The following is a 72,089-nucleotide window of genomic DNA, read 5'->3' on the forward strand; positions in this document are numbered from 1 at the left end:
AAAGGAAGGGTGGCAGTCTTTGGGTTCTGCTGGTGAGGAATGAGTGGATCCAGTCGAGGGCGTCATGGAGTCTGGCGGCGAGTGTGCGGTGGGAGACGGTGTCGAGGGCTGCTGAGAAGTCCAGTAGAATCAGGGCAGCGATGTGTCCTTGGTCGAGGAAGGGTGTGGATGTCATCTGTGGCGGCAAGTAGGGTGGTCTCTGTGCTGTGGTTTCTGCGGAATCCGGATTGGGAGGGGTCAAGGATGGAGTTGTCATCGTTGACCTTTGTTAGTTGTGTGTTGATGGTCTTCTCAGCGACTTTTGCTGTGAAGGGGAGGAGGGAGATGGGACAGTACTTTTTTAGGTCTGTGGGATCTGCTGAGGGCTTCTTGAGCAGGGATCTGTCTTCAGTGTGTTTCCAGTCATCGGGGAAGGTGCCGGTCTTGAAGGTGGCATTGATGGTGCATCTTAGTTCTGGCACATTGGTGGTGGCAGCTCTGTGGTAGATGTGCGGAAGGCAGGGGTCAATGGGGGCCCCGAGTGGATGCCTTCCATGGTCGAGGTGTTTTCTTCGGTTGTGACTAGTGTCCAAGATGAGATGGTGGGCTTGCTGGCATTTATGGATGAGGGAATGTTTGCGGAGTCCGGTGTCTGGTCGTTGAAGTTGTTGTAGAGGCTCTTGATTTTCGGATGAAAATGAGATCCGAGCTTGTCACAGAGTCCTGGGAAGGGGTGAGGTCCATGGTTTCTCTGGGGGGGGGCTTGGTGAGTTCCTGGATGACGCTAAAGAGTTCATTGGAGTTTCTGGTGTTGGCGAGGATTTGATAGTGCATGAAGGTCCTTTTGGTAGTTCTGATGCGTTGGTGGTGTTTCATCATGGCATTTTTGTAGGTGGTGTGGTCTTCAGATGTTGTGCTGTTTCTCCAGTTCTTTTAGAAATGTCTGCAGGTGCGTCCAGCTTCTTGGTGGTCGGTGTTGAACCAGCTGGCCTTCCTGGGGTGCAGTGTGTCGGAGTTGAATAGTGGTGCGAGCTTGTCTGCACAGTTGCAGATCCATTTGTGCAGTTTTCTGGCTGTGAGGTTGGCATCGGTCGCGATGGTGGGGGTGTCATGGTTAAGGGTGGAGTTGAGCTGATATTCAGTGACTTTGCTCCAGTTCCTTCACGGAGGGGGCGGAGCAGGTTTAGGTGGCCTGGGTTTGTAGACAAGGAAGTGTACGCAGTGATGGTCCATCCATGGGGGTTGTGTGGTGTGGATGAAGTGGATGTTGTTTCCTTCTGTGAAGATGGGGTCGAGGGTGTGTCCTGCCTTGTGGGTAGGCGTGGTGATGAGCTGTTGCAGTCCAATGTTGGGGAGGTTGTTTAAGTGGGTGGTGGAGTCGGGGTCACTGGGGTTGTCAAGGTGGAAGTTCAGGTCTCTGATGAGTATGTAGTTGATGGAGGCGATGGCGTGGGATGCAATGAGGTTGGTGATGGTGGTGGTGAATGGGGCGCAGGGGCCTGGGGGGTCTGTAGGCGGGGGTGCCACGAAGCGTGGTTCTAGGGCTGGTCTGGACCTGAAAGCGAAGGTGTTTGGTGGAATTAGAAGGCATTGTTCAAGGTGAGGTGAAGGGAGTTTTGTGTGCAATGGCGAGTCCTCCTCCTGGATGGTTGGGCCGGTCCTTCCTCTGGATCTTGTATGTGTCCGGGATGGCGATGTCAGGCCGGAGGAGGCGTTGGTCCAGGTTTCTGTAAAGAAGGCGACATCTGGTGAGAGGGTGTCAAGGAGGATCTAGATCCATATGGCGTGTCTATGAAGAGAGCGCACATTGAGTAGGATGCACCTCAGGGTGTCAGCCGTATTGGTGGCTGCGGCAATGGCGGCAGGAGAACTGGCAGTTGGTGGGGCTCAGCATGGACAGCTGGCAGTTGTTGTTCCTTGCGGGTTTAAGTGCCAGGAGGGCAGCTGAGTTGTAGCGGTGGATTTTCAGAAATCTATGGTCTCTGGCGCTGGCCGCGGTGGGGTCTCTGATGGGCGCAGATGGGCTTGCCTTTGGCACGCCGGCGGCACGCCTGCTGCGTGAGACCGTGAAGTGGCCGCCATTAAGTAGTGGAGGGGGAGGGACGTGCATCTGGGTGGCGGGAACAGGAATTGGCAGGGGGCGGGGCCGCAGGGGCTGCAGCGGAGGGGAAGAGCTGGGCACTGGGCACAGAAAGGTGCAGAGCATAACAAATAGAGTACAAGGCAAACAAGCAGCAAATTGAGTACAATGGTAAACGAGAGGGAGACAGACAACTAATTAGGTACAATGAAAAGCGAGGGGCAACTGAGCAACAAATTAGGTACAATGAAAAACGATTGGCAGACTAAGCAACAAATTGAGCACAATGAAAACCACGAGGGGCAATCTATGTGACAAATTAAGTACGAGGCAAAATGGGGCACTAACCAGGCTGGAATGGGAACATCACTGGAGCGGACAAACCGCGGCCTGGAACACCTACCATATGGAGGCGAAGGAAGTCAGCGGCGAGGCAAGTACGGTGGAGCTGCTGGGGAGAGAGCAGGTCTCAGACCAGAGGTCAGAGGCCTTGCTCCTCTTTACTAGTATCACTTTACTAGAGACTTATAAGTAAATGACATGTGCTAATTGGGTGTAAGCCAATTGTACCATGTGTTAAGAAGTAAGCACAAGCACATTAGCTCTGGTTAAAAGTGGTAAAGTGCACAGAGTTCTGACTGAGGTCAACAAAAACGAATTAATGCAAACCTAGAGGAGCGAAAGCAAAACGTTTGGGGAAATACCACCCTATGGCTGTTAGGTCTAACACAAATGATGAAGAAATTATTTATAGTTTCAAAAGTAAAACAATATGAGTGAGGCATCCTTATTTCTCTCTCCTTCAATGTGTGCAAGTCATGGTAAACTTTAAAAGTAATATTTTGTCTGATGTATTTTTAGGGGCTCCTTAAATGTGACAGGATGAAATGTGCACACAGGCACCAAAAACTGCTTCCCTATAAGCTTACATGAAGCAAGATTTAGGACTGGGCAGTTAGCAAAGCCCAGCATCAGGGCTACACATCATTAAAAACAATTCGAACTATCACCTGCATGTCAGCAGTGCCTGTGACTTCCTGGTCACAACTATTAATAGTACAGCCTCTAGGGAAGGAGGAAATAGCCTTAAGCATGTACCTGCTAACTCAAAGTGAATCACACCGAAGCCAACTTCCATAAAACCGGCAAAGTGCAAATGTAAATCATGGAAAAGGGAAAGGTGAGTTCTTTAAATGTCTGTAAAAATGAGGATTTACCCTTGATTAACCTTAGCAGGTAAAAAGCACTTGGAGGCAGACTATTTTTATGCAGCTCGAAGATGACGCACTACTTTTGTCAGCACTTCGTTATATTTCATTGGTACCCTTGGAAGAATCTTCTGTAGGGCTTGTGCTCACTTTGCTTATATTGAGTTTTATCAAGGTTATTCGCATGCAGCTGTTCTGTGATGCTAATATAACTTTTACATCCATGGACAACCCTTTACTGCACGGATAACTCTATCAACGAAATTACATTTTTGGGTCGCTAAATAGGTCATCTTTAGATCAATGAACAAAACAAAAAAAACTATGCGTGCAGGCTAAATTATTCTTGTAAAAGTATGAAAAAGGCAATGAAGGTGACAGCAGTATAAATACTGAGGAAACTGATATTGGTGAATTTAAGAAATAAAGGCTGTGGTTACACTGAGAAGTTAAAAATACACTTTCTTGCCAATCATCCAATGTTTAATATCGTGAAAAAAGTTTTGGAACATATTTCATTTATTCCACAGAGAAAGTTTCCAGCTCTCAAATATTTTATTAAAAAAGGTCTTGAAAACACGCACCAGAACAATAAAACTGCATCAATACATGATCAGTGTGTAGTACTCAAGCAAAATAAATGATACGAATGAAAAACGAAAACAAAATACAATATAGGTATTACACCAACAATGCTCCATCTGCCTTATTGCTATGTCGCAATAAAAAGATGCTGCAAATTTACAGTGTAAATTTGGGAAAGGAAACATTTCCATATTGCACACATCAAACAACATAACATATTTTCAATATTAATTGATAGATTAGAGAGAGGTGAACATCGAGATCATCTAGCTAGTCCAAAGCTGAAATCAGTTTCTCTTTTCACTGCCATCAAATGCCTATGATCTGCTTCGATCTTCTTCGATTCCAGTCTTTGACGTTTTTGTGCTAAATCTTTACCAGTAATCTGTTGTGGCAACGAAGATTTTCGGGGCGAGCGTTCTGGTGGCTAGATCTGCACAGTGTAATCTATTTAGGTGTGTTTTAGGAGATCCACATCTCAGGCTAAGGTTAGGCTGGAATCTGGCCGGCTAAACCAGTAGTAAAAAAGGCAAGGATGCTCTGATCAGAGGCTTGCAGAAGAATTAAATAGCCTGCCTGGAAACATCAAATCTATTGTATGAGAATAAAGCCCGGAGTACAGGCTTGAAGGAGCTAGAAATGGAGTACACTGTATCAAGAATTTACACTTGGGCACTTTGAAAAGTATTCTGAAAAATACGCTAAATTTGTAATCTTATGAGTCTGTGTATAGAACCTTAGGTGGCAAAAAGTTGTTTAGTTTAGGTGGGATTTTTAGGTGGGATCTACTTTTGTGACCCTGTTACACAACTTCACCCTACATATGCCTTCAGAAAGTCCATGAAAATGCATATCCTGCACAGTCGGTTTGGACTGTTTGGCTACAGAGATGCTGGCCAGAGGTGGAATAATACGATACATTTTGTTAATTGTGGCTTATGCAATTTTAGAATCAGCAGTTTGACTCATTCTCTCTTTCTCTGCTCAGTTTTGATCAATGAAAGGAGACAAGTCCTAAAAACTCTGAAAGGTGTGAGGACTTTCAAGGATGCAATTGGAACATGTTTTATTTGCAGTGGAGAAGGATTATTGCCTGCTTTTAATAAATAAATGACGTTAGCAGATTCCAAATAGATGATGGTTATGGAATCAATTATTTTAAACAACAGTGGTCCCTAGGGAAATTAAGGATGAGTAACACGTGAATAAATATAGACCCGATCAGTGCTATATTAGTTCGACTTGTCCAGCTGGACAGAGGTCTAGGGCCATATGTATCAATGCCAAATGGGTTCGCAAACGCCGAAATTCGCAGAATTTCAGCGTTTGCGAACCCATTTTCGCAAAATGGTATGTATGAAACAATTTGGGTGCAAAATAAGGAATCGCAAAATTTGCCATTCCTTATTTTGCGATTGCATTTAAGGAATCGCAAATTTTGCGATTCCTTAAAAGCAATGTATCAAGAAAAAAAAAATTCCAAAATGCCCTTAAGGAATCGCAAATCACCACCAACTTCTAGTTGGTGGTAAGTTGCGAATTCTCTTAAAAAAGCATTTTTTTTTTTAAATCCAAAGGTGCCATGTGACGCTCATACATGCCCTTAGGGCATGTATGTGCGCCATATTCGCACAAATGTCATTTTCAGGGGTGCAGCAGGGTGTTCTTGAGACACCCCTGCACCCTTGAAATTATTCTCACTTTGCGATTCGCAAATTGCGAATCACAAATTGCGAATCATTTCACATTCATTCCTATGGTCCTCCTGGCCCATAGAAATGAATGGGAAATTATTCCTTAATTGTGATTAGCAATTTGCTAATCGCAATTAAGGAATTTTAAGAAATCGCAAAAAAAAAGCGATCTTCTACATACATACCATTTTGCGATTTCTAAATAGCGATTCCTTAAAAATCGCTATTAAGAAATCGCAAAAGGGTATGTTGATACATATGGCCCCTAGTATTTAATTGTTAGCAATTTTAGGAAATATTTACAAACGAAGATACAAAAAGTGGGACACAAGCCTGTATACTTTTACATCAACAGAAACAAATATTTAGGAAACACACAAGGATGCTCAGGCAAAACTCACGGTTTGTAACAGACAAAAGTTTCACAATGCGGGAAACAAATCACAAGTAACACCTTTACATATTGAATTGATAACATTTCTAGTGACGTATAAGGTGTATTAAAGTGTCGATGGCTTTTCAATCCTTGTGGACAATGCGTGGATCATCATCAGGACATTAATTGCATGCCTCTGTGATATATAGCTTTAAATATTCGTGAGTTCCATGTAAGATGATGCGGGTGATCCGTGAAATTGGAAGGACGGGCCACGTCTATCTAAAAGAGGGTCCGGTTGCGCCCGGGAGATGAGGAATTAGTTGGGGCGCCGTATGAGCCCACGGGAACGTCTAGGTTTGGGAGGATGCGGTATACCGTCGGGTACATAAATTGTAGAAATGGGGTACGGTGTAGGAGCCACAGTCGTGTGCTCATTCGGCGATAAGGCCTAAGTGTGGTAGCCTCACGCTGCTACGCTGGGGGTCTGCTTCCGATAGTGCGGGTTATCGAATCAAAGGAGAAGGCTGAATTGAGCTTTGAGAAAACGTTTGACTACATTTCGAAGGATGAACTTATTACAGCAATGTTATCGTTGATTTAGTATGAATTTTAGTAGAGTTCAAAATGTGTGTATCTTAGCTTGGACCAGGCACTAAGGTAAGTCCATGTGATAAAGTCTGTTTTAATCAGATTTTCTAGACATTTTAAACTTGGATACTGATCTTGCATAATTCATTTTTAGTTGCTTAATTTGATTCTATATTTATGTTGGTTATCATACACTGGGCATACCGAAAAACTACTAATAAACTGTTAGACATGTAGATATAGTGATTTTTAGATTGTGATTGTTTTAATTGACGATACAATAAAACTTTTTTCTTATCCATGTTATATTTGTTGTCATTTATTACTTTATTATGGAATTTCTAGCATAGTGCTAGGGCCAGCCTTGCATAGGCTAGAGTAATTTCAGATGTTTCCAGGTCACAAAAGCAAATTTACGAGCAGTCATTGGAAATTTAAAAGAGTTTTGCTAACAGAAAAATGCAAACATGTTACAGTAGACCTGAAAGAGAGTAATAATATTGTAGAGCATCTTTTACAATTTTTTTCTGACTGAAAGTAAACAACTTGGCCAATGAATTTAAACAGAAAACTAAATTGAAACAATGCATATTATAGTTCCTATCAGTTCAAACCTCGTGTCATTTTAGCTGACATAACGGGGAATTTGTGTGAAACCAGTTGCGGCCCAATTCACAAAGATTGTGCTTTGAGTAGGTGTGACTTACTCTTTCGGTACTTATGGCTTAACTCATGGTGTCTAGGAATATATTGAGGGTTCTCTTGGCTTACTCCCCGAATGCAGGAATAAGTCAGAAGTGCTCCGAGTGTAAGTGAGTCAGACCCTCAGGTTTCTAACTCCGAAAGATCTAGAAGATAGTAGCATAAACTACTGCTTTATATACAACTAGTTAATATTGCATGCAACATGAGGTGATTTTTAGTTTAATACCATTTTGTTCAAGAGGGATGTGGTAAAACAATGTGGATTCACTAGAAAAAAATATCTTTCTAACTTTATGTATTTAAATGTTATCAATTAAAATGAGAAATTTTGTAAGAAGGAAGTTGCTATATGTCATAGTACCGTCTACCAATTTGAGATGCTTTGAACAAATGTAAACTAATTTTACAACGTTTTCAAAGGGTTTGCAAAGAGTGCGCATATTACTTAGATGTATTAAACAGAGGCATCAAAGGAAGAGCTTTGCAGAAAAAATGGTCATTAACAACTTTCAACACCACAAGTTAGAAGGAAAAAAGAAATAATGGAGGATTAGCAATCCATCTTGAATTACTTGTGAGTCTAATAAGTGGGGTGAATTAGCCTTCTAGCTGCGTCGGAGTGGGGTCTTCCAAGTAAAAGTTCAAAGCATCCTAGAAAAGTCCTCATACTCCTGCCTCTTATCTTTGTATCCTATAAAAATAGAAATACTGCCATCTATTGGGAGGCCTGAAAACTACAACTGAAAGTTAAAAACGTAACCCCTGTGCAGCTTTTCCTTAGACCTGCATTTGGAAAGCAGTAAACTGGCATATCCATTTGCCTTATGTGTCTGCACATGCTCCATAAGTACCGTTTTAGCCCATTTTGAGTGAAATTGAAAATTGATCACTCATTCTCAGAGTGTCTAGACAATGCATTTTCCTGGTTTCCTTGTTCTCTTTTCCAACTCTTCCAATTTCATTTGTTTTCCTTCCTCTCCTTTCGAGTTTTGGGCAGCTTATGCAACAATTGTCATGTTTCAAGCATTGTGTGCTGTCCCAAGGCCCAGGCTTAAATATATACTGCTTGCCTTGTCTGTGGAACCACAGTCCGTTCCTGTTTCATATCACTGGAAAGTGGTATTGAAAGAACAAACATAATACATGCAGAACAGGGCTGATTCTACCTCAGGAAAAACTGTAAACCTAATGTGTGGTCTGTCTCTGGAAAAAAAATCGAGCTTCTACATCAGCTTTGGCAGTGACTACTCATCAAATCTACTTAGATTTACTTAGATGATAATTGATGCACAGGGACTTACACAACCGTTTCATTGACAAACTCAAGAGGCATTCTAGTTGCTGATCTGGTGCACCTACAAAAACTATGATGGTAAAACGCCTTCTTTGGAATTCTGCTTTTATAAATGTTTGACACAGTATATGTTTTCTCGTGATCTTAAATTCCAAACTGTATGGCATAGGCAAGGCAGCCTTCTATCCTACAGGCCCACGTAGTGGCTAGACTGGTGAGCCTGTTGTTTATCAGTTTGGTGTTGTATACCTTGATCCCAACAGGAGTACAGACGGTGAGGTTATTGGTGGTGACAAATGTGCATGTTATAGAATCATAGTTTGTTGTCCTTGGCAATCACATACAAACAGAAGACATTTAATGAGAGGCCCTTCATGCATACATGGCACACATTTTCAAAGTTGACGTCTCCTGCACTCATGATGAACCCTTCCATCTGAGTGGAGCTGCAGGTCATTCCAAAGGCTTTGGAGCTCTGTAAAAGATGTAATTCTGAATAACCAATGTCAAATTATCTAGACAAGTACAGAGGTCCTAGGCATAAAGCCGTCTGTGGTGCGGGCAACCCTCATAGACAGTGCTGATAATGGCGGCCTCATTCAAAGGCAGAGCATCTTACTCACAAAGGGACGTAAAGGAGTAAGCACTGGAATCATTCGGTAGTACATTAATTTTTCCCTATAGGTTGTAAGGGATGGGTAGGGCGTACACCAATGTCATTAATTCAATAGCTATGTCCTCATTCTCCCCATAAACTACCAACAACAGTATCATTACTCAGGCTGACAAACAGCAGGGCAAAGGGTTTTAATACCCAGGACCCTTCCACCAAACAACATTACTCTCAATGAAAGGATACACAAAGCTACAATCGAATGATCTTCAACACAAGATCCAAGTGAACAGCTTTCCATTGACAGTAAATACCATTTCAACACAATATTGACGATGTCCTACTGTAGAACTAATTAGAACCAGTCACAGCCAATGTCCTGGCAGCTATCCAGTTGGTGTTTGCCAGATGCCAATATTTCATAGAGACCTCCAAATCTTTTTGTTCTTTCAAGAACCAGATGGACTCTCCCTTCAAACAAACATTGCGTCCTTCGCACTCAAGCTTCTCTGCTCCTGCTAAGAAAGGATAATTGAGAAGGAACTCTACGCATATAGCTCCACTCTAGCTTAGCCCAACATGTCCCAATGACTTGTTGGTGCTTCAGGCATGTTTTGTCTCTGTAATTTAAAAGGTACCTCCTGCTCCAGTCAGATGAAGGCATTCTTTTACTACCATTAATGGTCGTTTATTACCTAAGACAGGGTTTTCTCAATCATTTACAGTGTGGTGCTTAGAACAGAGAAGTGTAAATTTTTCTGGATGTAACAATGAAATGTAACATGTTAGCATTTATGTCAGTATTGGATGGTGATTGTTAGAACCGGGAGTCTCTGGTTGGCAAAGGTAAGTACCTTGGCCCAAGTAGGGACCCCTAGCTCCGGTCAGGGCGACGGAATAACCCTCTGAGATAACCCCTGCTCACCCTCTAGGTAGCATGGCGCGAGCAGTCTAGGCTAAACTCGGAGACAATGTGGATAACATTTGCACTTAACACAACAATAATCCCCAATCCACCACAAACTGAGACCACACCGGTAAGTATATATAAAATATAACTTTATCTAGTTTCAGCAAGGGAAATCAAGCAGTTGCACGATAATCACTTCATTATTAAAATGAGGCACTTAATCTTAATGGTGGTACGTAGTTTCAGGAAGTTGTCATATAAAAACAAATGTCTCAAGTCTCTTCAAATCAGTATTAAACCTAATGCCACCGATTTATAATGGCTACGCTCTAAAAACGAGCAGTCCAAACAATGCCAGCGTTTAGAAGATATGCCAAAGTTATTGGGTTGACAATGCTCTCCAAATGAGCAAAGAAACAATGCCAGCGTTATTAAACTATGCCCCAATGGTCCCCTGGCTTCAGGGACCACAAGCGCTCCTAGCGCGTCTCACCCGGTATCCTGAGGGAGGGGGGACTTCTTTCCCCGTGCTCGCGGTGACGCGGGTCCCCCAGGGGCACCTCGCGGGGGAAGGCTCAGTGTGGCTCCCGCCCGGCCGGTCTCCGGACGCTCTCCGCCCGCTCTGGATCCTTCAAAGAGCAGCGGGGAGCAGAGACGGCAGGCCAGGGGCTGGAGCACATGCGGAGATCCCTCTGCGAGGTCAGGTCACTTCTTCCCGGGCCCGGCGGTGATCGCGCTGATTCCTCGGCTTCTTCGGCTGCCTCAGCGAAGGCAGCCAATCCCCTCGCGGCTCCTCGGGCGAGCCTCCACAGCACCCGGGAGTCAGCCAATGGCAGTGCGGCTCCCGGGACAGGCAACGATGACGCTCCGCTCCCTAGGCCAATCACGGCCCAGCACTGCTGATGACGCTGCGCCGCACGGGCCAATCCCGTCGCGGCGTTAGTGAGGGGGCTCGGCTCCCTCCACCAATGGGAGCGCGGCGGCTTCGTTCTTCGCCGGTTCAGCGCCGATCAGGATGGCGCTTCCCTCGGAGGTTCTCTGGCCCCGGGCAGCGGCGGTGATACGGCCAGCAATTGTTTTTCAGCGCCCCTTGCGCTGCAGAGGCTCACAGGTCTCCGGTCTGCCCCACACACGTGTCGATGAACACGTCGACTTTGGCCCTGCAGCAGGCTGGGTCAGCGCGGCGCTCTCAAGCAGTAAAGAGCAGCCAATGCGCTAAACAGGCAAACCACACGGTTGCACGATCTCCTCGCCACACAGCAGCTTCAGGGGGGGGGCACAGCAGATTCTTGTAGCCTTGGGCAACCTTTATGTTCCTGGGTTGCAGACAGGGAGCCAGCTCTTCTCAGGCCCTTGGAGATTCAAGCTGTAGGCACAGCACACAGCAAAGTCTCAGCAGTTTCAAGCAGGCAGGGACACAGCCCACAGCAAAGTCCCTTTCTCCTCCTCAGCTTCCAGTGATACAGCAGAACAGGTCAGCCCTTAGAGCACACAGCAAGGCAATCTTCCTTTGGTTCTCTCGCCGTCCTCCTTCCAGCAGAGGGTCCGTCTTGATTGTAGAATTTCAGAATCTAATCTTCTGTAGTAAGGGGTCCTTTCCTTATACCCCTGAACGCCTTTGAAGTCCTTTGTGCAAGGGGATCCTTGGCTCTGGAATGTTTCTGGTGTTCTTCTTCCTGACAGCTTCAGGGCCAGAGGTGACAGTGGGTCGGCAGGGGAGTTAGCCAGCACGGTGGTCAGGCAGGCACAGCCCAGCACTATCAGGCTCTTCTCTCTCCCCTTCCCCAGGCAACAGATGTCGCCTTTCACCCCTGGGCTGACTCCAACCCCCTCCGGGGCCCTGCAGCTCCTGTCACGCAGGCATTCCACACACAGGCCCAGGCACACAGAAAGGTTTATACAAAAGAACAGCCACTTCTAAAAATGCTATTCTCAACCCCAGGATCCAAAAACAACCTTCACCAAAAGATGTGTCATTTAATTCTGAGTTCAGGGATATCTTTCATGGATGTTCCATCTTGTTCCTATAGGGAGATAGGCTGGGATCCAATGGGACCAGCCTCCCCAGGCTACCCTAGGGAGCCCTGCAGCCCTACAGCAGTGAGCACACAAAGTGGCTGCTGCTCTCTACCAGAGCATGTTACCTGCACTAGTACACGCTCTACCCTATCCATTCACTGCACCCTACCCAGGGGGGTACCTGGAGCCTTCCATAGGGGTGGCTGATGTGCACAGACAGGGGAGGGTTAAGCCCAGCCAGTGGGGACACTGGCCAGGCGGACATGGCAGTCCACTGACTGCACACAGGCCCTGCACTGGCAGGCCTGAGACCCCCTTTTTGAGCTACTCATGTGGGTGGCGCAATCTGCGCTGCAGGCCCACTAGTAGCATCTGTCATCACCAGCCCTGGCACACACAGTGCACTTTACTAGGGACCTCCTGGTGATACAGATATGCCAATCAGGTATACCCAATCAATATGACAATTTACAGAGGGAGCACTTACCCTCTGACACTGATCAGCAGTGGCAGAGGGTCCAAAGCATCTAAACCAGCAAAAACGAAATCCAGCACAGCATCAAAAATACATGAGTCAGAGGCAAAAAGATGGGGGAAAACCATGCCAAGGATGTCAGGTCTAACACGTGTCCCCTCCAGCTGAAAGTGGGGAGAACTACCCAACCTCTTGGGAGTCCTCATCACTAAGGCGGAAGAATCTGGACAGACCGTCAGCGTTGGCGTGTTCTGTACCAGGGCGGTGCTCCACCGTAAAGTCCATCCCCTGTAGGGAAATGGACCACCTCAACAATTTTGGATTCTCACCCCTCATCTGCATTAACCATCTGAGGGGCCTGTGGTCGGTCTGAACGCGGAAATGAGTCCCAAACAGGTAGGGCCTCAGCTTCTTCAGAGCCCAGACCACAGCGAAAGCTTCTCTTTCAATGGCACTCCATTTCTGTTCCCTGGGGATTAGCCTCCGGCTAATGAAAGCCACAGGTTGGTCTCCTCCCTCATCATTGATCTGTGAGAGCACTGCTCCCACGCCTTGCTCTGAAGCGTCAGTTTGCACAATGAACTCACTTGAAAAGTCAGGTGCCTTAAGCACCGGTGCTGTGCACATGGCAGTTTTGAGGGTGTCAAAAGAAGTTTGACAGGCCTCAGTCCAATTCACTTTCCTGGGCTGATTCCTAGATGTCAGCTCTGTCAAAGGGGCCACAATGGTGCCATAGCCTTTGACAAACCGTCTGTAATACCCGGTGAGACCTAAAAAGGCTCTCACCTCAGTCTGGGTCTTGGGGGGTTCCCAAGCCAGAATGGTATCAATTTTTGCCTGTAGGGGCGCCACCTTGCCACTCCCCACCTGGTGTCCCAAGTACACCACAGATCCCTGCCCTATCTGGCATTTACTGGCCTTGATAGTGAGGCCTGCCTTCTGCAGAGCCTTCAACACTTCAGTGAGGTGTTGCAGGTGTTCCTCCCAAGTGGAGCTGAACACCGCAATGTCATCCAGGTAGGCTGCGCTGAATTGCTCCAGCCCTGCCAGTACCTGGTTGACCAATCTCTGAAATGTGGCGGGGGCATTTTTCAACCCAAAGGGCATGACACGAAACTGGAAGTGTCCTTCTGGCGTTGAAAATGCTGACCTCTCCTTTGCCCCGTCAGTTAAGGCAATCTGCCAGTACCCTGAAGTCAAATCAAAAGTACTCAGGTACTGGGCAGCTCCCAACCGATCCACCAGCTCATCAGCTCTGGGGATGGGGTGCGCGTCAGTCTTCGTGACCGCATTGAGCCCACGGTAGTCCACGCAGAACCGAAGTTCTGGGGGGCCACCGGGGGTAGCAGCTTTCTTAGGCACTAAGACCACTGGGCTAGCCCAGGGGCTGCTGGAGGGCTCAATAACCCCAAGCGCCAACATCTTGGAAACTTCTTCCTTGATGCTAGCTCTGACCTTGTCAGCCACCCTGTAAAACTTCTGTTTCACAGGCATGCTGTCTCCAGTGTCCACGTCGTGGACGCACCATTTGGTGACACCTGGGGTCAGGGAGAACAGTGGGGCGAACTGACCCAAGACTTGGCGACAGTCCTCCCGCTGTTTTGGGGTCAGGGTGGGGGAGAGGACCACACCATCCACTGACCCATCTTGCTCCTTGACTGCCAGGAGGTCAGGGAGAGGATCACTATCCTCCTCCCCTCCAACATCTGTAGCCATGAGCATAGTCACTTCAGTTCTTTCAAAGTGGGGTTTGAGGCGGTTCACATGTAGCACTCTCAGGGGCTGCCTGGGAGTCTTCAGGTTAACCAAATAGGTAACCTCGCTCTTGCGCTCCACCACCTCATATGGCCCAGACCACTTGTCACGGAGCGCACAAGGCTCCACAGGCGCCATCACCCACACTTTCTGTCCAGGTTGGAACTCCACTAGAGAGGTGTTCTGGTCATACCACCTCTTCATTTCCTCCTGGCTAGCCTCCAGGTTCTCTTGCGCGAGCTTCCTGAAGCGCTTGGTCTGGTTGCGAATGGCCAGCACATAACTGAACACATCCTGAGGGGTTTTCCCACGGGATTTCTCCCACCCCTCCTTCACCAGAGTAAGAGGCCCTCTGACAGGGTGGCCATACAGCAACTCAAAGGGACTGAACCCTAAGGATTTCTGAGGCACCTCCCTGTAGGCAAACAACAGGCATGGCAACAAGACATCCCATTTCCGCCTCATGGGCTCTTCCAGGCCCATGATCATGCCCTTCAAGGTGCGGTTGAATCTCTCAACCAAACCATTTCCTTGAGGGTGGTAAGGAGTGGTGAATTTGTATGTCACCCCACACTCACTCCACAGGGACTTCATATACTTAGAAATGAAGTTTGTCCCGCGGTCCGAAACGACCTCCTTCGGAAATCCCACCCGGGAAAAGATCCCCATCAGGGCACGGCCCACCACTGGGGCGGTGACTGTCCTGAGCGGAAGGGCCTCCGGGTACCGAGTGGCATGGTCCACCAAGACCAGGATAAACCTGTTGCCTAGGGCTGTCTTGGGATCCAGGGGCCCCACGATGTCAATGCCCACCCGCTCGAAAGGGGTGCTCACCACGGGAAAGGGTTGGAGGGGTGCCACGCACTTCCCTCCGCTCTTGCCACTGGCCTGACAAGTCTGACAAGACTTACAAAAGGCAGCGACGTGCTTCTTCATCTGGGGCCAGTAGAAATGGGTAACAAGCCTGTGATAGGTCTTGTCTTGCCCCAGATGTCCTGCGAGAGGCACGTCATGAGCCAGACCCAGTAGGAAGTTCCTGAAGCGCTCGGGCACTACCAGCACTCGGGCTGCGCCGGGCTCAGCGAACTTAGGCTCACTATAAAGTAAGTCATCCTCCCAGTAGATCAAATGCTCCTTGGACCCCAGGCCTGCGGCCTGGTCGGCAGCCTGCTGCCGCACACCAACGAGAGAAGGGCACTCCTTCTGAGCCTGGCAGAATTCCTCCCTGGAGGGACCACCTTCCTGCTGCCACTGGGACAGCTCAGGCAATTCCCCTAGTTCGGCCACCTGCTCCCCTGTAGGTTCCAGGGCATCCCCCTCTGGGTCTGCCTCCTCCTGGACCGTGGGAACAGTGGGGGCCGGTTTCCCGCGCCCTCTGCCCCTTCTTCTCTTGGTAGGTTCCTGGGCCATTGTTCCAGGCTCCAGCTCTGCTAGACCGCCCTCTCTGGCTGTCATGGCCCGGGTGGACACACAGATCCACGCAGGCAAACCCAACATCTCCAAGTGAGTCCTGTGCTCTACATCTTTCCATGGAGAGCTCTCCAGGTCATTACCTAATAGACAATCTACAGGCAAGGCATCACTTACAACAACTTCCAATGTACCGGAGACTCCTCCCCATTCGAATGGAACCCGTGCCAACTTGCAGAGGCGCACTGAACTGTCAGCTGCCACCACAGGACGGAGTACATTGGGGATGATCTGCTCTTCAGACACCCATTGACACCTGACAGATGTCACACTGGCCCCGGTGTCTCTCAGAGCGTCTATCTCCTTTCCATTGATGGTCACCTTCTGCCCATATTTCTTAGTGTTTAAGGGCAGCAAGGCTTCCTGGGCCATCTCTTGGTCTCCTAAAGAGACAAGGGTCATCACTGCTAACCCTTCCTCCCCACTAGAAATCAAATCCCCTCCCAAAGCTACACTGGCCAATGCCGGTGCTGGAGCACCAGAGGGTGCTGGAGGTTTCTTTGGACATTTGGGGGCAATGTGCCCCACCTCCCCACATGTAAAGCAGGTAGGCGGGGGCCTGTTGTCCTGCTTGCCCTTACGGGGCCAGGACTTCTTAGACTTGGGGGGTTGAGACACCTTCTCCTGGGAACCAGTTTGGGGCCCTTTAGAAGACTCCTTTTGATTACCCGTGTCCCCCCCACTCTTCTGCTGGGGACCCTGTCCACCCTTGGCTGGGGTACTTACCACCCCCTTGTGGACCCTGGTGCTAGTCCACCGGTCCGCCTCTTTAGCAAGCTCACTGGGATCAGTTAACTTGCTATCCAAAAGATGCTGGCGCAGCTCTGGGACACATAAACTACTTAAGTGCTCCCTACTAATCAAGTGACACAACCCCACATAATCAGTAACTTTGCTGCCCTTCATCCAACCTTCCAGTGCACGCGTGTACATACTCACACACTCCACCCAAGTACTTGAATCAAGCTTCTTGAAGTTCCTAAACTTCTGGCGGTACTGTTCAGCAGTGAGCCCATACCTGAGGCACAAAGCCTCCTTCATGGCGGAGTAGGACAAAGCATCCTTTGCTTCTAAGGGTGCCAAAACATCCCTCCCAGAGGCCTCAAAATGCTTCCACAATCCTGCTCCCCAATTCTTCTCAGGCACTTCATTCATCCTTAGGGCTAGTTCATACGCTCTAAACCACGCATAAATATCATCACCCCTCTGATAATTCTGTACCAGATCCTTTGGTATGTATACCTTACCCGCCTGTACTGGTTGTGCGCTGCCACCATTAGAACTGGACACCCTCTCTTTATATTTGATGGCCAATTCCTTCATGCCCCTCTCATGAGCCAATTCGAGCTTCTTCTCCTCCAAAGCGAGAGCATCCCTTCTCTCCTGTGCCGCTCTCTCCTGCGCCTCTCTCTCAATTTCCAGGCGCAGTTTCTTCTCATCGGCGTCCGCTCTGAGTTTCAAAAGCTCAACCTCATGGGCCCTAGTTCTCTGATTCTCCTCCACTTCCTCTGGAGAAATATTCCTACTGGAGTGGTTGCTGCCAGCCTTAGATGCTGACCGCACTGGCAGATCACTGAGCAAAACAACATTCTCTTGTGTGCCGTCCACTTCAGTAGCTTCCGCTAGGTCACCATGTTTGGCCTCCCACCAGGCCCTCAGAGCTTTCTGTAGCTCTTCCTTGTTTGCGCTGCCCTTCGCTGGGCATCCAAGCTGTTTGCAGAATGCTTTCAGTTGATCCTTGTTATAGATGAACAACTCCTGGATTTCAAATTCCCCTACCACTTCTACAGTCACGCTTGGCGCTTTCCGAGACATGATGCTTCCTTCCCTTTTCAACAAAAGGTTTCACCAAAAAGAAAAAAAAGGTCTTGCGCAACCTGTGCTGCTAAACTAGACTAGTGATGTACAAGAAATCACTGCAGGTCAAGTGCAATTATTAGTTCAAAATCCGCACCGCGAGCCACCAATGTTAGAACCGGGAGTCTCTGGTTGGCAAAGGTAAGTACCTTGGCCCAAGTAGGGACCCCTAGCTCCGGTCAGGGCGACGGAATAACCCTCTGAGATAACCCCTGCTCACCCTCTAGGTAGCATGGCGCGAGCAGTCTAGGCTAAACTCGGAGACAATGTGGATAACATTTGCACTTAACACAACAATAATCCCCAATCCACCACAAACTGAGACCACACCGGTAAGTATATATAAAATATAACTTTATCTAGTTTCAGCAAGGGAAATCAAGCAGTTGCACGATAATCACTTCATTATTAAAATGAGGCACTTAATCTTAATGGTGGTACGTAGTTTCAGGAAGTTGTCATATAAAAACAAATGTCTCAAGTCTCTTCAAATCAGTATTAAACCTAATGCCACCGATTTATAATGGCTACGCTCTAAAAACGAGCAGTCCAAACAATGCCAGCGTTTAGAAGATATGCCAAAGTTATTGGGTTGACAATGCTCTCCAAATGAGCAAAGAAACAATGCCAGCGTTATTAAACTATGCCCCAATGGTCCCCTGGCTTCAGGGACCACAAGCGCTCCTAGCGCGTCTCACCCGGTATCCTGAGGGAGGGGGGACTTCTTTCCCCGTGCTCGCGGTGACGCGGGTCCCCCAGGGGCACCTCGCGGGGGAAGGCTCAGTGTGGCTCCCGCCCGGCCGGTCTCCGGACGCTCTCCGCCCGCTCTGGATCCTTCAAAGAGCAGCGGGGAGCAGAGACGGCAGGCCAGGGGCTGGAGCACATGCGGAGATCCCTCGGCGAGGTCAGGTCACTTCTTCCCGGGCCCGGCGGTGATCGCGCTGATTCCTCGGCTTCTTCGGCTGCCTCAGCGAAGGCAGCCAATCCCCTCGCGGCTCCTCGGGCGAGCCTCCACAGCACCCGGGAGTCAGCCAATGGCAGTGCGGCTCCCGGGACAGGCAACGATGACGCTCCGCTCCATAGGCCAATCACGGCCCAGCACTGCTGATGACGCTGCGCCGCACGGGCCAATCCCGTCGCGGCGTTAGTGAGGGGGCTCGGCTCCCTCCACCAATGGGAGCGCGGCGGCTTCGTTCTTCGCCGGTTCAGCGCCGATCAGGATGGCGCTTCCCTCGGAGGTTCTCTGGCCCCGGGCAGCGGCGGTGATACGGCCAGCAATTGTTTTTCAGCGCCCCTTGCGCTGCAGAGGCTCACAGGTCTCCGGTCTGCCCCACACACGTGTCGATGAACACGTCGACTTTGGCCCTGCAGCAGGCTGGGTCAGCGCGGCGCTCTCAAGCAGTAAAGAGCAGCCAATGCGCTAAACAGGCAAACCACACGGTTGCACGATCTCCTCGCCACACAGCAGCTTCAGGGGGGGGGCACAGCAGATTCTTGTAGCCTTGGGCAACCTTTATGTTCCTGGGTTGCAGACAGGGAGCCAGCTCTTCTCAGGCCCTTGGAGATTCAAGCTGTAGGCACAGCACACAGCAAAGTCTCAGCAGTTTCAAGCAGGCAGGGACACAGCCCACAGCAAAGTCCCTTTCTCCTCCTCAGCTTCCAGTGATACAGCAGAACAGGTCAGCCCTTAGAGCACACAGCAAGGCAATCTTCCTTTGGTTCTCTCGCCGTCCTCCTTCCAGCAGAGGGTCCGTCTTGATTGTAGAATTTCAGAATCTAATCTTCTGTAGTAAGGGGTCCTTTCCTTATACCCCTGAACGCCTTTGAAGTCCTTTGTGCAAGGGGATCCTTGGCTCTGGAATGTTTCTGGTGTTCTTCTTCCTGACAGCTTCAGGGCCAGAGGTGACAGTGGGTCGGCAGGGGAGTTAGCCAGCACGGTGGTCAGGCAGGCACAGCCCAGCACTATCAGGCTCTTCTCTCTCCCCTTCCCCAGGCAACAGATGTCGCCTTTCACCCCTGGGCTGACTCCAACCCCCTCCGGGGCCCTGCAGCTCCTGTCACGCAGGCATTCCACACACAGGCCCAGGCACACAGAAAGGTTTATACAAAAGAACAGCCACTTCTAAAAATGCTATTCTCAACCCCAGGATCCAAAAACAACCTTCACCAAAAGATGTGTCATTTAATTCTGAGTTCAGGGATATCTTTCATGGATGTTCCATCTTGTTCCTATAGGGAGATAGGCTGGGATCCAATGGGACCAGCCTCCCCAGGCTACCCTAGGGAGCCCTGCAGCCCTACAGCAGTGAGCACACAAAGTGGCTGCTGCTCTCTACCAGAGCATGTTACCTGCACTAGTACACGCTCTACCCTATCCATTCACTGCACCCTACCCAGGGGGGTACCTGGAGCCTTCCATAGGGGTGGCTGATGTGCACAGACAGGGGAGGGTTAAGCCCAGCCAGTGGGGACACTGGCCAGGCGGACATGGCAGTCCACTGACTGCACACAGGCCCTGCACTGGCAGGCCTGAGACCCCCTTTTTGAGCTACTCATGTGGGTGGCGCAATCTGCGCTGCAGGCCCACTAGTAGCATCTGTCATCACCAGCCCTGGCACACACAGTGCACTTTACTAGGGACCTCCTGGTGATACAGATATGCCAATCAGGTATACCCAATCAATATGACAATTTACAGAGGGAGCACTTACCCTCTGACACTGATCAGCAGTGGCAGAGGGTCCAAAGCATCTAAACCAGCAAAAACGAAATCCAGCACAGCATCAAAAATACATGAGTCAGAGGCAAAAAGATGGGGGAAAACCATGCCAAGGATGTCAGGTCTAACAGTGATTGTTTGTGAGGGATAAGTATGGTTTAAACAAAATCTTCCAAATTGGCTCTTTAAAGTAGTTTCAACAGCCATTGTTGAAGAAGCAAGAATGCCTAAGCCAGTGGTTGGCAATGGATGCCACCAGCATTTATTTTTGGTCACTGGTCTTTATTTTTCCACACCAAATATTTACTGAGCACAAGAGAGGGAAAACACACACAGATCTGAAAGATGGAGAAAGATAAAGATGGAAAAACCATCATAAAGGAAGAAAGCAGGGATTGGCAAGAGTGAGGAAATGGGGCAGAGGGTGTTTGGTAGTGGATTAAAGAGGCATCAGGTGGATTTGAGGAAAGCAGCTTTCCGAGTGCCATTGTTTAATTGTACTGGGTCGCTTTCCTTAGCTGGGCAGTAACAGGGAGGCCTATGGAGCTTGTTGTGTCCTTATAGCTCAGGCCAGGAGGTCAGCCAACTGACCCTTAGAGTCACTCACCTGGGATGAAGGAAGCAGGTCCCATCTTCCTTCTCAGAGTGCAGGCCTCAAGCAGCGAGGCAGTGCTCAAGCAGCAGGTCAGTCCTCTGGCAGAAGGGCAGTTCTTAGTGAACTCAGGCTCAGGAATATACTATTGAGTTTGTTGAAGGAGGTCCAATATTTACACCTGGTGCCAGCTTTGAAGCGGGAAATATTTCTAGACAACTCCCCATATCTGGTTCTGGAATTTCCTTCTTTCCCCTGCCTAGGCTCTAATGTGTCTGGGGTGACAATAAGGCTGGTGTCAAAGTCTTTGTGAGTGTGCTGGAGGCAGCCCCATTGAAATGTAATTGGGAAAGGCAACAGCGCTGCCCCTCCTATCCTGGCAGGATTGTCAATCCTGCTAACATCTAGTCCCTCTTTCTCTTGCTATCTGGGAGAAATGCACAAAGACCGACTGCAAACTACAACTAGAAATGCGACTCAGGATACGCCAAATGGTTGGGACAAGAACATGGTAGCTTTATAAAAGTGCCATTTTCAGAATTGTGTCTTAAAATATGAACTCTTTAGACACCCCACATGATATATCTACCTGTTCCTAAACAAAGGTTATCACCTGTTAAATGACATAGGATGTAATATGTAACCCAATGTTATCATAGGAGGGAGTTAGGTCTCACAGTAGTGAAAAACAAAAGTATGAGCTTTTCACTACCAGGACATGTAAAACCTAAGTGCACATGTCCAACTTTTTAATTACAATGCACCCTTCCCTATGGGATGTTTAGGGCCTACCCTAGGGGTTCCTTAAATGTTTTAGTGAGTTTTAGGATTGACAAAAGTTGTTTTTGCCAAGTCAAATAGACAGTTTAAAACTGCCCACTGGTATCACTCGCATGCCTAAAATATGTTTTAAAGATCTACTTAAGTGGGTGGCACAATCAGTGCTGAAGGCCTGCTTGTGGCATTTATTTTAAAGGCCATGAGTACTTGTGTTACCATTTTACTAGGGAATTATAAGTAAATGTACTGTGCCAATTGAGTTTTAGCCAATTGTACCATTTTTAGAAGAGTGAGGACAAGCAATTTAGCACTGGTTAGTAGTGGTAAAGTACACAAAGTCATAAAAGCACACAAAATGGTTTTTAGAAAACCGGAGTAGTGAAGGTAAAGCGTTCAGGGTGGACCTTGCAGAGAGGGCCAAGTCCAAAAACCCCAAATTGCACCAAAACAACAATTGCTAAAAGTTTGTACCATTGCAGACCTGTTGTGAAAGCACATTGATTAACATATAGGGCTTGAGTTCAACCAGGAACCCATAGGTTTTTATCACCTCAATGCCAACGTTATATCAACTCACAACCGGGAAAAGAAGCAAAAACCAAAACGTTTTCATAAACCTCTGATGGCCTCTTTATGGTTCTTTATAAATGCTGGTGCACATAGGGAGGACAATCATCTCTGCGTAGCGAGACCCAAACCCAGTGATTGTTCCCTTAGAGTAAACAAGCATTAGCAAAGTCAATACATTTCAAAGTTCAAACCTATTAGCTTTGCCAATGCTTGCGCTTTACTTTCAGGAGACTTGGAACATTTCTGATGATGGTGGAGTTGTTGTTTTAAATTCTGTGTGCATGGATTCAGAAGGCATGCTTTTCTTACTCCTTACTTCCAGAACGAGCACATTGTTCAGGCAAACACAGATCAGAGAATGGCAGCAAGGAACAAGCAAAAGGTGGAGGAGGGGTAGAAACTTGGATGCTGACAGGAAGCACTAACTGAAGCAGGTGTTCATTGGTTGTGAATATTGTCTCTTTGTGGATGCCCAAGAATGGAGAATGGACAAAACTTCTGTTGTACCAGTTTCTATGATTTGTTTGGAGTGGCGGATGCCTTGCCAGGCTGACCCCAATGATGGATAGCATGATTCAGTCTCATGACCAAAGGTTGGACACCTGAAGAGTTCTCCGTCATGGTAAAGAGTCAAGGGGACCCTAATTTTTCAGTCTACCATTAGCAATAGCAGGCTCTCATTCACCAGAATGTGGGAAGCAGTGTAGATGTATGGATCAATAAGGGGAGGTGGAGAATTATCTAGGAGATAAAAAGCATGAGAGTCTTGGGAGGAACGGGAGTGCTATAAGGGCTTAACCCCTTCGACGCTGATGACGAGCTGGGCTCGTCATGGCGTTGCCTCCTCGCACGCTGATGACGAGCCCAGCTCGTCACGTAAAGTGCGATTTAAAAAATCTCAGCGTACGAGCGGAATTCCGCCCGCACGCATGCGGTTAAGATAGATCCTCACAAAGATGCTGCATTGTGCTCTTCGTAGATCAATAACACAGTAATGCTAATCTCCCAGGAGTCCCCTCGCCAGGGAAATGATTTAACTTTTATGCTGTTCAGTCAGATGGAGTGCTTATGAGCCTCAGGAGCAGGAAAGGAGAGCAGCCTCCAAAAGCGGTGAGTGACAGTCATGTTCAACCCCAAATAGACTAAAATAAGAAAAGCATAATTATTTTCAGGCCAGAGCTGATACCTTAGTAAAGAGGCAATACATCTCAGGAAAGGTAGATAAGCATTGCATTGTTAGAACCCATCAATTTTCAAAAAAACATCATGATTGGGTTTTAGTAGGCCTGCACATGACTTAAATAACCTTTAGCCCTGAAATAACACTATTCTAAGGATTCTAGTTCAAGTAGAGAGAGCATGAACATCAGTGCACTTTATAATTCATAACATTACCTTTGTCAAACAATTTGGACACCCATATTTTGCTATCATTGGGCTGGGGAATGCTCCCAAAGTCCCACAATGATGATCAATAAGCTTATCTTCTAAGAGAAGCATTAGTATCTGCATACCACTTAAAATACACCATACACAAGCATATAAATTGTCCATTGGAAGCACTTTACCAGACGTCTTCATTGCAAGCTCTATGCTGTGTTTTAAAAATACCCGAATGGCTAAACTACACATTTCAAATATCGTCCATATAATCTTGTTGGTAGTGTGCATTTATGCACACTTCCACACATTATTTCATCAAGCTTTAACCTTTACAGTCTTGGATATTAACAATATTAGCAGCACAGCAGGGAAATATATCGGCTCGTGTAGATTTGCAAGGATATAAAACATCTCTCGCTTCTATCTAACTCATAGTTAGTTACAACATTAGAGACAGCAAAACAAATGTGCTTGCTCTCTGGGTAGCAAACATGACCATCCCATAATTCTGGTTATATGGTTTACATTTTTAGTGTGCCAAATAAAAGTCTGAAGGAAGGGCACGTTGTATCTGTTCTTTCTGTTATTTGCGACTATTTCCACAAAGGTGAGACAAATAATAAAAAATGACACTTTAGAGGTGAAAAGCTATAAAGCTCAAGACGTGAATGCTTTGCTGGCCTTTTTATGATACAATATATGTGAATGGTCTGTGCTCTTATCAAAACAAATGACAAGTAAAACAATAAAACAAATCAGATTTGCTTCCTGAGGAAATAAAAGGTAATTTGAATTACATTGTCCAGAGATTTTTCTGCACGAAACAAAAAAGAAACCTAGCTAGATACATTCCAAGCAATTTCTTTAGCCCCTAAAAGAACAACATTTGAAGGAATCTTTTGACCAACAGATATTATATACTTATTGAAAAACTAAAATATAAAGTTTATTGTACCAACTGCCATATATTCAAAAGGATATTGTAAATGAATAGCACTCGTTACAATGCATGCGTTTACAACGAATGCCATTACAACGCAAGTTGTTACAATGATGCATTGTTATATCACATGCCATTACAAAGCGAGTCGTTACAACGACTTGCTGTACGGGGGGCGCTGAAGTTTGGAATAGTATAATTTACTTTTCCACCTCCAATATGTGCAACAGTAGGGAAGGTGTTGGATTGAAAATACAACAAATCCAACACCTTCTGCCCCCTACAGCAAGGTGTTGCAACGACTTGCCTTGTAATGGCATGCAATGTAACATTGCCTTGTTGTAACAACTTGCGTTGTAATGGCATGTGTTGTAAATGATAAAATGGGATAAAATACCCCGGTCACAAATTATAAAGATATGACAAGTCACTGAGGAGTTCCATTACTATATTGAGAAACTAGGCAGAATATCCTTATTGTGTATGGCAAGGGGTAGTTTATTTATATATAATACATGGTCACACATCACCTTTCTCACAAATCACTTAAGTCCTTGGCGTGTAGCTCTTTCTTATGAAACAAAGAGCATGCTTGCAAACATGAAGAATAAAAATAGAATCTCTAGTGCAAAATTAAACACGTCAAAAAGCTGTTAGATATTTGTTGCATAAATAAATTACAATCTGTTTAACGTAAGTCATTTTTTTAAAGGCTCAGTAGCTAGAAATGTGTAGAAACTTGCAGAAAGGAGTGCAAAAAACATGTTCGCATAAATATCTTCTTCTGCTTGCCACTATACAGCTACAAAAACAGAGTAAAAGAAAAAAAGCCAACCATTGTTTTTGTTCTTTGAACAGCTGCTTCAGTTATGCTCCTTGACCTGACATGCCGTTCCCGTTGGCTTTTGGCTCTGACAGTAGGCATTGCAACATCAGAACTCAAATGCCATCAGCTAATACCGTTGAGTTCTGTCATCATTTCATTATTGTAGATGAGTGTGTGTGTCACAAGTTACCTATTTTAAAGAAAATAGAGATGGTTTTTTATACAGGCATTGCAGAATCCTATGCATTATTATGACATTGAGGAGTTCCTAAGACTATTTAACTCTGATGTAATTTGCTGAATCCTATTAACGTACAGCAGAGGGTCATTTCTTTATCATAATATATGGGCACACATCATTTCCAAAAGCTGTTAAATCCTTTGTGTTATGCTCTTTCATGCAAACAAGATAGTATGGTTGCATAAATCTGTCCCGGGCAAAAGGATGTTGCTCCCATGACCATGGCCTAGGTTCTAGTCATAACTTTTCCTAGGTGAATGGATGGTACTGTGGTTCAGCCATGGCTCAGGTTCTGTTTGCTACAATGGTAGGATTTTTAAATGGCAGCAGCACCTGCCTGTTTCATGGATTCCTGCATATTATTCTTACTTGTCTTTCTTAAGGCAGCTGGTTGCATGTCGACCTTGCGTCATGCTTCCAGTGTTTTTGCATTTCTATTCCTTTCTTTCCTGTTAAAGCTTTCAGTGGACTTTGGCCGAAATCCCCACGGGATATCCAGTTTTGGGCGTCCCTTGTTATGCATCTGGATCCTAATTTCTTCCTACCCCTATATTTCCTGGAGGATTCATATATTCTCTCTTCCTGCATCCTGTGATTCATTTTGAGAGGTACTCTGTAATTTGGCATCATCTAACCACTGGCAGACAAAATGGCTTACAAGAGTAGTGGTCCTAATATTTAACCCATTCCGTGCTGAGGAAGAAAATATTCCGTCCTCAGTCACATGGGGGCTGGGCTGAGGACAGAAGCATTCCATCCTCGCACGCCCCCATGAGGGAAGCGCTGGTGCTGTCTTGGTGGGCCACCCATCTACAGGCCCCCACCGGTGATGACAGCAGACGCGGTTCCGCTGCCACCCCTGGCACGCCCCCTCAGCGTTCTGATGACATTGGCGCACATGGTGCACGCCAGCTTCATCAAGACATGCCGGGGACACGCTGGAAGCTATTTGCTTGCAGCACTTTTTGAAAACTTCTCAGCCAAAGTTTCAGGGAGGGCAGAGAGGTACCAGGGGTAAGGAAAGAGTGTTTCCTTTCCTCTGTGTCTCTGTGCAGTGCTTTCCTGCTGGGTGATTGGGGGTGGGGCCACGATCGCAGAGCACGAAGGCACCCACTAGGCCATAAAGGATTTTCTTTGGGGAGCAGACACTTCGTCAAGGGTTGCTCGCTTGGGGGCAGATTTCCCACAGCTATCCCACATAGATATGTAAGGAAAATATATATTTTTAAATCTAAATTTGAGGTTTGCAGGGGATGATTCTGGGTAAGAAAATATCAGGCACTTCACGCAAGCCACACCTAACTGAACTCCCCCAGGTGTCTAGTTTTCAGAATTGTCTAGGTTTGGTTTACCTAGTTTGCTGCCGAGTCCGGAACCAAAAATGCAGATGCCCCTTTCACAAAACCAGGTCATTTTGTGATAGATAATTTTGATGCCTTCTCAACATTTTTTGGGTTTGTCCTTGTCACGGGCACTTGGCCCACCCACACAAGTGAGGTAGCATTTTAATCAAGATACCTGGAGGAGCGCTGGGTAGTTAGAAATGTGTGCCTACCCAGTGAGCCGACAAATTTCCCACACAGAAATGTGAGGAATTTTTATTTTTGTAGCTAAATATGATGTTTGCAGGTAATTCCTGTTGAAAAAATGTTTAGAGATCCACTCAAGAAACACCTCTGTGTTCTAACCCAGATCCATTGGATGTCACAGCATATTGCTTTTGATAATCTGCCATGGTTAGAAAAAGTTACAGATGAAAATGGGGACACAAATGGCTGTTTTCTTTTGAATTTAATTCAATTTCAATGTTTTTGTTTTATTTCAACTGTTACTTTTCTATAGGAAAACCTTCAAGGACCTTCACAAATGACCCCTTGCTGAATTCAGAATGGTGTCTACATTTTAGAAACATATAGAGTTTCGGGATCCACCATGAGTTTTACACCTGTTTCTACCACTAACTGGAAAGAGGTTGAAAACACATAAAATAGGAAAAATGGTCTATCTCCCAGTAAAATGCCAAAACTGTGAAGAAAAATTTGTTTTCTGATTCAAGTCTGCCTGTTTTCTTAACCACTTGGCTGCTAAGGGGTATGCATGTAGGTCCATTGACTTTCCATTGAAATCAATGGGAACTACATGACGAGCTGGGCTCGTCATGAGCGTCGAAGGGGTTAAAAGCTAGGACCAGGGTGATTTTACGACCACACACACTTCATTGATGCAATCTGCAGGAAACAAGACAGACGAGCAGCTCTTTTTTCCCATTTTTCTCTAAAAATCCAAACCTTTGCAGTTTTGTGGATCATTTCTCAGTCTTTTCCAGAGGAATTAACAAACCTTTAGAATCCCCAAAATGTTGGAAAAAAAGGTTGCAAATTTGGAATGGATACCTTATGGGGGCCTAATCAAAAACTACCCCAAATAGCCCAAAAAAAGCTTTGCATGGGGGCGTTGTGGACAAAAAGGACTAGCAGTGAAGTATTGAATCCAAGAAATGAACATTGGCTTATCCATTTAGACAGATTGTGGCATGCGTTAATATGATATGCTCCACTTATTACAATAATATAGATGCTATTTTCAAATCCAACCATGTGTTTCTTGGTCAATAGACTACAACAGTGACAGTAACTTTGTGCCAGAAGTACAAAGCATTCATAGAATCAAGCCATTTGCAACTGGAAAAAGAAGGGGCATTATTATGGTGTCCCTTCCAAATACTGAATCGGTATGGTATGGATTACTGTGCAAATTTCAGTTGCAAATGTGTAATACTTTACTACCAGTTTAGAACTGGTGGTAAAACAGGATGCATTCTCCGATGGCTGTGATTCCTAATGTGTTGCAAACTGCAGCCTACCTCAGAAATATTCATGAGGTAGGTCAATTTGCGACCCACAAGGAATCCCTAAATGAATCTCAATTATTTTTATACATTAAGAAATCCATATTCCTAATGTTTGTACATCAGGCCCCTGGTTCCCTGTATGACTGTCCTTGGTTGAATCTAATCTTTATCTGGACATGAAAAGGAAATGCACAACATAACCTAGAACATGGTGTTATCACTTAATCTAGATCTCCTTCTCTGGCACCCCTGTTCTTTATGCTAAGAAAAGCATGACTAGAGTGTGCATATGCTTATATTGCCACGGTGTGAACAAGTATACAGTAGAAGATATGCATAAATGTCTCTTATTGGGACTACCTCTGCATCCTTTAAAATTGATACCATCTTTCATATTCAACTCATGTGAGGTTTATCATTTTACAATGTTAGAGAGAGAGAGATGTGTTGAACATGGTGTGTAGATCCCCTTTAGGGAATTTTGAATATTTGCATAATGACATTTGTTATGTAATTCCTTTTTTTTTTTTTTTTCCAAACCGATCAGGAAGACATAAATTGATACATACAAAGAGAACAAGAGAAAAAAGTATAATCATTACTACATAGAAAAGAAAAATTGTATACTCTCACGTCGTTGTTTGTTTAAGAAGATTCCATTTGTTACATGTTACAAAAAAAAAAAAAAAAAGAGATACTACTTTTCCTGCCCTTAAGATAAGGTATATAAATTTTTAATAATCAAATAATGATCCTATTAGATAAAATTGCCCCAGTTCTTTTCATGTTTAATCAGTGAGCGTGCTCCTCTGAGATTAGCTAAGTCTAGCTCCATTGAATGGATCTCTGTTACGAAGGCCCACCAATCCCATACAGTAGGTGATTCAGGGCAGGTCCAGGCTCTGGCTAAAGTTAATTTGGCACATGACATAACAATTGTAGCTAGAGCAGAGCAAGGCAAAGAGACAGGGTATATGTCAAGTAGAGCTGTTGCAGCAGTAATAGCAGGCAACTCAATATTTTTGATTTTCATAACCTTATATATTTCCCCCCAGAGTTCTCTGAGATTGGGACATGAGAACAGCATGTGTTCCAAATCTGCTGCCTCTGCGAAGCACTTGGGACATTTCGTGCGATCACTGTAGGTGTTGTTGGGAGACCATTTAGAGATTCTTTCAGGTGTATAATATATCATGCATGTAGTTCTGAATTGTTGCAGCCTTAGGCTAGATGATCGAACTAAGTTGTTAATATTCGATAGAGAGTGTGTGATCTGTTTAGACGTTATGTTTGAGCCAAGCTGTCTGCTCCATTTCTCTGCTAATTTTGAGCAGTCATTTACTTTAAATACACTCAAGTGTCTATAGGCGTCAAATATGACTGATTTATTTGTAGTTGAATATAGACAGTTCCAAATCTCACAATCAGAAATGTCGAGAATCTGTTTTTTGTTAATCAAATAATCATGTATCTGCAAGTGTTTAAATCTCATAGCTTCAGGTAAATCATATATGAGTTTGAGTGTACTAAAGTCTAAAAATCCCTGTGTGCCATAAAGATCTCCCAAAACATTGATTCCCAGCCTAGACCATCTAAAGGCCGTACCATCATTAAAAATTCCCGGAAGGCCAGGGTTATCCCATAATTGCAGCTTCGGATGGTAGAAAGAAGTCTTACAAAATGTTAATATACTGCCCCAGATCTTAATTATGTCCCGAGCAGTCTTAAATTTTACCCTTTTGTAGTAATTTGGATCATTAGTTCGGAGCAGAAACATTCTTGAATCACTTTTCAGCATGAATACATGAAAGAATAGGGCATCTTCTCTATTTAATAAGGACCGAAGGCGTTTTACAAATGAAGACCAAAAATATAGCTTAAAATCGGGGAAGTCTAAGCCGCCCTCATTAGTGTCATTTTTTATGAGCTTCAATGATCTTCTCGCTTTTTTGTACCCCCATATGAAGCTACTGAATATTCCGTCTAGTTTGTGAAAGAATGAGTTGTTTAATGCTAGTGGAATAGAGCGAAAAAGATATACGAATTTAGGCAGTATCTTCATCTTTATTAAATTAATTCTGCCAATTAAATTCAAGGGAAGTCTATGCCATTTTTTTAATGATAGAATAGTAGATTTGATTAATTCATTGTAGTTAATATTATTGATTTCCTGTATTTTGGCCGTGATTTTAACGCCTAAGTATATGGCGACTTTACACATCTCAGGGACCGCCACCGCTGGTATATAATTGGTTATAATTTGTGTCTTTTGTAGATTAAGCTTATAGACGGATACTTTCCCAAATTTACAAGCCTCAAAAGAAATCCCTTGAAGTGCTTCAATAATATCTTGAGAGTATATGGCGATATCGTCGGCATATGCCGTAATTTTTAGTATTTCTGAGCCAGATCTGAAAGGTACAATCCGAGATTGGGACTGAAGAGCAAACAAAAATGGTTCTAGTGAAAGGGCAAATAATAAAGGGGACAAGGGGCAACCTTGACGGGTCCCCCAATAGATTGAAAAATCTGAAGAAGTCAAACCCCCATAACTAATACAAGCCATAGGGTTGTCATACAAAGCTTGTACACCCTTTAAGAATTGTCCCCCAAACCCCATTTTGGTCATAACGTGCCAGAGATAGTCCCACCCCACTCGGTCAAACGCCTTCTCGGCATCTAATAAGATCATGCCGAGTGGGGTTGACTCCGTCCCTGCCGCATCGAAAGAGGCTATAGCCGTATTAACATGCATTGTTGTGTCCCCCCCTGTAATGAACCCATGCTGCTGCTGGTTGACAATCCTGGGCATGATAGGGGCCAGCCTTAATGCCAATATTTTCGCAAATATTTTTGCGTCCACGTTAATCAGAGAGATGGGCCTATATGACCCCCTCTCCTCTTTCGGTTTGCCCTTTTTAAGAAAAAAGAAAATTTTTGCCCTATTCCAGGAGTTAGGAACTTTTCCGTTTAGCCCATCAGATTGTATAACCCCCAGCATCAGAGGCTCCAATTCTTCCAGACAAGCTTTATATATCTCGAGGGGAATAGTGTCTTCCCCTGTCGCTTTACCTACAGGTAGTGCAGCGATGGCCTGATGGAGTTCCAACCCTGTTATAGTGTCGGACAGAGAGTCTATTCCTGAATTGCTATATACATTTGTAAGATTCTCATCTACGTAGTCTCGTATTGCATCTGAGCTCGGTATAAATTCCGGCGTATATAGAACCCTGTAGAAATCTGCAAATTGTTCTAGGATATCATGTGGCTGATCGTAGATCTTGTTGCCAGTACCCCGAATATTAGTAATTAAAGTACCAGCCCTATCTTCCGCTGTTTTATAGGCTAGGATTTTACCGATTTTGTCCCCCCCCCTCGTATTGCGCAATTTTGTATTTGTGTATTCCAGCACTGTTTTTTTTTATAAGTTTAGTCTTAATATCACATTTTAATTGCCCAAGTTTGAGACCTATTTCTGTAATTGTAGACAGATTTGATCGTAACGCTGATACCAATAGTTCTTCTAGGTCAGCTATATTTGACATCAATAATACATTAGACTTACGGTATTCCATATTTTTTCTAATAACATAAGCCTGTGTGAAGCCCCTGATACTTGCCTTACAGGCGTCCCACACCGTACTGCAGGTAGCTGTGTTCGTGTTGATCTTTATAAAATCAACAAGATGTAATTTGAGCTGTGATATGTAAGCTGAATCTGATACTAAGTATCTAGGAAAAGAAATGGTCTTGGGCCTGTCCTAGTGTGTGGAGTAGAGAATGTCAATATTATAGAATTATGATCCGAGGAAATTCGGGGGCAAATAGTCATTGAGCTAGCATTCAGTAAATTGTCGCTAGCTAGGGCCATGTCCAATCTAGAACAAAGTTTGTGAGGTGCAGAGTAGTACGTATACCCCGGTATTTTTGGATGTAAGTACCGCCATGCATCCTTAATGTTATAGATTCTGCATAAGTCCAAAATAGACGACCTAGTTTTACACATTTGTTGATGACTTCCGGTCCTAGTGGTGTCTATCTTATAATCCATAATGCAATTAAAATCCCCCATTATAATGAGTTCCCCTCCCAATCCAGAAGTTTTACATTTAAGCAGTCAAAAAGCTTGGGTTCATCTTGAATAGAACCATACACCACACATAGAACATATTTGTTATTTTCAAAGCTCATCTGTGCGATAGCCCATCTACCATTTTTATCATAAGCAGTTTGCAGAATTTCTGCCCTAAATCGTTTGTCTTTGAGGATTATTACCCCTTGGATAGAGACCCCCAGAGTAGAACAGACTACAATATCATACCCCAATTGCTTGAGTAGTTTTTTGTCTTTACTAGCTATATGAGTTTCAGATAGTAAGCAAAAATGAGGGTTGTGTATCTTTAGCTCCTCCGACACCAGAGATCTCTTCTTTTTACTATTTAGCCCTGCTACGTTCCATGCTAAACATTTTATTTTATGCATTTAAATACAGAATATACACTGAACCAAGAAGCAAATGGTAATCTTCTATCCTTAGAACAGACAATAGAAAATGTGAGCTTATTCCTGATTACATGTCTCCCCGTCAGTTTGGAAAAACAATTTTTCAAATTTTCACCCCCCAAAACCCCCCATTCTGCGGAGAACAGTAAACTCCCACCCTCCACCCCCCTAGCAACCACCCCAGCCGGGAAAGAACCAACCTTCAGCTTCTGCTGCCGCTGTAGTGGCAGTGCATACGGTAGAGTACCTGGAGAGGCCCCCAATCCCTCGCACACACAAAAAGAAGAAAAAAAGAGGATAGGCCATAGAGAGTGATTCTTAACTATAAGACTCCTAGCATATGAACTCCCTACCCATACCTTCGCCTACAGCTTATTTATACAGATCAATACTAGTTGTTTTTTTTTTTTTATCTAACTCTAACTCTTGCTCGTGCTAATGCTGGAGAGAAACGCTTCAGCTTCTTTAAAATCATTAAAGAAATAAGTGCGCCATTTTTAATGACCTTTAGGCGGGCCGGTTCTTGGAGATAAGCTTGTCCTCCACTAGATTTAATTGGGTCAATCAGCTTGCGGAGCTCCCACCTCCTGTCCATTGTAGCTCTACTTAAATCAGATCATGCGAATATAGACAGCCCCCCTATAGCTATAGGGGAGTTAGGTCGTGCCCTTTGCCAGACAGCCTGACGCAATAAAAAATTGCCAAAGTAGATGAGAAAGGGGCGTGGGAATTTATTCTCCCTATTCTTCGGAACCAGGGGCAACCGATGTGCCCGCTGGATTTGCGAGTCTCAATCCCAATCTATTAGATCCGGGAAAGCCTTCTGCGTCAAGCCAACTAGATAGGCCCTTGGATCAGAGCCCTCAGACCCCTCCGGTACCCCAAACAGTCTTAAATTTGAACGTCTCTGTCGATTCTCCAAGTCCTCGACTTATATCTGAAGCGAAATCAGCTGGGCATCATGATTGCCGACTTCAGTGTTCATACGTGAAGTTGCTTCCTCTACTTCCACCACCCGATGCTGTAACTCTGCGATATCCTGCGAAACACCACCAAGATTAGTGGTCAGCTCCTATAGTGCAGTCTGCATCTTGTTATTGTCCTCCCGCAGTTGTAGATAGTGTTCTTGTGCCTCTGCACGTTGATTATTTAGTATTTGTAATATAATATCCAGCTGGGAGGGACCAGTTTCCTGTTGTGTCTCACTATCCTGCCCTTGTGATGTATTCAAATTTTTATCCATCGCAGAGAGAGTCGAAACCAGGATAGGGGCATCAGGAGCAGGAGAGGAAAGAGTGCCAGTGACTGGTGACTCTATACTATTGTTGAGCCTTAGGTTCTCACTTGTCAAGACTATAGGCCCAGACTCGTGCGTTGGTACCAATAGCTCTTGTTCTTGTTCTTGTTCAGTTAGCACCATTGAAAATAGATTCGGCAAGACTTGTAATGCACCATGTGATGCGCTGGCCTCTGATGAGAAGTGGCAGCCTAAAGTGCTTGAAATTAACTCAGGATCCGTAGGGCTAGCCCCCGACAGTCTTAGCGTCATATTTTTGACTAGGCCTTTCGCCTCAATACATTTTCTCAGAGGACTCTTATCAACCAGAGTTTTCTTTGTAGATGAATTGTTACTCGTGATTCGTCGGTTTAGAATAGTGCCAGTCTTACCACCTTTTTTTTTTGCTTTAGCCTTGTTTTTTGGTTTGCGTCTTCTTTCCCCTGAAGATCTCGCTGCCCAATCAAGGGCGCCGTTCCTCTCAGCCCCTTCATCCTCCGTATCCATTTCACAATCTTCATAGGACCCCGGGTCAATGTGCTCATCTTCCACCTCCCCGGTGTTAGAGTAAATAATGTGCCTCTCTATATTGCAAACCCCTGCATCCTCTGTTGCCAAGCCGATAGTCAGTCCAGGTTCTGCATCTGGAAGTATTTCTGCAGAAGTTAAATTAAGATCTTCCATAGCTGGAGCCAGTGTCACAGCTCTAACACTACCATTACCATTGCCATCTGTGGCCTCTGTAATTATTTCGGTGGCTAATGTCTGCTTAATAGTGGTGCTACTAAGTGTCTTTGTATAGACAGACACAGTATTGCTAGGCTGTGGCTGTGGCTGTGGCTGCTGTATACATAACCCTACTGAATCATTTATCGATTCCTTATCAGAGGCATGCTTCGGGGCAGAGGGCGCCTGGTTTCCTTCACTGCCAGTTGTGCTTCCCGCTGTAGCAGGCGGCTTCCCCCCCAGCTTAACAACATTTTTACCGGCATTTTTCAAAAGTGTGCCCGTCGCCAGCATAGGGGGTCGCAGTATCTGCTTACCGGTAGTTGTATGTTCCGGGGTTTTATCTCTCCCTGCCACCGCATCTGTCATTGTCATTGTCACAACAGCTGCTGCTGCTGCTGACGCTGGTGTCTCCTTGAGTGTCGTCGCTTCCATAGCGGGAGGAACAGAGAGAACAATAAGCTCGGATGGAGCAGTTCCTACAGCCGCCACCACAGTCGTCAGCGCTGTTGTGTTAGGAGGCACCGTAGCTGTTGCCAGAGAAGGGAGGGGTGCCGCCGCCGTAGCCGCCGTAGCCGTAGTGTTCTTACTATTATGAGTAGTCCGAGGTAAAGGTGGGTTCTTCGGAGACATTCTGCCCGACCACCAAGTATATGCCGGTAGATGAAAGCCGGGCCAGCCAAGTCCAGAGCCCTCAAGCAGACCGCGAGTGTAGCGAGTAGGAGCCCAAACATGGGTGAGTACCACACAAAGCTTCTGTTTTCTGAAAAAGGGGTCTTTTGCCGTTTATGAACGATTTGCAAATAAGTTACTGCGTGCTTGTTAGTATCGAGACCATAGCCGTTCCTCTTTTTCGTTACGGAGGGCTTTAGAGGGAGCCTCCGGGTCTGCTGCCGTACGACCGAATCCTCACTCCGCCATCTTGATTTGTTATGTAATTCCTAGTAATTTTTTAAGCAATATATTGATACTGTACACATTATATTGTATGTGTATAACATCTGTTTTATTCTATCATAAGAAATGCTTTAGGTAAACATATGACATGTTCTTGAAGGATTACACGCCTTTAATTTGGCAAACAGGTATGAGAAATGCAGTTCTGAAGCTAGCTACGAGAAATGGATCACTGACAAAATATCGAAGGTCAAAAAATCGACCTACAAAAACATCGGAGCAAGAATATCGATGTCAAGAATATCGAGATCCTATCTACAACATGGTAAGTACAAACATATCGAGAACTTTTTTTTATGTCAAATATATTGTTATTAAAAATATCGTTTTGTTTTTAGTTAAAAAAAATCTAAAATAAACTAAATAAATCTTATAAATAAAATAAACATAGTTAAAAATATTTTATATGGTTTAAAATTAATAAGTAATATATATATAATGTAATACAACATTAATTAAACATATACATATAATATATGTATACTTACTTAATAATCAGTTTAAATAATTATTTTTATAACTTACAAATTATTAAAACATATTATAAATTACGAATACATCTATACACATAAAACAATAACATAAATACAAATTAAATAATTATGTATAACAAATTAAAAAACAATAATTTACTTTCAATATCTTTAAAATTAATTATATACTACATTAACTAAAATTAAAAAAAAATCAAATAGCTGAGGGAATAAAACTCCCAAAAAAACATCAGTAAGGAAAATGTTGTATAGCGTAGGGGTATGAATTACTATTCCCACTCCAAAGAGTGCAACAGTAGGGAAACTGTTGGATAGCGTAGGGGTAAAAATTACTATTCCAACTCCAAACAGTGCAACAGTAGGGATAGTGTTGGATAGCGTAGGGGTAAAAATTACTATTCCAACTCCAGAGAGTGCAACACTAGGGAAAGTGTTGGATAGTGTAGGGGTAAAAATTACTATTCCAACTCCAGACTGTGCAACAGTAGGGAAAGTGTTGGATAGCATAGGGGTAAAAATTACTACTCCCACTCCTGAGAGTGCAACAGTAGGGAAAATGTTGGATAGCGTAGGGATAAAAATTACTATTCCAACTCCAGAGATTGGAACAGTAGGGAAAGTGTTGGACAGTGTAAGGGTCAAAATAATTATTCCAACTCCATAGAGTGCGACAGTAGGGAAAGTGTTGGATAGCGTAGAAGTCAAAAATAACATACTTATGAATAAAATAATTTTTGAAAAAAAAAGTATTAAATAATTATTAAATAACTAAACTATTTACAAATACAAATAAATAATTATTAAAAACATAATTACCAACTAATAATTAATTAACAATATATTAATAATAAATACCAATACATAATAATTAATAAATAGTCATTATTATATAATGAATATTGGACAATAACATATTTTTAATAACGAAAAACATATTAATTATTTCAACGTAATTACCAATTAATTGAGCAATTAAATGATGTTTTGTACCAAAAATAATAATTATGAAACATTAATTACCAATTAATTATTACTTATTAATATATTAATTAAAAAGATCAATACATGATAGTTAATAATATGTAATTACCAATTAATGATTAAACAACTATAAACAAATTTTCATAAACAAAAAATGATAATTTATATTATTTATCAATTAATAATTAATGTCCAATTAATTAATTATCAATACCCAGCAATAAATGTAATAATTACTTAATTAGATTTCAATTACTTCCAACACTATTGCCCTATAAACGCACAACACACTCCAATAATAAAATATTAAACTTAACATAATTATCAATTAATCAATAAATAAAAATGAATTACCAATTCATAAAAAATAATTACCAATTAATAATTAATTAACAATAATAGAATTATCAATATCAATTGATGAAAATAAATGATTACTTAATTACAAATAAATTACTTCCCACCCTATTCCCCTATAAACCCACAACCCGCTACAGAACTTAAACGCAAAAATTAATTACAATTAATTTATAATTCATAAAAATTCATAATTAATTTGGTATAATTAAATTACTTCCCACCCTATTCCCCTATTAACCTACAACCCGCTATGGTACTAAAACACAAATTTACCTTAAAAACACATTATTAACATGTAAAAATTGTATACTTATATTTTAAAACCAGTATAACACTTAACAAAACACATATAACACATACATATTAAATACATAATAAAATAAATAACAATAATATAAATATCGATATTAGTAACATCGATATTACAAACTTTGATATTACTTACCTTAGGGTCGATATTCTTAACATCGATATTCTTAACACCGATATTCTGTCCCTTCCATATTATGACCTCGATATTACTGTAGGTCAATATTTAATTTTCGATATTTTGATTGCTGACCATGAGAAATACTTGTGTTATGCTGTCACACTGAATGGGATCTGATAAACATATCTGCTGCTTCTGACACGCTGGCCCCTTTTACTATTAAATATGTTTGAGTTTCCATGGTTTTGCTAAATTTTAGAGGAAGCTCATAAGCAACTATTTTTCTTTATCAATACCCATCATTCTCTTCTTTGAAAATATTCACAGCGCTCCTTGGTTCTCAGCAAATAAATATCTTTTACACATTGAGAAGGCTTTTTTTTTTAACCTCAATCTTGAGCAATCCAGGGCATGCACTACTATTTGGTGGTCTGTCTAATGCCTTGGATTAAGCATTTGGAGTAATTTTGTTACAATGGCAAAAAAAAGATTAAGACGGCCTACTCAATTTTTTGTTCTCTCTTTAACATAATCAGAGCAATTATTCTGTTATCAAAAATGAGATGCTAGCTGATAAAGAATTGCATGCTGAATAGAGGAACCTTTAATGCAAGTCTCAGCAGACAGTGGCAAATCATTCTGAACAACAAAATATATATACCAGGGGCGTAACAAGGTCTCCTTAGTCAGCAGAGAAACTCTCCAACAGATCCCCCAGTCCTTCAGAGGCCCCCAATCAACAAATAAATATTAGTGAAAATATGAGAGACGCAGGGGCCACAGTCATTTTTTGGAGTGTGTGCCCGGCATTTTCCATTACACCACTGATAGATACTTTGGACCTCATTATGAGTCTGGTGGTCCACGGGCCTCCAGACTCACGGGGAGAGGTGGTGGCAGTCTTACAACCTCCCTGTTATGACCAGGGGAGTCGGGTCACCATGGGACTGCCACAACTGCCAGGGGTTAAAGATCCCTAACAGTGTTACTGCTGTCTTGAAGCCGCAAAATGTTGGTGGGCAGCGGCCCAGCCAAGCATATTACAAGTTTAATATCATGCCCAGAGCAAAACACAATAGGAAAATGTTAAGTCCATCAACCCGACTCATATGATTTGGTTTGATTGGAGCACTTATAAAGAGAACAAATGCCCTGGGGCATCTATGTGCTAATACCAGAAAATCCAGTAAGGTTGCAGATGAAACTGAAGATGACCATGTTAGTTGACAAAGAGTCAGGTTTTTTAGTGATTTCCTGAAGGATAACAGCATTGGGCTGTTCTTTATGCCAGCTAGGAGTGAGTTCCTCATTTTAACCATCCCTAACAAGAAGCTTTTACCACCCCTATGCGCTTTCTTAAACCTGGGGGATTGTAGGAGTTTGCTATGCACGGATCTCAGGTTTCTGGAAGGCAGGTACCAGATCAGATGGTTCTTCAGGTAATGAGGGCCAGCACCATGCAATGCTTTAAATGCTAGGCAGTGGGATACATATTTGATCCTCTTGTCCACTGGGAGTCAGTGCAAGGTTCTGAAACAGTGGGCGACTGGCTGGAACCTCGGGATATCCATCAGCAGTCTAGACGCCGCATTTTGGAGATGGGGTAGCTTTTGCAGATACTGCATTTGGATACCTATGTACAAGGCATTACCATAGTCCAATCTGGACTTGGCTAGTGCTGTCAGAAGTCTTTTTAGGGTGTCAGGCGGAATGAAGGAGCAAACCTTCCTAATTATCTTTAAGATGGAAAAGATAGTTGAAATGAAGGTGCTAATCTGGTTTTTGAAGGTCAGATTGTCATCAAAGATTAGCCCTAAAAGGTTCACCTTCTGCACTGGACCTGGAAGGTCCCCCAAAATGGAGGGCATCATCTGGGTAACCAAAAAGAGGTGTCTGTACCTAACAGGAGAACCTCCATCTTTCCGCCATTCAATTTAAGGTAGTTGGAACTCATCCACTGGTTGACCTGGGTGATGCAATTTAAACGATCTGATGTCTTTTCAATCTTACTGGAAATTGACACTACTAGCTGGGAGTCATCAGCGTATGAAATCACTGAGAAACTGAACTGCCTGATGATTTTAGCCAGAGGGGAAACATAGCGATTGAACAGCGTAGGGCTTAGGGACAAGCCCTGAGGCACCCCACAAGGGAGTGTGAATTGTTCGGACAAGAAAGCTCCTGACTCTACTGATTGAACCCTATCAGAGAGAAAAGATGTCAGCAACTTAAGGGTGGTGCCTCTGATTCCTAACTCTGACAGCCTGTTGGCTAGTATTACATGTTTCAATTTGTCAAAGGCCGCCAACAGATCTAGCATAATCAGTGTGGCCCTCCCACCAGCATACAGAATTGCTCTTATTTCTTCAACAGCCATGACCAGAGCTGTTTCAGTGCTATGTCCCTCCCGGAAACCGTATTGTGATGGATCAAGAAGTTCAGTGGGGAAATGAATGCCATGAGCTGTGCGTTTAGTATTTTTCTAGCACCTTTGCTGGGAAGGGTAGTCTAGAGATAGGTCGATAGCTGCTAGGAGCGGCTGGATCAAGATTGGAGATTCAAGGCTATTTTCCAAGCAGCAGGGAAAATACCTGAGCAGATGATCTCTTTGAAAACAACCCCCAGTTGTTCACCGATGATTTCCGAAACAACGTGCAGTAATTTGAGAGGGCAAGGATCTGAAGAAACCCTCAATTTGGAGGTCTTAACCACCTGAATAATCTGTTCTGCGGGGGATGGGAAAAGGAAACAAACAGATTAGGTGGAGAGGGAGATGTCACTGCTGGAGGGTTCCCAAATAGGGTTTTGTCACAGTTCCTAAAGGATTTATACACTGCCTCGACTTTGTCCTTAAAAAACGTCTCTACTCCACAAACTCCAGACCATCCAGAACGCCACAGCCAGACTCATCTTCAGCATCCCATGACAGGACCACATCACCTAGCACCTATGAGACTTCCACTTGCTCCCGTCAAAAAAAAGAGTGGCCTTCAAGCTGCTCACACATGCCTATAAAGCCCTCTTATTCTACGCCCCCAGGAGAAATCTCCGCTCCGCTGACCTAGCCTTGGATGAAATACCCCGCATCGACAGAGCCAGAATGGGAGGCAGATCCTTCTTCCAGCAAAGACCTAGAACGAAGTCCCCCTCAGCATTAGAATAAGCCCCACTCTGCAAGCATTTTTTTTTTTATACAGCCTAAATTTGACCCAGTATCGGGTATCAGAGCGCTTTACATTGCACCAGTTGCGTTACATGAGTACACATTCATTTTTGTTATGCACGGGAAGAATACGTAATTTGCCCAGAATCACAGGTTGTTCAGCGTCATTGCCGAGACGCGAACCCGGTATCCCAGATTTGAGGTCAACCGCCCTAGCCATTAGGCCGACTCCTCTTCCCTATTCAGTAAGAGCCTCAAAGCCTGGTTTTTCGGATGACTGGAACTGCCTGAATCCCCACCTTGAGACCCTCAAGGGGGAGTAGTGTACTCTATAAACCCCTGATTGATTGATTGATTGAAGAATATTCTGGGAGATAGTACATACCCATCAAAGTTAAAATTGTTCCTGATCTTTCTTTTAATGTATTGTAGTTTTGGATAAGACCTTCTTTGTGGGCCGTTCAAAATACCGCTCGTGAAATACTGTTGCAAATGACAACAAGACTTTTTATGACCAGCAAATATTTTTACAACGTGGCCTATGCACTTTTTACTTCAAATCTTTTTATTTTTTGTGGTCAAAACAGAACATCAGGTCAGATGCACACAGCGTTATGCCCACAACCCTATGTAGGGCCGGCCACGGAACACATCATTAAATAGGGGTGAAAGTGAAGGCATTTAAACACAGCATGTCGCCTACAACTAGTGATGGGCTGGTCGCGTGGTAAACTTTAACAGGACCATTAAAAAACAAACCCATTAATACTGCAACAAGGGCACGAGGCCCAGAAGGGAAGGAAGCGAATGACAGAAAGAGAAGCAGGACAGACAGTGAGTGAGCATCAGCACTTGAATAGTATAAGCTAAAGAGATCTTGTGGGCAGGCGGGAGGAGAAGAGGGGGATAGTCGGGTCAATGATCTAGGTCAGTGAGGAACGTTATGCTCCATGCACGGAGATCGCGAGTTGGATTGGGCGTATTGCGGGAGCAACTTGCCAGGGTCAGTCGGGAGGATAGCATCTTCAAAAAGGCGCAGCGCTCTAAGTTTGGCAGGCAGGTATCGGGCGTGCTCCACCTTACAGAGATACTTATTTAAGGGCTGCCAAACTGCAGTGAAACGAGTGTTGCGTGCTTGTATTCGCGCTGTAAGGAACTCCATGGTAGTGACATGCCATAAGTGCACGTACCAAGCGGCGATAGGGGGCGCCATTGACTTTTCCCAGTGTTGCGTAATAAGTTGCTTGGCTGCTCCAAGCATATGCAGCGCTATGGCCCAATCGCTCCGAGTTACAGCTTTTAAAGTGGCCGGTTTGATGCCCAGTAGGATTGTGCTTATACACTCACGCAGAGGAAAACCAAGAACTCGTTTGATATGACTAAGCACTTCTTTCCAGAACAGGGTCAAGAGCGGGCAGGACCACCAAATGTATATGAAGTTACCAGTCGTATTAAAACACCTCCAGCCCTTAGGGGATGTAGTAGGGAACATCTTGTGCAGACGATCCGGTGTGTAATACCACTGTGTCATGATTTTACATGCATTTGCCCTTTGTGAGATACTGCGAAAGACCCTGGGTATGTCCTGCCACAGACGACCCCATTGTGCCGGGGAGATTTCCCCGTCCGACTCCAGCTGCCACTTGCACTGGTACGAGTGGGTGGGCATTGATGGGGGGCACTGTAGAATCTGATACGTGTGAGAGATGAGGCCCTTCGAGTCGTTAAAAGAGCGGACCAGCTGCTCAAAGGGGGTGAATGGGCGTGTGGCTTCTTCATGCATCGCAACCGAGGTGGCCCAGTGTTTCAGCTGTGCGTACTGGAGCTCCGTTCCCAACGGGAGGTTAAATTCTTCCCTACACTGCGCAAAAGTTTTGAATTCCCCCTCTTCGAAAAGATAGCAGACCACTCTGCATCCCCCTGTAGCCATCTATCAAAAGTGTGGGAGCGATACGCCGGAGGGAACATGGGTTTGCCCACTGTGGGTGTGTGGGGAGAGGGAAAGGTCATAAGGCCTCGGTGCACCGCCTCTTCATCACAAATGTCTAATACCGTTCTGTGGGCAACGCCATGTAGGCACTCCTGCAACGCGCCGTTTGATGGAGCCACGTGAGGTCCCGGCCTATGCACTTTTAGGGTGGCTCATAAAAAAACAGAATAGGATAAAAAAGCAATCCAACCTAACTAAGTTATATTCATTAGGTAGGTCGCAACTCAATCCAATTGGACACAGGTGGGGGCCTGCAAGTGTCAGCATGCCACGATGTTGGCAAATCATTTTAAATAAAGTAAACCTTTTTTTTTAAATTAGCCTGTTTCCTTATAGGAAACAGGGCTATGTTTAAAGAAAAAGGATACCTTATTTAAAAAGAAAAGTTTGTTTGAGAGTTGGCAGGGGTCCTGATGATCACTGTCTACTCCCCAAAACACTTTGTTTACAGTTATGAAGGGGTCCCAAGGGGATCTTTTCGGATTTGCAAATGGGTTACAAACCCAGCTTGTGGGTTGGTAACATTTCAATGGTTTACAACAACAATTTTGGTATTGATACTCTTGAATAGGAATCACTGCAAGAAGGGCTACTTGCAACAAGGATGATTGAAATAGGAATGTGTTACTATGAGTAAGTGAATTACTATTTGGAGGGTCTGTAAACCCCCAGTAGGTAATAATGTAAAGATTCTGCACCAGGTCCAGTCAGATCTCAATAATTTAAACTTGAGCTCTTCCCTTGAGCAGACAGGGCTAACTTAGGAGAAATGAGTCAAACATTTAGAAGTACCTAAACAGCCACAAAGTAAAAGACAAAATGCAATAAATATCTCACTCTAATATAAAAAGATATAGTAAAATTTAATGAGCAAATAGGCACCAAAACTGAACAAATCAATGTAGGGAACCAGAGATATGATTTTTAGAAGTTGAAAGTCAAATTAGCTCCTAAAAGTTCAAAGTGCCAATTGTGGTTATCTAGTTTCTCTTGACCAGGTCCAAGTTAAAGTGAAGGCAGAATGCAAGCTACTACTGCTTAGGAACAGGAGCTTGGTTTGTCCAGGTGGAATGTTTAACTTTTGGCTTAGAATGTTTTTCTGGAGAAAAGTCTTCACCAAAGGATAGTCGGCAGGCTAGGTTACAGTCTGAGTCTGAAGGAGGGCTAACAATAGCAGCCTGGTGAAGTGCAGGTCTTTGGTGTGGGCCTTGGTTCCAGTACGAAACTTGTCATGGTTGTCACCAATGTCAGGAAGCACTTGTCATGGTTGTCACCAATGTCAGGAAACTCTAAGCAAGCAAAGTCTGCAATCTGTACCCAGGAAGCTCACTTTGGCTGTCAGGTGCTGTTTGACGTCAACCTCAGTGAAGTCCCTCTTCTTTCAGACATAGAAGCTTTTCTTGACGTCAAATTTATTTCAGCGGGGAGGGGGGACGATCAAGGTGGATCTGATTGGTGATTCAACATTGGTAGGTGAGGCTTCAGTGTTGGTCCCGGTCTCCACTAGCTCTCTGGAGGAAAAGTTCTGAAAAAGTTCCTAAGGGTCCAGTTGTGCTGATTTTACGGTCCGATGAGTTTTCCCCAACAACAGCCAAGGACCCAGGACTTTGTGGGCACCACTTGAGAGTTAGGGCTCACTCTCCCAGAATCCACCAGCAAGGTCCCAGGCAAATTCAGTTGGAACTGGTTGTAGGAAGCTAGCTCCGTATATACCAACGAAAGTAAGGTATAGAGGGCACAGATTTCTGTGGATCCCTAAAGGTAGGCAGAGGTGAAAGTATATATCACCATACTTTATTTTCGTCATAGTGTGGGAGAGCAGTAAAGCCTTTTCAGAGGGTAGTGCTAAGACTGAACTTAGATCAATTTGTTTGTATAAAAATATTATTTAGTTATATTTATTTTTCAAATCCAAGACAGGCCTAGTACAGGTAAGTAGAATGATACTTTGCAAGTAGAAATGCAGTTTAAATACAGTTGAATTGCAGTAGAATGCAATGATTTGGATACAGAATAATGACATTGTACTCGCAAACAGTCAGAATTACTTTTCAGTTACTTTTCTTAAGCAGTCAGGAAAAAGGAGATATTGCATTTTGGAAACTCTATACAGGTTTGCAATATTACTCATGGTAGACACTTAGTCCTGGGACAACAGAACTGGATTTACATGTCCGTGGGTAGGGTTTGGTCTGTGACTGGGGGTGAGTGTCTGAAACGTTTCAGCACTATGTCCATCATCTCCTTGTGTTTGTTTTGTTCGCCCTAAGTTGGCAGCGCATGCCAGACGTGGGTCCCTTGCTCACTTTGCCACTGGATTTAAGCTAGCCTGGCTGATGAGAGACCTCTCTTTTGTACCGCTTTTGGACGCCATAAGTGTGGCAGGGTATGCTCAGACGTGAGTCCCTTGCTCACTTTGCCACTGGATTCAAGCAAGCCGGGCTGAAGACGGCTGGAATGCCAGAAACCGGTCCTCGGAAACTTGTTTCCGGTCAAGGGAAGACATGGCTTGGCAGTTCGGGCTGGACTGTTCCCATGAGGCACAGGGTCAGACTGATTTGCATATAGCCATGTCAGAACTGGGGTGGCAGAGTGGGCTAAAGAACGGTGATGGATTAAACCCAAATCTTTTGACTGGGTGTGAGTGTTTGATTGATTCAGATGCTCCGTCCATCACCACCCCCTTTTGTACCGCTTTTGGCCGCCATAAGTGTGGCAGGGTATGCTCAGACGTGAGTCCCTTGCTCACTTTGCCACTGGATTCAAGCAAGGCGGGCTGAAGACGGCTGGAATGCCAGAAACCGGTCCTCGGAAGCTTGTTTCCGGTCCAGGGAAGACATGGCTTGGCAGTTCGGGCTGGACTGTTCCCATGAGGCACAGGGTCAGACTGATTTGCATATAGCCATGTCTGAACTGGGGTGGCAGAGTGGGCTAAAGAACGGTGATGGATTAAACCTAGATCTTTTGACTGGGTGTGAGTGTTTGATTGATTCAGATGCTCCATCCATCACCACCCCCTTTTGTACCGCTTTTGGCCGCCATAAGTGTGGCAGGGTATGCTCAGACGTGAGTACCTTGCTCACTTTGCCACCAGATTCAAGCAAGCCGGGCTGAAGACGGCTGGAATGCCAGAAACCGGTCCTCGGAAGCTTGTTTCCGGTCCAGGGAAGACATGGCTTGGCAGGTCGGGCTGGACTGTTCCCATGAGGCACAGGGTCAGACTGATTTGCATATAGCCATGTCAGAACTGGGGTGGCAGAGTGGGCTAAAGAACGGTGATGGATTAAACCCAGATATTTTGACTGGGTGTGAGTGCTTGATTGATTCAGATGCTCCGTCCATCACCACCCCCTTTTGTACCGCTTTTGGCCACCATAAGTGTGGCAGGGTATTCTCAGACGTGAGTCCCTTGCTCTCTTTGCCACTGGATTCAAGCAAGCCGGGCTGAAGACGGCTGGAATGCCAGAAACCGGTCCTCGGAAGCTTGTTTCCGGTCCAGGGAAGACATGGCTTGGCAGTTCAGGCTGGACTGTTCCCATGAGGCACAGGGTCAGACTGATTTGCATATAGCCATGTCAGAACTGGGGTGGCAGAGTGGGCTAAAGAACGGTGATGGATTAAACCCAGATCTTTTGACTGGGTGTGAGTGTTTGATTGATTCAGATGCTCCGTCCATCACCACCCCCTTTTGTACCGCTTTTGGCCGCCATAAGTGTGGCAGGGTATGCTCAGACGTGAGTCCCTTGCTCACTTTGCCACTGGATTCAAGCAAGCCGGGCTGAAGACGGCTGGAATGCCAGAAACCGGTCCTCGGAAGCTTGTTTCTGGTCCAGGGAAGACATGGCTTGGCAGTTCAGGCTGGACTGTTCCCATGAGGCACAGGGTCAGACTGATTTGCATATAGCCATGTCAGAACTGGGGTGGCCGAGTGGGCTAAAGAACGGTGATGGATTAAACCCAGATCTTTTGACTGGTGGTGAGCGTCCATCATCTCCTTGTGTTTGCTTTACACACAGATGTGTGTCATGTCGACTCTTCACTTTGTTGTGGACCAAAATGCACACCCTGCAATGCAGTGTGCGTGTGTGTGAAAGTACAGGGCCTCTAAGGGTGGCACAATAAGTGCTGCAGCCTTTAGATGTCTTTCCTTGCCAAAGTGCCCTTGGGACCTATGGTACCTTTTGCAAGGGTCTTACATATGGTCAGAGAGTTGCTAATTTGGTTTTGTAGCAGTAAAGTTTGAGGAAAGAACATATGCCCTGGGGACCTGCTTGGCAGAAACACAGGGCACACTTAGTCAAAGTGCATCAACATTATGCAAAAAGTTGGGGGCGACTATGACAAAGGGGGACTTTCCTACACTGGTCAACTAGTCTCCTGGGGAAAGTAGTCTTCTTGCAGCTTTTGCAGCCCTGTAGCTTAACAAGAGGTCAGTCAACTGAATCTTGGAGTTTACTTCATTATCATGGGTACAAAATTGAAGCAGGTCCGGCTCTTGGGGCCTCTATCCACAGATTAAACAGCTGGTGAAGCCTTCTGTCTTCCACAGTTCCAGATGTGCTCTGAAAATTGTACCAAAGGGTACTTTATATATGCCTGGTACTAGCTTGTGGGTGGGGTAAACTCCCTGACTAATAGGGAAAAAGTTCCCTGAGGCAGCCCTGCCCACATTGACATCCTTATCTTTGGGCCTGGCCCAAAACAATCCCACAGTGTGCTGTTCTGCCAACATTCAACATAGCAAAACCTTTTTTCCCCTGGGCAGAGCTCTAGCACAACCCTACGGTGTATCTATGGAAATTAGAAACTCTCCCCTGCAAACCCGTTCTGAGATGAATGCAATCCTGATTATCTGGACAATGGAAAGGACAGAACTATATGTGTGGTCCATCTGCCTGTGATAGGAAATGACCCTTTAAAGTTTGAGCAGTAAATGGACACATCCCCCAGGCCTTCCTGCCAGGAGAAGGTTACACCTCCTCCCACCCAAGGCCATTTCGTTCCATTCCATGGGAGCCATTCACACCTGCTTGCAGGAAGCCAGCAGGCTGCCAATTGAGAGTAACTCTAAAAAGGCTACTAGAAGCTGTAAATAGTGATCTTCTCAAGTTAATATTTCTGAAATGGTTAGACACATATTTTACTTTAGCACTAATTATACATTTTGCAGAATGGAAATGAGTGTTTGAAGTACTATTCTAGCTAGTGCCAATCGAAGTTAGCTTTCTTAAGTGTAACAAAGTAAACCAATGTTTTCAATAGCACAGCCAGCCTTGCTACAGTGAAAAACAGGACATGTGAGAATATTCAGTACATATGTCATACTTTCAATACTATGCACCTGCCTTAGGGTTGGTAATGCCTGCTTTATGGATGACTTACTATTTAAAAGAAGGGGTTAGGCCTGGCAAAAAGGGTGAATTTGGCACATCGAAATGCAGTTTTAAAACAGCCTTGTTATACTGCTGTTGAAGGCTAAGAGTCATGGTTTACATGGTCACTTAAGTGGTGGCAAAATAAGTGCTGCTGTCAACAAGTGTAATTTAACCTACAGGCCCTGGGCACACAGGGTTCCATATACTAAGATGTATAGATAAATACATGGGCCACTGAGGAATTCTAATCAATTTGGCAGGTTTTAGGGGTCAAAGCACATGCAGACGGGTTTGGTTAGTAGGGTGTCAGTGTAGAGAGCCCAAACTCCCACATCAGTACAAAACCAAAATAGGGATGATCATCCAAAAAGAGGTATTTTCCATACACTTACCAATTTCTAACGCCATTTTAGGAGTCTAACTCCTAAAGTCGGCTTAGTATTTTAGTTTTTGCAGTTGCAAACTCCTTATCAGAATGTGTGTGATCATAAAATGCTTTGTGCATCTGGTTGTTATGTTATGTTATGTTATGTTAATATTTATTTATTAAGCGCTCGTACGCCCAGGGGCTTCATGGCGCTATCGGAGGGAACACAACACAAAGTAAAGCTCAGCAGTAAGCCTGGTTGAACAGCCAAGTTTTGAGAGAGTGTCTGAAGCTAAGAAGATCTACACTCGTTTTTAAGGACAACGGAAGCGAATTCCAGAAGGTGGCTACAAGGTGGTCAAAGCAGCAGCCACCAAGACGTTTCTTTTTAAAGGATGGAACAGCCAGTAAAGCTTTTTGAGCAGAGCGAAGATTTAGTGAAGGGTTATATCTGGAAAGAAGGTTTTTTATAAACTTCGGGCCTGTATCCTGTAAAGTTTTGAAGATAATACACCCAGTTTTAAACGCGACTCGCTGTACCACAGGCAACCAGTGCAGTTGTTTCAAACCAGGTCTAATGGATTGCCACTTTGTTAGTCCGAGAATAAGCCTTGCGGCTTGATTCTGAACCAATTGGAATCTTTTTTGCATGCCCGCCGGAAGTCCCAAGTAAAGACTATTTGAGAAGTCCAGTCAAGACAAGACAAGGGCAATGGTAACCTGGGTAAGAGCGGCCCGTGTAAGGAACTGGGCTATTTTTCTTATTTTTTTAAGTTGAAAGAAGCTGGCAGAAACTACAGTGCCAACTTGTCTTTTCAAGGAAAGATCCTCACTAAGTATAACTCCCAAACTTTTAACAGAGGACGATCTCATAGGTGGAGCCCCATGCTAGTTGGCCAGAAGCATGGACTCCAACTTAATTCACTTTTCCCAGGCAAGATCAGTTCTGTCTTGCCTGGGTTAAGTTTCAAATGTTTGAGACTCATCCATCTCTGTATGTGTGTCATGGTGTTTTGAAATTACACCACAGAGTCTTTGGTGTTAAGAGGAAAGAAGAGTTGGAGATCATCCGCGTAATTATAGATGGTAACTTTAGCATTCCTTAGGGAGTATAGTAGTGGGCGAAGATACAGATTAAATAATAAAGGTGACAATGATGAGCCTTGCGGCACTCCACATGTAGTAGGGATGGTGGGGGCTGTGAAAGGGCCTAATCTTACTGATTGCGTGCGTCCTGTGATAAAGGAAGTAATCCAACTCAGAGCAAGGCCTCTGAGGCCGGCTTGTTCGACACGGTTGATAAGAATGGTATAATCAACCGTGTTGAACGCTGCCGATAAATGAAGAAGTACAAGGGCCTGGTGGATGCCTTTATCAGCATTCCGCCTTAAAGTATTTTGAACCGCCAAGATCACAGCTTCTGTTGAATGACAAGGACGGAAGCCTGCCTGATTGGGTTCAAGATATTCAGATTTTTCTATGAATTTGGACACACTTGTGGAGACATGGGCTTCCAAAATTTTAGATGTATAAGGTAACAGAGATATTGGTCTGTAATTTATCGGATCATGTGGATCTGCTACTGCTTTTTTAATCAATGGGATAAACAGGGCTTTCTTAAGGCAACTAGGCACTTTGCCCTGTAAGAGTGAGCCATTGAGCAGCGGAAGGCCGCCCTGTGGGATTGCTAACCCCACCTCTCTAAAGATGTAAGGGGGACAGATGTCATCAGGTGATCCAGATTTAATCCGTACACAAAGATCAGACAGAATTTTTACATCAATGCGGGGAAAAATTTCTACGGTGAAGGGATTATGGTAGACATCATCCAAAGGAGGGGGAGGCACTGAATTTAAGATGCTCTGTTTTATAGTACTGATTTTATTTAAGAAGAAACCATTCAGTGAATTGCAAAGATCCTGTGTAGGAGTGACAAGGGGGGTGGTTCTATCACTGTTACTAAGATCGTTCACATTGTTAAACAGATCTTTTGTCTTATTCTGTGAGTTCAGAATTTTCTCACAAAAATAGTCAGTTTTTTGTTTTAAAATACGTTTTTGGTAAGTTTTTCGGGCCATACAATAATTTGTTTTATCTTGTAGTAAGTACCCGGTCCTCCACTTCCTCTCTTTTTGACGTACTTCCAATTTTAAGATCTTCAGTTGTGGAGTAAACCACTTATGTGCGTCATTAGGGCGTGAACGGGGGAAATTCATGCAGGGAGCATAAATATCAGCTGCCTGTCGTATCCAGCACGAAAAGACTTCTTCAGTGGCATCGATGTCTTTAGTCATTAAAGGAAGGGTCGAGGCCAAGGTGTCCAAAAAACCTGATGTATCTATGCCCTTCCATTTCCTAATTTTTCCACCAATTTGAAATGACTGTTTTTTGCCTCTGTCGATGGTAAGTGTAAAGTATATGAGGAAGTGATCAGACCAGATACAAGGAGTTATAGAGGAGATGGATAAGAGAATATTCTGAGACCAAATTTGGTCCAAACTATGCCCTTTTTCATGGGTAGGAGAGTGGATCTGTTGAATTAGATTCAAATCTAAAAGTAAGTCCTTAAGTTCTGCTGCCTGGGCATCCAACTCAGTAGCATCAAACCAAAGATTAAAATCCCCCACCAGAACAATTTTAGAATAATTTGTTACAAGGGAAGCCATTTGTTCTGCTAATACAGCAGCAAAAGTAGGCATGGATTGAGGGGGTCGATAGTTTAAGACCATTAATAGTGTTCCACTATCAGTATCCATTTTAAAAACAATATTCTACGAACTAGTGGGGACAAGGGGTGGGAGTAAACAGAACTTATGAGTGTTATGAATAATGGCAGCCACTCCACCTCCTCTTTTGTCTGAAGATCTGTTGACATTTAAAATATAATAGTCCGATGGAGCGGCAGCCAAAATGTCTGGTAGTGAGTCCAGGTTAAGCCAAGTCTCAGTGAGAAGCATCATGTCAGGTTTCTCAGATCGCAGCACTAAAAAGATGTCCATTTGGTGTTTAACCATAGACCGCGTATTCAGATAGATACAATTAAGCTTGGTCTGTGGTTCTGAAGAAGGTTGAGGACAAATGCGTGAGCCAGAGTGGAAGGCATTACTGGGTGTGTGCTTAAATTTAGAAATACCATGAAGGGAGGTGCGTTTGAGTATGTGCGGGGGTATTGGCCGCCAAAGGTGTTCGGGAGATCTTAAAATAACCAAGTCATGAGAGGAGTAAGTGTGTATTTGGCCATAGGTTTTGGCCCCTGGCCCCGACCGGTCGCGGATGGGCGCAGACGGGCTTACCTTAGGCGCACCTTCGGCGCGCCCGCTGCGCTCGTCCACTGCGCTCCCGGATACACATTGAGTTTTAAGCCCTGCCTCCCAGAAGAACTACGGTACAAAAGGGGGTGGTAATGGACGGAGCATCTGAACCAATCAAACACTCACACCCAGTCAAAAGATCAGGGTTTAATCCATCACCGTTCTTTAGCCCACTCTGCCACCCAGTTCAGACATGGCAATATGCAAATCAGTCTGACCCTGTGCCTCATGGGAACAGTCCAGCCCGAACTGCCAAGCCATGCCTTCCCTGGACCGGAAACAAGCTACCGAGGACCGGTTTCTGGCATTACAGCCGTCTTCAGCCCGGCTTGCTTGAATCCAGTTATTTACAACAAGGGGTGGTGATGGACAGAGTCTCTGAATTAAGCAGAATACTCTCACCCAGTCAAGAGATCAGGGCTAGATCCAACACCGTTTTTTAGCTCATTGCACCATCCCAGTTTCAGAACACGGCTGTATGCAAATTAGTCTGTCCCTGGCCCAGTGCATCATGGGAACAGGGCAGACCAGACTACAAAAGCCAATTCTTACACTGGGAAGGAAACAAGCTTCCGGGGACCGGTTTCTGGCATTTCAGCCGTCTTCGGCCCGGCTTGCTTGAATCCTGATGGTGCAATGAGCAAGGGACTCACATCTGAGTATACCCTTCCACGCTTAGGGTGGACAAAATTATTTACAACAAGGGGTGGTGATGGACAGAGTCTCTGAATTAAGCAGAATACTCTCACCCAGTCAAGAGATCAGGGCTAGATCCAACACCGTTTTTTAGCTCATTGCACCATCCCAGTTTCAGAACACGGCTGTATGCAAATTAGTCTGTCCCTGGCCCAGTGCATCATGGGAACAGGGCAGACCAGACTACAAAAGCCAATTCTTACACTGGGAAGGAAACAAGCTTCCGGGGACCGGTTTCTGGCATTTCAGCCGTCTTCGGCCCGGCTTGCTTGAATCCTGATGGTGCAATGAGCAAGGGACTCACATCTGAGTATACCCTTCCACGCTTAGGGTGGACAAAATTATTTACAACAAGGGGTGGTGATGGACAGAGTCTCTGAATTAAGCAGAATACTCTCACCCAGTCAAGAGATCAGGGCTAGATCCAACACCGTTTTTTAGCTCATTGCACCATCCCAGTTTCAGAACACGGCTGTATGCAAATTAGTCTGTCCCTGGCCCAGTGCATCATGGGAACAGGGCAGACCAGACTACAAAAGCCAATTCTTACACTGGGAAGGAAACAAGCTTCCGGGGACCAGTTTCTGGCATTTCAGCCGTCTTCGGCCCGGCTTGCTTGAATCCTGATGGTGCAATGAGCAAGGGACTCACATCTGAGTATACCCTTCCACGCTTAGGGTGGACAAAATTATTTACAACAAGGGGTGGTGATGGACAGAGTCTCTGAATTAAGCAGAATACTCTCACCCAGTCAAGAGATCAGGGCTAGATCCAACACCGTTTTTTAGCTCATTGCACCATCCCAGTTTCAGAACACGGCTGTATGCAAATTAGTCTGTCCCTGGCCCAGTGCATCATGGGAACAGGGCAGACCAGACTACAAAAGCCAATTCTTACACTGGGAAGGAAACAAGCTTCCGGGGACCGGTTTCTGGCTTTTCAGCCGTCTTCGGCCCGGCTTGCTTGAATCCAGATGGTGCAATGAGCAAGGGACTCACATCTGAGTATACCCTTCCACGCTTAGGGTGGACAAAATTATTTACAACAAGGGGTGGTGATGGACAGAGTCTCTGAATTAAGCAGAATACTCTCACCCAGTCAAGAGATCAGGGCTAGATCCAACACCGTTTTTTAGCTCATTGCACCATCCCAGTTTCAGAACACGGCTGTATGCAAATTAGTCTGTCCCTGGCCCAGTGCATCATGGGAACAGGGCAGACCAGACTACAAAAGCCAATTCTTACACTGGGAAGGAAACAAGCTTCCGGGGACCGGTTTCTGGCATTTCAGCCGTCTTCGGCCCGGCTTGCTTGAATCCTGATGGTGCAATGAGCAAGGGACTCACATCTGAGTATACCCTTCCACGCTTAGGGTGGACAAAATTATTTACAACAAGGGGTGGTGATGGACAGAGTCTCTGAATTAAGCAGAATACTCTCACCCAGTCAAGAGATCAGGGCTAGATCCAACACCGTTTTTTAGCTCATTGCACCATCCCAGTTTCAGAACACGGCTGTATGCAAATTAGTCTGTCCCTGGCCCAGTGCATCATGGAAACAGGGCAGACCAGACTACAAAAGCCAATTCTTACACTGGGAAGGAAACAAGCTTCCGGGGACCGGTTTCTGGCATTTCAGCCGTCTTCGGCCCGGCTTGCTTGAATCCTGATGGTGCAATGAGCAAGGGACTCACATCTGAGTATACCCTTCCACGCTTAGGGTGGACAAAATTATTTACAACAAGGGGTGGTGATGGACAGAGTCTCTGAATTAAGCAGAATACTCTCACCCAGTCAAGAGATCAGGGCTAGATCAAACACCGTTTTTTAGCTCATTGCACCATCCCAGTTTCAGAACACGGCTGTATGCAAATTAGTCTGTCCCTGGCCCAGTGCATCATGGGAACAGGGCAGACCAGACTACAAAAGCCAATTCTTACACTGGGAAGGAAACAAGCTTCCGGGGACCGGTTTCTGGCATTTCAGCCGTCTTCGGCCCGGCTTGCTTGAATCCTGATGGTGCAATGAGCAAGGGACTCACATCTGAGTATACCCTTCCACGCTTAGGGTGGACAAAATTATTTACAACAAGGGGTGGTGATGGACAGAGTCTCTGAATTAAGCAGAATACTCTCACCCAGTCAAGAGATCAGGGCTAGATCCAACACCGTTTTTTAGCTCATTGCACCATCCCAGTTTCAGAACACGGCTGTATGCAAATTAGTCTGTCCCTGGCCCAGTGCATCATGGGAACAGGGCAGACCAGACTACAAAAGCCAATTCTTACACTGGGAAGGAAACAAGCTTCCGGGGACCGGTTTCTGGCATTTCAGCCGTCTTCGGCCCAGCTTGCTTGAATCCTGATGGTGCAATGAGCAAGGGACTCACATCTGAGTATACCCTTCCACGCTTAGGGTGGACAAAATTATTTACAACAAGGGGTGGTGATGGACAGAGTCTCTGAATTAAGCAGAATACTCTCACCCAGTCAAGAGATCAGGGCTAGATCCAACACCGTTTTTTAGCTCATTGCACCATCCCAGTTTCAGAACACGGCTGTATGCAAATTAGTCTGTCCCTGGCCCAGTGCATCATGGGAACAGGGCAGACCAGACTACAAAAGCCAATTCTTACACTGGGAAGGAAACAAGCTTCCGGGGACCGGTTTCTGGCATTTCAGCCGTCTTCGGCCCGGCTTGCTTGAATCCTGATGGTGCAATGAGCAAGGGACTCACATCTGAGTATACCCTTCCACGCTTAGGGTGGACAAAATTATTTACAACAAGGGGTGGTGATGGACAGAGTCTCTGAATTAAGCAGAATACTCTCACCCAATCAAGAGATCAGGGCTAGATCCAACACCGTTTTTTAGCTCATTGCACCATCCCAGTTTCAGAACACGGCTGTATGCAAATTAGTCTGTCCCTGGCCCAGTGCATCATGGGAACAGGGCAGACCAGACTACAAAAGCCAATTCTTACACTGGGAAGGAAACAAGCTTCCGGGGACCGGTTTCTGGCATTTCAGCCGTCTTCGGCCCGGCTTGCTTGAATCCTGATGGTGCAATGAGCAAGGGACTCACATCTGAGTATACCCTTCCACGCTTAGGGTGGACAAAATTATTTACAACAAGGGGTGGTGATGGACAGAGTCTCTGAATTAAGCAGAATACTCTCACCCAGTCAAGAGATCAGGGCTAGATCCAACACCGTTTTTTAGCTCATTGCACCATCCCAGTTTCAGAACACGGCTGTATGCAAATTAGTCTGTCCCTGGCCCAGTGCATCATGGGAACAGGGCAGACCAGACTACAAAAGCCAATTCTTACACTGGGAAGGAAACAAGCTTCCGGGGACCGGTTTCTGGCATTTCAGCCGTCTTCGGCCCGGCTTGCTTGAATCCTGATGGTGCAATGAGCAAGGGACTCACATCTGAGTATACCCTTCCACGCTTAGGGTGGACAAAATTATTTACAACAAGGGGTGGTGATGGACAGAGTCTCTGAATTAAGCAGAATACTCTCACCCAGTCAAGAGATCAGGGCTAGATCCAACACCGTTTTTTAGCTCATTGCACCATCCCAGTTTCAGAACACGGCTGTATGCAAATTAGTCTGTCCCTGGCCCAGTGCATCATGGGAACAGGGCAGACCAGACTACAAAAGCCAATTCTTACACTGGGAAGGAAACAAGCTTCCGGGGACCGGTTTCTGGCATTTCAGCCGTCTTCGGCCCGGCTTGCTTGAATCCTGATGGTGCAATGAGCAAGGGACTCACATCTGAGTATACCCTTCCACGCTTAGGGTGGACAAAATTATTTACAACAAGGGGTGGTGATGGACAGAGTCTCTGAATTAAGCAGAATACTCTCACCCAGTCAAGAGATCAGGGCTAGATCCAACACCGTTTTTTAGCTCATTGCACCATCCCAGTTTCAGAACACGGCTGTATGCAAATTAGTCTGTCCCTGGCCCAGTGCATCATGGGAACAGGGCAGACCAGACTACAAAAGCCAATTCTTACACTGGGAAGGAAACAAGCTTCCGGGGACCGGTTTCTGGCATTTCAGCCGTCTTCGGCCCGGCCCCTTTCATCACCACCCCCTTTTCTGTATCGTTTTTGGCCACTATAGGTGTGGCAGGGTATACTCAGACATGAGTCCCTTTCTCACTGCTCCATCAGGATTCAAGCAAGCCGGGCCGAAGAGGCTGAAATGCCAGAAACCGGTCCCCGGTAGCTTGTCTCCTTTCTGGTGAAGAATTGGCTTGGTAGTTTGGTCTGCCCTGTTCCCATGATGCACTGGGCCAGGGACAGACTAATTTGCATATAGCCAGGTTCTGAGCTGGGATGGGGCAGTGAGATAAATAACGGTGGTGGATCAAGCCCTGATCTTTGGACTGGGTAAGAGTGGTCTGCTTAATTCAGACACTCTGTTCATCACCACCCCCTTTTCTGTATCGTTTTTGGCCACTATAGGTGTGGCAGGGTATACTCAGACATGAGTCCCTTTCTCACTGCTCCATCAGGATTCAAGCAAGCCGGGCCGAAGAGGCTGAAATGCCAGAAACCGGTCCCCGGTAGCTTGTCTCCTTTCTGGTGAAGAATTGGCTTGGTAGTTTGGTCTGCCCTGTTCCCATGATGCACTGGGCCAGGGACAGACTAATTTGCATATAGCCAGGTTCTGAGCTGGGATGGGGCAGTGAGATAAATAACGGTGGTGGATCAAGCCCTGATCTTTGGACTGGGTAAGAGTGGTCTGCTTAATTCAGACACTCTGTTCATCACCACCCCCTTTTCTGTATCGTTTTTGGCCACTATAGGTGTGGCAGGGTATACTCAGACATGAGTCCCTTTCTCACTGCTCCATCAGGATTCAAGCAAGCCGGGCCGAAGAGGCTGAAATGCCAGAAACCGGTCCCCGGTAGCTTGTCTCCTTTCTGGTGAAGAATTGGCTTGGTAGTTTGGTCTGCCCTGTTCCCATGATGCACTGGGCCAGGGACAGACTAATTTGCATATAGCCAGGTTCTGAGCTGGGATGGGGCAGTGAGATAAATAACGGTGGTGGATCAAGCCCTGATCTTTGGACTGGGTAAGAGTGGTCTGCTTAATTCAGACACTCTGTTCATCACCACCCCCTTTTCTGTATCGTTTTTGGCCACTATAGGTGTGGCAGGGTATACTCAGACATGAGTCCCTTTCTCACTGCTCCATCAGGATTCAAGCAAGCCGGGCCGAAGAGGCTGAAATGCCAGAAACCGGTCCCCGGTAGCTTGTCTCCTTTCTGGTGAAGAATTGGCTTGGTAGTTTGGTCTGCCCTGTTCCCATGATGCACTGGGCCAGGGACAGACTAATTTGCATATAGCCAGGTTCTGAGCTGGGATGGGGCAGTGAGATAAATAACGGTGGTGGATCAAGCCCTGATCTTTGGACTGGGTAAGAGTGGTCTGCTTAATTCAGACACTCTGTTCATCACCACCCCCTTTTCTGTATCGTTTTTGGCCACTATAGGTGTGGCAGGGTATACTCAGACATGAGTCCCTTTCTCACTGCTCCATCAGGATTCAAGCAAGCCGGGCCGAAGAGGCTGAAATGCCAGAAACCGGTCCCCGGTAGCTTGTCTCCTTTCTGGTGAAGAATTGGCTTGGTAGTTTGGTCTGCCCTGTTCCCATGATGCACTGGGCCAGGGACAGACTAATTTGCATATAGCCAGGTTCTGAGCTGGGATGGGGCAGTGAGATAAATAACGGTGGTGGATCAAGCCCTGATCTTTGGACTGGGTAAGAGTGGTCTGCTTAATTCAGACACTCTGTTCATCACCACCCCCTTTTCTGTATCGTTTTTGGCCACTATAGGTGTGGCAGGGTATACTCAGACATGAGTCCCTTTCTCACTGCTCCATCAGGATTCAAGCAAGCCGGGCCGAAGAGGCTGAAATGCCAGAAACCGGTCCCCGGTAGCTTGTCTCCTTTCTGGTGAAGAATTGGCTTGGTAGTTTGGTCTGCCCTGTTCCCATGATGCACTGGGCCAGGGACAGACTAATTTGCATATAGCCAGGTTCTGAGCTGGGATGGGGCAGTGAGATAAATAACGGTGGTGGATCAAGCCCTGATCTTTGGACTGGGTAAGAGTGGTCTGCTTAATTCAGACACTCTGTTCATCACCACCCCCTTTTCTGTATTGCTTGAATCCAGTGGCAAAGTGAGCAAGGGACTCACGTCTGAGCATACCCTGCCACACTTATGGCGGCCAAAAGCGGTACAAAAGGGGGTGGTAATGGACGGAGCATCTGAACCAATCAAACACTCACACCCAGTCAAAAGATCTGGGTTTAATCCATCACCGTTCTTTAGCCCACTCTGCCACCCCAGTTCAGACATGGCTATATGCAAATCAGTCTGACCCTGTGCCTCATGGGAACAATCCAGCCCGAACTGCCAAGCCATGCCTTCCCTGGACCGGAAACAAGCTACCGAGGACCGGTTTCTGGCATTACAGCCGTCTTCAGCCCGGCTTGCTTGAATCCAGTGGCAAAGTGAGCAAGGGACTCACGTCTGAGCATACCCTGCCACACTTATGGCGGCCAAAAGCGGTACAAAAGGGGGTGGTAATGGACAGAGCATCTGAACCAATCAAACACTCATACCCAGTCAAAAGATCTGGGTTTAATCCATCACCGTTCTTTAGCCCACTCTGCCACCCCAGTTCATTAATGGCTATATGCAAATCAGTCTGACCCTGTGCCTCATGGGAACAGTCCAGCCCGAACTGCCAAGCCATGCCTTCCCTGGACTGGAAACAAGCTACCGAGGACCGGTTTCTGGCATTACAGCAGTCGTCAGCCCGGCTTGCTTGAATCCAGTGGCAAAGTGAGCAAGGGACTCACGTCTGAGCATACCCTGCCACACTTATGGCGGCCAAAAGCGGTACAAAAGGGGGTGGTAATGGACGGAGCATCTGAACCAATCAATCACTCACACCCAGTCAAAAGATCTGGGTTCAATCCATCACCGTTCTTTAGCCCACTCTGCCACCCCAGTTCATTAATGGCTATATGCAAATCAGTCTGACCCTGTGCCTCCTGGGAACAGTCCAGCCCGAACTGCCAAGCCATGCCTTCCCTGGACCGGAAACAAGCTACCGAGGACCGGTTTCTGGCATTACAGCCGTCTTCAGCCAGGCTTGCTTGAATCCAGTGGCAAAGTGAGCAAGGGACTCACGTCTGAGCATACCCTGCCACACTTATGGCGGCCAAAAGCGGTACAAAAGGGGGTGGTAATGGACGGAGCATCTGAACCAATCAAACACTCACACCCAGTCAAAAGATCTGGGTTTAATCCATCACCGTTCTTTAGCCCACTCTGCCACCCCAGTTCAGACATGGCTATATGCAAATCAGTCTGACCCTGTGCCTCATGGGAACAGTCCAGGATTATGAATCCGAAACCGGTCCCAGGATGCTTGTTTCCGGTCCAGGGAAGACATGGCTTGGCAGTTCGGGCTGCACTGTTCCCATGAGGCACAGGGTCAGACTGATTTGCATATAGCCATGTCTGAACTGGGGTGGCTGAGTGAACTAAAGAATGGTGTTGGATTAAACCCAGATCAGTTGACTGGGGGTGAGTGTTTGATTTGTCCATCCTCCCCTTTTGTATCTCTCCCAGAAGAACTAGACCGCTAGCTCCGGTCCAGCCCAAACAAAGATGGCGCCTCACCTCGCCCTCCACGCAAACGGCACCGTCAGCCGCGGTGGAACGGGGCGGGGTACAGTTCAGAATACACAGCAACACAGTGCACAAAATTGGTGAGTGATTTAAAATATTTAGTATAAAAATAAGAGACAGCCACCGACATCTAAATCATGCCAGTACTGTCTTGCGCTATCATTAGGTGTCCAAAACTTAAGTAAACTGGCAAGTTATACAAGAAGTAACAAGGTAAAGGCTTTCTCCAAGCAGAAACTATCTTTTGATTTTGTGTCGATCTTCAAGATGCAAACACTGGACATTGTGAATTAATACTACTACTTTGGGATATTATTTTCCACTGAGCCCTTGCTGTGAATTAAGAATTGCCACTCGGTATAGGTAATTTGCAAAGTTTTTTTTATTGGGGGGTAGGGGTTTATAGAGCACCAGCTCGACCCGAAGGTTTAACCCCTTGCCCGCGGCCGGAATTCCGCTCATGTGCTGGACATTCCAATCGCGGGCGTGGTCATGACGGCACCCAGCCATCATCAGCACACGAGCACTGTGTGCCATGACGGCTGGGGGCCGTCATCAGCATGGATGGGGTTAAGACCACTTTACATGAGCATCATTTGTGTTAAAGGAGATGACGTGATTTGCCCAGAATCAAAGGAGGTTGAGCATACATGTTGAGACTCAAACCCAGTTCCCCAGCTTCGAGGTCCACCAATCTAGCTGTTAGGCTACTATCCTGTAAGAACAGGTTCAGTTACAAACATAGAGCAAAGCACAAACCCGGGGTATATATTGATGTGGCTCAGCCCAACTGCGTATGAGCTCTCCAATAGTCACAGGTAGAAAATTCACACACACATTAATCATGACATGAGTATTGACATTATGACATCAGGACAGTACATACGTCAACATAATGCAGGGCAAAATGACCCCCTAACCCAATAGAATGCAATGCTATATCATCTGGGTATCAATTGCTTCTTTGCTATTCAATGAAAGACTGTGCCACTGCTTTAAAAGCAGTGTATACAATTAGAAAACCTATGATTTTATTAGGCAGTATAGAATTTTTGCCATTTACTTCATTGCCCTTTTTATGGGTGTTGTTTCTCTGCATGAGTTCCAGAACTTGAATGGAAGATATTAGCCTCAATTTAGGCTTGGATGTTCTAAAAGTAATGTGTATACAAAGTTGTTCCACAATAGTTAACAATTATGACAGGTTCTAGCAAATCCTCTGAAACTCTGATGTTCTAGGAATAAATTCAAGAAAATATATAAAAAAAAGGGCTTTCATTTCTTTCTTCCAGGCATTTTAATTAGACACTGCACTGGAAGAAGAGTAAGCATTTCAGGGTTGATTCACATTCAAATATATGAGAGACAGATTTAGCTTTAACATTGGCAGATAAAATTAGGTAGCAGAGGAGAACCAAATTATGAAGCAGAGTTAAATAGATTATGTATTGTCTGAAGGAAAATTATGCAGAAATTATGCAATACTTCTTTCCATAAAAAAAAGCTGAACAGTACAGTACATTTCATAATCATTATGTACGCTAGAAGGTACTTTAACATTCAAGTTATGAGATTGTAAAAAGGAATGGAAGATATTTGTGTTTCTTTTATGTCTGAGAACCCTGTTGACATAACTGTAGCACTGAGAACAGCTAACGTGATGGGAACATGCATTTGTGTTAATAGTGAAACAAAAAATATATTGCCAAAGAATGAATAATTGTATTGATCCTGTGCAAATTACATTTACATATTTCAGGCTTTTATGTGCTGTTGAAGGGTAAAGCTCTTCCTCCAAGCAATGAAATAGGGCTGTTTAAACTATCTGGACAACCTTGTCACCCCTTTAAATGGCTAATTACAGCAATGGACAGCTCGGGAATGACTGGTTAGCTCTTATAAACTATAGTGCGCCATTATACCTCACAGGCAGAACGTTTTACAACTTTTTTGAGCTAGAAGGAATGTTTTTTGTAAAAATATGCAAAATATGCTGCATATGATGGATTAGGAAGTGAGTCAAGTTGTGCGTCTATATGGACATTCCTTGCTGTGCTTCGAGGCTTGGGATCACAATCCATGTATATCCCATATACATCTCAGCCACCCGTCTCAAGAAACCTATCCACTCTGAATCCTTGAAAGAGGAGTATTCTTAGAAGCTGCCCAACACACACCTGGTTCATTTTCCATAGTTTACATTGACTCTTTTGCGGGCTGTCTGATTGAGAGAGGACTGCCAGAGCTAATCAGTCCAGCGGACACAACAAGGACTCTGCGGGCTGGAGGTCCAGACTTCGACCCATATGCTCCAAACTCTGTAAGAGTGATTGCTTGTTTTTTGTCTCTTAAGTAGCTGATGGGCCCTAAGACTGTGAGTCAACCCGCATACTCACTGTGCCACCAGGTTCCGCTCTGCACATGACAAAGCTGCAGGGCTGAGACAGTAGATCCTTGCCTTGTGAGTCACTGGTGCTTTAGCTGACAACCAGCAGCATCTTCCCACCAAGAAGGGTCACTGTCATGATGGACATACAGCTGAGGGAACATCCAGGTTGTTGGTGACTTGAGCCAGAACTAGTCTTGCTTGCCTGGGCTCTTGTCACCCAGCCTTCATTGCTCAGGACCCTCTCCTTGGACAGGCATGCCTTTGCGACACAGCAGGGAGCTGCAGCTGCACTGAGTGGCAGGTCCTACATGCCAACCAACACGAGGAGACACCCTAATATTTGCAATTCTGGCATCTGACAGCCTCTCTCTCCTGGGATCAAGGTGACCTGCACATAATCCAGGGGCCTGGCTACTCCAGCTTAATGTTTTGTCTGCCCCATCACTTCTTTTGAGATTAATTATGTTTGTGTTTTTCCAAGAAATAGGGTGATTGGTTTGATACTACCTCAGAAATTGTTCACAGGGTAGAATGACCTATTTATTGGCTGAGAATAGAAAGTGAAAGAGAACTGGACAGCTATCTACCACACAGCCCTCTACGCATAAATACAAAGCCCACTTCCTTATGAAAAAAAGTCTAACTACCTACGTAGCAGGGCTCATTACAGTCTCATGAGAAAAGACAATGTAGCAAGGCACACTGCCCACAAAAGAAGATACTAGTAATATTTATTTACCACATAATGTAATTCACAAACATACAGGTGGAAATCTCCAATCCCACCTCCTTACATTTTCTGAGGAGATTACTGCATATGTAAATTTAGTACCCTGTTGTAAATGTGACTACCAACTGCTCCCCGAGCACAGTCTGAGGGCATGCAAACATCTCAGCTGACCGCTGTTGATCCTGTCTGGTTGTCCCCTCGTCTGACACTGCAATCCTTACACAGGGCCTTCCCTGCCACTCTGGTTCCCTACCATTAAGAATCTTAGGTATTTGGCACGGTCATCTTCATCTTATAGTATCTCTCATAGTGCACTCACATTGAAGGTATGAAGTTAGATTAAACTAATGTTAGAATCTTTACCTTTCAAAGTTCAGCAAACCGAACAGGCAAAGGGAAATGATTTGTTCTCCTCTTTGCTGGGGCTCCAGCAGCTTGGGCACTCCATCTGGTAAATATCCCTGCCACCACAATGCATCAAGGTATATGCTGAGCTCTGTCAATGTTCCATCTGAATTTGGTGTTCTGCACATCCAGCTGAGTCCTGCCAACTACAAAGAGATAGCCAAGTCACAGCTATGCAGACGGCGGAAGGCAAGTGGAGCTGAGACCCTCATCTAGAATCCCCAGCAATTGAGAAGAAACACAGCTACTGCTTGTTAAGAGCCAGACCTTTGTCATTTAGGGCCATGCTGTAGTCCTTCCTGACTATTCTATCCCAAACTTCCATATCATGTCATCATGGCCTTCTGCGACAGCACCTCAATCTCAAAACACTGCCCTAAATCTGGAGTCAATTCCTTTAAAATCAGTCATCCTCCAAATCTATTGAACTATGCCATAAAAAATGTTCCACATATGTTTCAAAGAGAAGGGATCCCTCAAAACCGATCTTCTACTTTTTTCATAATATGACTCAATGGCACAACTTGTTACACAGATCCCCCAATATGTCTGTTACAAATATCATCCCTCATGGGTGAAAACTGAAGGTTTCTCCCTTTTCACACTCCAGTGGCTATCTTCCTGTTTTCATTTTCAATGCAGTAAAAATGATTTTCCAATCTAACGGTGCTATGGGCTCACTAGATTGCCGTTTCTATCCTCTCAACCCTAACTCCCCTTCCCGTCTCATGCCAGTCTCTGATCTTCCCATTTCCAGCCAATCCAAATCCTTCACGTTCCCCTACTGGATATATTGCTCCCCATGGACCACTCATTCCTGCTCTCAACCCACACAACATTGGCGTGACCAGCTTTGTCTCTCCACCAAATCAAAGATCTTTTCTTCCTTCTAACTACTCTCTTACCTATCAAGGCAAAGCCACACCACAGTATATGCCCTCAAATTGTCCACGGCTAAATGCTTTAACGTACGCCTTAAGTATTTGTTCTGCCTAACTCTTCCACTATTACTCCTTTGAACAGCCATCCCACAACTCACCAGCTACCTTCTCCTTTTTTAATGGTCCTGTGATCCAATCTGGCCCCTCTACACTCTTCCCTGTCCTTTTCTGTACTTACTTCATTCTGCGATACCTATGGGCCTCAACTCAATTATTCTCTCAATGCCACCCACTGCTCTATCTAACAGTCCTCTTACACACATCTTAAAGTTTCTTTATCCTATCCATGCCTACTCATTCTACCACTGCCTCTCCCACCACCACCACCCTACTCCTCCTCCCTTCCCAACCCCTACTTTTCTGTCTCTTACATAACCATTAACCTTGTGTATCCCTTGCCCTTTAGTACCAATGCAGCAACCACCTCAGCAGGAGCACCACAGCAAATCCTCCCCCCTCCATCCAGCTCACATCTAGGCCTGGGCGGTGAACTCCACTCGTGGAGTTTTTGGAATTCAGGCACTCTGCACTCCCAGGGAGAGCTTGGAGTACTTGGATTCTGCCTCCCAGGCACGAAGAAATTTTTTTTATTTCTGTTTGTGCGCTCAAGATTTGTTTTGGCACCTGCTTGCGAGTGCTGCAATATGTTTGGCCTGCTAGTGAGCATGCGCAAGATTTCTTTCCCGCTCGCATTGCTTCTGACCGTGATGGTGCCAATGTAGTGCCACTCGCGAACCGACCACCCGAGTAGCTTTTGTACTCGAGAAGTAGGTAAGTCTACAAAAAGAGGTTTCCAAGTGGATTTTCATCTCTATCGGAATATTCGAGTTGTTTTTTGTGTGAGAAGCCTTTTGGTTTTTTACTTTTATTTCTGACAGGAAGGAAGTGCCCCAGACACTCCAACTTCCTGTTCCTGTCCAGCAGGCTTCTCCCAGTGCTTTGAGCAGCTCCTGATCACTTTTCATTTGAATTTGCAGCTGAAGGATAACTGTCTTTGTCTGCTGCATATATACCATTAGATTTGAAGAATTTACATTTGAGATTTCACAAGTAAGTTAAAACACTCTTGGATAGAGGTGTTGTTTGTTTGATAGAAGGCATGTTCCAGAATTTATTTGTACTTTTATTCAAATTTTCAAATTTATTGTGGCGGGTGGCTTGCGGTTCTATTAGGGGATTAGTTATATTTTCCAAAGGAAAAATGTTGCACAGTTCAGTACATTTTCTCCATGTTTGTTATATTTTAGCAGTATTTATTTATTTTACTATGTGGCCTAGTCGGCAAAGGGGCCATCAAGTCAGTAGGCCCAGGCCAGTAATAATTATGGATGCATGAAACAACTGTTTCTGCAGTAAATGTTGTTTTAAAACATAATTTAGGGCTTGGTTAGTTAGTATTTTACAATGTTTTTTTGTGTACAAAAAGTGTACATGTGGATTCATATTTGATGCTTTGGGAGGATGTGTATTTTTGTAAAAATGTTATAGCTCAGTTGATTTTCCTTTTTTGCTTTGGTGAATTAATCGTAGTGTTTTCTTCAGTGTTACCGTGCCTCCTTTGTCTGGCCAGTGAGTGTGCTTCCCATAGGTCACCATGTGTCTTTGTTTTACAAACCATGTGGCCAATGGCCATTTTGTGGAGTCTGTGTCCATAGGCCTGAATGTGTTCTCTTTGTTCCTATGCCTTCTTGTTTGCTCTTGTTGTTTTTCCATTTGACTGGTAGACATTTTGTGCATTCAGCCAGTGTATTTTAGCGATAGACTTGCGTGTGTTCTTTGTTCACCATGCCTCCTTGCTTGCTGTTGCTGTTTGACCATGTGGCACTGGCTGGCAGCCATTTTATGCATTCAGTCAGTGTGTCTTTGCCACAGACTTGCTTCTGTTTTTTGTTTCCTATCCCTCCTTACTCACTGTTGTTGTTTTTCCATGTGGGACTGGCTGGAAGCCATTTTGTGCATCCAGCCACTGTTCCTTTGCCACAGGCTTGCATCTGTTCTTTGTTCCTCATGCCTCCGTGCTTGCTGTTGTTATTTTACCAGGTGTCTGGTAACCATTTTGTACGTCCAAACATTGTGCCTTTGCCATAGGCTTGCATAGATGAATGTGATCTCAGTTTAAGAAAATGATTGAGAATAATTGTACTATATGTATATTAAGAATATGATTTTTATGAACAGTGCATATATACGACATGTATTTTTTGCATTTTTTTATTTGCACCTCCTTGCCTCACAATAGGTTTTTTCTCATCATTCCATACAAACATTGGCAATTATTTATTGTTTTTTATTTTTCTTTGTTTACATTTTTTTAAATCTTTTTGCATTTTTTTTAACATTTATTTAATATATTTTTTTGTGCATTTTGCCCTGATCGGTCTATTGATCCATCGATCGATCCAGCCATCCATCCACCCACCCACCCACCATAGGTGCACAGCCATTCAAACACATTCAGTTTTTTAGGTATAGCTCCATTTCCTCCTAGACACCCTAGCTGCAATGCACTGCAGACACATCAGCATCATTCATTTTTTAATGATTATTCTATTTCACCCTGAAACACATTGCCTGCCATATTCACACACTAACCTTCATTTTATTAAAGATTATTATTTTTTTACCCATTATGTCCCTGAGTGCCATAGGTGTCTTCTTTAGAATATACAGACATAAAGGAAAGAACTCCATCTGTATGCTGTGTTATCCGGTTTTGAAATTACATTTTATGGTATGGTGGTGTGGTTGACTTTCAAGTGTCTGGTTTATTATTACCTAAGAAACCAACCACACTAATATTGCCTTTCTCTGTACTAATTCAAACTGCAACAATGCCACATTTCACTAAATGGTTTTTATGCTTGTTTGCTTTTAGGTGCACAAGAGAAGAAGAGACACCACCTGTAGTACTGCAAACAGAAGGCTTGTATAATGACATCAGTCCTCCAATCTCTTCCACTTGTGCAGCTTACTGGCACTGCCAACTGATAGATTTAAGATGGTCCCAAAGAAAGTTCCTCCCAAGAAAATGGTTATTGAGAGGAAGCAGCTTCTACCAGTGGTGTGCTAAGCGCAACCTTTTTCGGGAGTTGCATGCCTGCCAGACGGACTTCCAGAGAGGAACCTGGGAGTAGCACTCCAGCATCAGAAGTACATCCCCAATCTAAACCCAAGACCATGTCTGTCAGTGAGGCAGCCACTGCAATCAAGGTGACGCTGGCGAGCAGTGGCACTGAATTGGAGTTGTCCCTTTTGCAAAGTAGAATCCAATTGTTTCAGGAAACAGAGCAAAGCTGCAGCCTGCAACAGTATATATTCCTGATGGTAGAGCAGAATAGGAGGTTGAGATTTCTGCAGAGCAAGAACCTCCTCTTTTAGAATCATTGGCTCCCAGCAAGGAAAAGGATGGGTATTTCTCAACCATCTTCTCCAAGCACCACTTCTGATGATGATGCTAAGGACTTTGAGTGGACCCTGGCAGAGCCGCGGAGATGCCAGGAGAAGCAAGGGAAAAGAAAAGTTTGTGAAAGTCTGAGAATTATGGAAGAGTATGTTGAGCAGGATGATGATGAGCTAGTCATTGTGGAAGGTGACACAGAGAAGTTCGACACCTGGTGCAAGGGATGTGGTACAGGTAGCATTATCGGCTCCCATATATGCAAAGCTCCAGCTGAGACCTGCATCAACCCCTACCTCATTAGAAGCAGGCACCGCAGAGAGGCAATCAATGACACGCCCAATAAAAAAGTACTTCTCTCCAGTTTGAGACTTTTTTACGGTTTGCACATAGGGGGAGCACATTCTAATTCGCACCACTTGCCACACAAATGATTGTCAAGGTAAGCCTGGTTCACATTATGTTGGCGAAGGCCAAATGACAAATATTTAAAAAAATCACCAATCCAGTGGGAGGAGCACCTTAAAAAAATTGCTGAAAGTCCAATCATGGTGGCAGGTGATGATGCGGAAGAAGAGGGTGATATCCTCACACAAAGCAGCTCCGTCTCAGTACATCAGCGCCTTGAAAATGGAACAAGAACAGTTAGAGACAGATGGAGAGACCACATAATAAAGTGACTGCCCCACCATGACACACAGTGTGTCTACCACCACCTACTTCTCAAAAGTCGTCTGTGTCAGTGGCCACAGAAAAGAAGACAATCCAGGCTACTAATACAGTCATGTTTATGACGACACCACCCAATGTCACTTTTGTACAATGGGAAGCTGGAAAAAATATTTGCACTGGAGCGCCTCTCTTTTTTTTGTGTTGAAGCAGTGGGATTCTTACAATTTGTGGCAGCCATCTGCCCAAAATAGAAGGTTCCAAGTCGGACCGATTTTGCTAGAGTTGATGTTCCAGCATTACATCACTATGTGCTGCAATTTTTTGCACAAGCTTTGCAGCAACGTGTTTTTCACACTATCCACCTAACATCAGACATGTGGACCAGTTATCAGGCAACTGATTACATGTTCATCACTGCACCTTGGATCTCTGTTGCGGGGGTAAAGCAAAAGCTATCTTCAGGTCTTGGCCATGAAGAAAGTCTTAAGAATGTTCGGTGGCATAGAACAGTAGCCATGTTTGCCGTGAAGAAATCACAAACAGATGCAAATATCTTGGGCTATTTTAAAAGCAAGTTGTCTGAACCAGAGGTCTCAGGATTGAATTTGTTTCCATTGATAATGGCAGTAGCATAGCCAAGGCCATGGCAGACGTGACTATTTCAGGGTCCTTTGTTTGGCACATCGCATCAACCTGGTAGTACAAGAGTCACTGAAAAAAGAAGACATAATCAGCAACATACTGACCACATGCAAAAGAACGTGCACTCATTTCAGCAATTCATTTAAAGCCTGGAAACAGTTGCATATTATTCAGCATGCTAATTTAGTACCAGTTAAACCCTCATACATGAGGTACAAACACATTGGACTTTGTCCTATTACATGTTTCAACGTCTGTTAGAGCAGTACAAACAGATCAATGACTATGTCATTCAAAGAGGAGGGTGTGCAATTCGCAAATCTATCACCATGATGCAGAAAAATGAGCGTTATTCAAATGGCTGACATGCATGTTACTCCCTTTTGAGGTTTTCACATGAGAAGTTAGAAAGGAGGAGAGTACGATGGTCCAAGCTATCCTGTTGTTGCATCTTGAACAGGATCAGCTAACGTAGCTGTTGGAAAGGTTTGTACTCACAGACGTGTACAAAAACACAGAAGATTGTTGATTTATAACATTGCCAATACCAAATTCCATTTTGTTTTCCAGCGTCAAAATTCTGTACCTACTACCTAACCTACCTGTGCTTGGATTGGACGAAGCAACTACAACTATTGCAAACATGAGTGAATGATTGTGAGTGGCGATTGATGATTTAAGTGGTGGCAAACAATGTGGGAGTATGTTAAATTATTAGTAAACTTGATTTAGCTGAATTGTAATATGTTTGGTCTTGATGGGTGATCATAATTCCTGAAGGTGATTGGTCTTTACAAACTTACTTACCGAAAATGTACTTGAGGGGGCCTGGCCAAGCACGGACAGAGATGGCTGCGTAGTGAGTGAGCTTCACAGTCAGTGAGCCCGCTTGACGATCCTGCCCGACAATCCTGCTGTCCAGTGTGCCTCCCCGGGTGACGGGGGGACAGCATTGCCGAGTCAGCCTGCCCCGGAGTCTCTGGCGGCCTCCGTCGTGACGCGGAGTCCAAACCTGCGGATAGGCCTAGACTGGGCTTTCAGCCGGGGCCCACAGTGAGAAGTGGTGCCCGGGTGCTGGCACTTCTGGCCGGCCGGTTCTCGGAGGCTGCAGCCTCTCTGAATGTCGGAGTTGCAGCGGGTGAGAGGCTCCGCTCGTTGCTTTGGTGACCTGCGCTCCGCTATTGCATGGGAGCGCAGGCTACGAGAGGCAGCAGTAATTAGTGAACTTTGCTGGCTCCGGTGGCGGGGAACTGCGGCTGGGCATGGGGTTGCGGGACCCTGGGGAGCGACCAGCGGCGCCTCGCGCTTGATGGAGCAGCCATCCCCCCTCCCCCCCTCATTGACCCTGGAAAAGTCTACTCGACAATGAAGGGGATCCCTGGGCCTCCTGATGCACACACAGGAGGTAGATGTGGATTGCGGCATCGGCTGGGAGAGAGTGAGGCCTCCTGGGGTGATTACCTTCATGCCTGCGCTAAAGACCTGTATCTCTCCACGACGCTGTGGCTGGGGGACAGGGTTCTCAAATCTCGTCTTTGAAGAGGTGTGTGATAGACCCCCCTGCCTCCACCTTTGTATTTCTCACCTCTGTTCCGGGGGCAGGCATTGAATGGCATTGGTCTGCCCTTAATGACTGCATTGGAGTTTCCTGGCTAAAGACGGTGGGTCGCCTTGGGGCCGACTGGCGAACGCTGCTGCCTTGGAGGTTGAAGACGGGTGCGCCTTTGGGGCTGTGCAGGTAGTAGCCCCCCTGGAGTGGCTATTTGTTGTTATCAGCGGTGCCTTTGGCAGTTCAGTACGCTCTTTGGTGGCTCTAACCTTGTAGTGTGGCACTGGGTGTTCTAGTGGTCCGGCTCCGGTGACTGTCCCCCGCCTGGGTGCTGCTGATTGAAGGATGGAGGGAGTGAAAGGAGCTGAGGCCAAGGGCCCAACATTGGTCCAGGCGAATAAGTTGGATCTAAAGTTGCCCAAAAGGGGTGGCTTTCCGAAGACTCGGCGAAGGGGACCCTGTCTTGGTAGGAACCTGAATTGTCTCTAAAAGATGTCATGGATG

The sequence above is a fragment of the Lissotriton helveticus genome, chromosome 12, assembly GCF_964261635.1.
Source record: "Lissotriton helveticus chromosome 12, aLisHel1.1, whole genome shotgun sequence".
Taxonomy (NCBI): Eukaryota; Metazoa; Chordata; class Amphibia; order Caudata; family Salamandridae; genus Lissotriton; species Lissotriton helveticus.